Here is a 72,089-nt window from a genome sequence, read left to right as displayed (position 1 = left end):
GGTTTAAGGTTGTTTGCATGAGATTCTTGTTTTTGTTTTCATTTTAGTGCATTCTATTTAGCACTACACCCAACGTGCAAAACGTTCACACAGCGAATGCTCAACGCATACATTAGTACGGCAGGAGAAATGGGTTCCCATGCACCCCTCCCCCCTTAAAAGTGAATTCCAAGATAGTTTTTAGAATAGGACATGGGATTAGAGAATTTTGATGTTGCCAGTGACCAAAAAGTCCCATGATGCCCTAATTTGCATATTTCCAATATGGCTGCCGTGATAATAAATAAAACGCTCAGTGTCATATGTCAGTGACTAATGAGCCCATTTTGATGATATTGGTGTCTAAATTATACATTTATAGGGGGCTGAATCGATTTTTGAGGTTTCTAAAATAACTTCAAAAGCAAGTCACCTTTGTCATAACAACAGTCCAACTTTGATGCAATGCAGTATTGACTAGTTTGTTACTTTTGCATAATCTATAAAAGAAAAGCAAATTTAATAATTTTTCATAAATGAAAATTATTATCCTTAAATGTACATGTGCCATAAAATGGTTAAAGTGTGTTAAACAAAAACAGTCGGTTTTGTGGCTATAAATTCCAATAAATATATTACGAAAATTATGCTGACACGGTACTGTTGTTGTATTGAAATTGCGCCTTGTCTGCTATAAACCGTTTGCAATGCAGTTGTCTCAGAAAGTATTCTATCAAGTTATATTAATTTAAATGTACATCCTAACTATGTTATGAAACCATTGCCCTCTTAAATTTTGTATTGGTTGTTAATTTTAAACTTTCCGTTATTTTGATTCTTGAATACGTTTTTTTTTCTTCAGTTCTTTGTATTCCCTAATATGTTATATAAATGAAGCGTCTTTTCCATGGCTGCGGCAGATTTTGCCCTGTGACGTTATCGGGCGCGTTTTACCCTGTCGGGAACGGGGTTATTTTGAGATCTCAGACGCGGGAACCCACTTTTTTTTCTTCTTTTTTTCATTAAGCCAATTTCCATAAAAATTTATAAGGAATGTGTAGCGGTGTTTTGATTACCTAGCGACGGCTGCAAATAGCACTGAACTATTTGAAAATGACTGAATCCACTTCTCATAGCTCATAGGCGCGAGTGTTGCTGCTGGTTGAGTACGAACGTAATTGGACAATTATTTTGGTATGAAGTGCCTAGCCAACGACCATACAAGTGCCACGTTCCTCATCAGGATTCATACATGCCATTGCTCGAGGTTCGGACACCATATTAGAATCGGTTTTTAAATAGAATTCAAATATTGTATATCTTAAAAACTCTGCACTGGACTGGATGTTGTTTAGAAGTGCGTTTTCAGCCGAAAAATGATAGCATAAAAATCAGTCGTCTATACAATACTGCACATTAGCCTCACAGTGCAGCATAAACACCAGTCGGTTATTCACTATTCAAATGACAGGCTGTCATTTTATACCAGGGAGGTCCCCTTCAATGAAAAGCATTCCAGTCATTTTTTTCTTCAAATAATCTGTCAATTTTGGAAGGTGTATTTTGCACAGGTAGCACAATGCCTTCGACGTGAGGAATCACATTTCACATACGAGAACACAAAAAGACCGTCAATGTAATATCAATGTGCAGTAGGCTCAATTTATTAAATTAACACTAAACGGACATCACAATGATCCATTATGCTGTGAGGTTACTAAAAGTTCATTACTTAATGTATTTAGTTCGTTACAGGTTAAGCAATTCATTACAGAAGAAGCTATCTATGCAACCATCCTTGAAATTAACGGAGCAGTGTGATTCGAATATCACAAGCCACCGGTACATAAACAACTAGCATTTATCGATACGAAATCAGACAACAACAACACAGTGACAAAACAAATCCGATATCTGGAATGACTTTTAAAGAAGCCATTCATAATGCATCTCAATAAAATCCGACATTTTTACGTGTAAAGCAAAGCTAACAAGAAATGTAGCTACTATTATTTTAGAAGAGAAAAATGATAACGTTCTTTAGTAACTTAAAGGAAGTTTTATGTCGTAATGAACAGAATAAGCATAATGTTTACCTCTCTGTTTTAGAGTCAGCTGACTTTATTACATTTCTTAGATATGTTGTTTGGTTAACATTGTCAAAGTTGGAATAGCTGTCCGATTCATAGCAAAATGGTTTTATTGTATGGCTGTGTTATATAGATTGTAGTTATTTCATGAATGTAGTTACCTTTTTTTATTTTGAATATCTCTGAACAGGATGAAAAAGTAGGACAAAGCCCGTTTTTCGTATAAATCATGTTTTTTCACAATACGTGATAAGAGTACACCTGATTTTGTACAAAATAGTATACATACTATTACATGTCATATAATAACGAAACTGGTACAAAAGACAACGATTGTAAAACACTCAATTGAAAACATTTAAACTGTTACTGAAAGAATTGTTCTCAGCTTCAGATGAGTTCTGACGAAATTATATCTATTTCATGCTCATAACATTTTTTTAATTTTTCACCGTTTTCTCGAAAAATGTAATATCCACTGAGCTGAAGCCACAATAGCTTTGGTTGTAAACATTCTCTTTTGCATTTTGAGTGGTGTTTTATTGAAAAGCAAACGATCCTATTATATTCATGTAAATCATAATTTCTGCATGACCCTAGGGTTTTAACACAATGAATCTCAAGACATTTATGGTTTTTAGAGCTATATGTATATTAAATTACTGTAGCGCTTACTCGCAAGGAAAGTGAAGCCTGCTGGGCGCATCCTTGCATGTGCACCAACCAATGGACAATTTGAAATTTAGTATGGCTTTAGTATGACTACTTGCATTACGCATTTGTATTCTATACCCGTTATCGAAGCAGAAACGCCCAACATCTAAACGCACAACCAGCATATGAGCGTTTCATTGTGCTCTTCGCAAACAACGCAAAAAGTGTGCGCAGCAGATTTTTAATCTGGTTTTGGCAGTGATTGGTCAACTCGTAGAAAGGGCGCTTACGATGTTCACGTACGTTGTACTTGTGCATTTGAAAAATAGTCCAAAATGTTCTACAAACATGCATATGAAATCAAACGCCTGCGTCTTGGCAGCTTCAACGTATCTGTGCAGGTGCATGAGGAGTTAGCACTCTAGTAACCTAATATAGCTGAATGATTTTAAAAAATCTATACAAGTCAACCATAGTTGGTCGTCTTAAAGCTATAGTCCATCATTTGCAGCCATCCGAAAAAGTAACTGGCGTATTATTGTTGAAGAACATACTAGGTTGAAAGATAGTAAGTGGACTTAACTCCATGAGAAATTATTCTTTCTGGCAAGATGTCATTTTGAAGTAATCAACGAAAGAAGGCGTTTCCAACGGTGCATCTTAAGACGCACCGTAGGAAATTTTAAATTAGTAGTTCGTTTTGTTATTCGGCGCAGCGCGCGCAAGCATTGGCACGGCGCACAGGCGCGCGCGGTTGTTATAATTCGTTGGATCAGTCCGCGACATCGCGTATAGCTGCAATTCAAAACAATTCAAAACATGATTCAGCAACTTTTGATTTAAAATTGAGATCCTAGAATGCTGTTTTTCTTGGAATGTACAGTTGAAGCTCAACTGAAAGTTCATAAGGTTAATTGTTCATTATCCTTCTTTAGATTTTGAACACTTTTGTTGCTTCAAACGAACAAAATGCACAAATTACAAATGATGGACTATATCTTTAAAATATGACTTACATTATGGGCGTAATACGCAATCGATCCGCTGGCCCTCCCCGAAACCCCGAAATTCATAAAATTAAAATAAATTGAAAAGTCAATACTGCATTTTTTGGTTTGCAAGTTATCATTTACATCGCTGGACATCAACACATGCAATGCTAATTCGTAGGAATTGTTCAGCTTCTTATGCAATCAAACTTAGTATACCGTTAGTATCAATTTCAAGCGGAAACACTTTCACCCTACCCCCCGAGGGGGTGTGCAAAATCGTATTGAAATTGGAGGATAGGGATAGACTATGTATAATAGTTGCATGAATTCATCTGAATGCCAAAAGTAGTGTAAGCAACCCGAAAGTAAGGTAAGCGGAAACAATAAGCGTTGTAACACCAGCGAAGTGAGATTTTGTTTCAATGAAAAATTCATTTCGAAGTCTTGAAACAGTTTTGTGAAGAAAACTTGTGAAAGGTACACTTTTGTTTACATTCCAGGCTGATACTTTGTCTTCATAACAAAATGTAAAGGTTGAAGCACGGCCAATGTTTTATTCATGACACGCCGGTGTTTATTTTTCGTTAAACACATTTTAATGGATAACAAATTTCCTCCACCCTGATAAACTGTAAAACAATTGAAATCGAAGAAAGCAATTTCCATTTTTACTTTGCATGAATCAGTTTTACTCAGTAACTAGCTCCAACTGAAAACTGGAATGCGCGTTTTTGACATGAAGCCGAGTGACGCCGCTAAAATCACTCAACTGATGAGTGTAGATTGAGGAGCAAGAGTCATCAGGCATGGCGTCGACGATTTTATCTATCAACTTCTTTTCCTCAAATGAATTTGTGATAAGTTTTGGTTTTTTCAAACCAGTACAAAGCGATTTACAGGTATGATTCTTAAAGAACTTCAGGATACCAAATTTCCCCAAATCAGTAGGGCCGTACTCACCGAGTTTCGTGCCGCCACTGTGAACAGCTGGGGAAGTGAATTTGTACCCCGTGTCATCGCCTACCCCTTGCAAACCACAAACCAAAATCTCGCCATTTGTTGCGTCATATGTGAAATGAGTAAAGGCAGACGGAGAGGAACCTTCTTTAGGGTGCACGTACCCAGTGTTGTTTGAGAATTTGATAAAATTACCCTTGATGTCCCTCTCGACACAAAGGGTCCCATTTTTGGGGATAACTTTCGAGACCTTCTCCCTTGCGCCTTCCTTTATACCTTTAACTTTTCTTTCCACCACAAAATACCAAAGGAAATTGAAAGCGGCAAGGGTGTCAACTCGGGTCCAATCAGGTTGAATAAACTCGATTGGTTTGCTTGTTTTGGTACTCTCATTAAACGACAGCGCAAACTTATGAGCTTTGTTATAGACACTTTGGTCAGCTAACCAGGCTTTTTCTCGGCCTTCACATTGTTCCTCTTTATAGGCTTTAACTATGCAGCGTTTTCCTTCACTCCTGCGATCACCATGGTATACTCCCTTGTAAGCCAGTCGGGAGGCCCCTTGAGCAAACCAGTCGTCTTCGAACTCCACCGTCGAAGATTTGCATCCGATCAGTCGAGAGGTGTTACTTTGGTAAGAACCCATTTTTGCAACTTTTCGGGTTAGTTCTGAAAACGAGAGCAAAATATACATAATAGTGGACTTTCTTTGAAGCCTTTCTTTATGGATCCAGCGATTTCTGCATCCCGCGATTTCTTGCATCCCGGCAAAGGCAGAGCGCATGAAATCTAGGTCTACGCCTGTATGTTTCCCCCCTGAACATACAGAGAAATGAAATCTTGGGGAGGCGCATACCTTTCTCTAATGATGATGCACCATTTATTAACAAAACAACATTTAAATATAAAAACAACGTTTAATGTAAAAACTAGAAAAGTCGTCACCGACACCACGAAGTAGCAAGCCACGTGTTAAACCAAATTGTTTTTGGTTTCAGTTTTTTATATTTTTAAACATTGTTCATCAATGCCTACCATTGCACGAAGTTTTAAAGCTTGAAGAGCTTTACTTTAATAATTACGCTAATAATCCATGACAACATTTGCGCAAAAGTGACAATTTTTGTTTTCACGATGAAGCACCCAAGTTCCATTTACTTTGTAATGTATGGCGCGCACTATGCTCAGGTGCGAGCGCACGTCGTGTTTTACTATACGCCTATACTAGGCACCGTCGTCCGAGGATCAAAGGCCCCTTTGTGCTCCTTTTGTTGTCTATCCTCGAGCGTAATACATTACAAGAGCAAACAGGTTTTCACGAAGTAACACTTTCCTTGTTTGAGCGCGTGCACTGACCTCCGTTTCGACGAAGTAACTCTTTCCTAGTATTGTAGTACATTGAAGCGTGCTCCTTGGTGAAAACATAAGTTTACAGTTACGCAGCTTTTTAGGTTTCTCAAACAAGCACTCGTCTTTTTTCTTACTTCTTGTTGTTTTAATTTATAAACAGGTCAAAAACAGCACATTCAATAACATCAATTTTCATCTGTAACACATCCATGTCTATTACCAGCCCAAAGGGACTGGTAATAGCGGTTTAATTGAAAATCATCGTTTCGAAAATCATCAGGGGCCATCTTCAGCTGCTGGTCTTTGTGCCAAGCCAACGTCAGTTACATACATGACAGTGCGAAAATCTATGGTTTGAAGAAAAACTAGGGACAAAACCTCAGGAAAAAGTGCACCTTAAATGTGACGTAAGTTGACACCTGACGATGTCATCATGACAAAAACGTTCAAGGAAAAGAGAGCTCTTTCGGTGTGTACAACGAAACAGCGAAAACTAGACTTAAAGACACAGTCCATCATTTGTAATTTGTGCATTTTGTTCGTTTGAAGCAGCAAAAGTGTTCAAAATCGAATGAAGGATACTGAACAACTAACCTGATGAAGTTTCAGCTCAGCTTCAGCTGTATATTCCGAGAAAAACAGCATTCTAGGATCTCAATTTCAAATCAAAAGTTGCTAAATCATGTGTTTTGAATTTTTTTGATCAGTACGCGATGTCGCGCACTGATCCGACGAATTTTAGCAACCGCGCGCGCCTGTGCGTCGTGCCAATGCTTGCGCGCGCTGCGCCGAATAACAAAACGAACTACTAATTTAAATTTTCCTACGGTGCTTCTTAAGACGCACCGTTGGAGATTCCTTCTTTCGTTGATTTCTTCAAAATGAGAGCTTGCCAGAAAGATTAATTTCACAGGGAGTTTAGTCCCCTTACTATCTTTCAACCAGTATGTTTTTCAACAATAATTATGCCAGTTACTTTTTTGGATAGCTACGAATGATGGACTCCGGCTTTAATTATGTCTACATTTACATTCAGACAATTACAGCGCACACTGGTTTGGGAAGTAATGAATACACATTTAGCGAATACGCGGTGACCTGATTTAACCGCGTGCATATGCAGTACACCAAAGACGATCAACCAATCAGCATGCAGTACCGCGCGTGAAGAGCTAGCTGCACGCGCGCGGCGAGTTCCACGCGCGCGCGCGCACCCGGCACACACACAAGCTAAAAGTGGGTAATCGGTCGATTTTACAGTCAATCAACTTCAGATTGATAAATGGTTCATGAATATTAAAAAGTGCATACATACAATTTTTGTGAATTTCATTCAAATTTGGTTTGAATATTCACTAGAGTTGACAGTAACTAGCTGTTCATTACTTTATGAATAAACTTCGTGAGTGACTAGCAAGACCGCCCCCCATGCCATCTGGCCGAGCAACTTGGCCACATGAAACGCATGTGATGTCTGACATACTCAGTGCGCCCAAAGTGCAACTGCTGTCGTTTTAAATTCGATAAGTACGTACATAAAGGTTTCTGCAGCCGGCAGACAAACTAAATTTACATTAGGTGAAGTTAGTTACCAGTGTTGTAGTCGAGGCCACAACCTCCGAGGCCAAGGCCGAGGCCACAACCTCCGAGACCAAGGCCGAGGCCGAGGCCGAGGCCACAAACGCTAGGCCAAGGCCAAGGCCACCACCTCCGAGGCCAAGGCCGAGGCCGAGGCCAGCTATCAAAACACGTAATAAATATAAATCACTAAAACAAGGCTGAGATTATGTTGGAGTTTTAACATCTTTTTAGTTGAATTCACTGAGTTTTGGAGTGCCTGGCTTACAAATTTGCAGCTTGCAATGGGTTTCTTCTTCTAGGGAGTCCGGCAAATTTTATTTTTTAAAGAAAGAAATCTCAAGTTTTGTATCACTGAAAGCAAATTACACAACAAAATCAATGGCGTTTGAATCAGGCTCATAGGAGATACAGCAATTTAAATGGCCAAATTTTGAGTTTCTATTCTGTAAGATTTACATCATTTACTTTTAGTATGTTTTATAAATCTTATTTTCAAAACCTATCAAAATGCTTAATATCATAGGAATCCCCATTAAATAAACAACAACTTGATTTTTGAATCAGGTTTTTACCACTCATAACCTAAAAGTTACGACCCCCCCCCCCCCGACCTTCGAACTGTCCAGGCGCGCGCCGAGCAAACACCGCGATGCAATGCGACCAGACAACGCACAGGCAAAGCATAGTTCCAATCCTGCTCCACACAACGGGATGTGTCCACGCATTATCACCGTTAATACCGCGGTACCAGACAAAGTCTGGCAATGGCCAACCCCGCTCCAAACAACACGGGAACACGGAACATGCGTGCATGATATCACTCAGTTCATCAAAATGACCATGAATCCTCGGATCATCTGATTTGAATCCAATGGCTTCGAAGAATTTTAAGATCATGGCAAGAGGTAGGGAGTCCAGAGGTTTTGGCCGTATATCTGTAACCACGCAAAATTAGTCAATTTAAACCGTGCTTATACATGTAATAAGTATTAACATGACTCTAAAAATACAAAAAAAGTATCCTGGTACCACGAGGAATACTGACTCCTATTATTTAGACATTCATTCAGAACTTTGCATTCATTTGGATGGAAAAACGAATTCTGAAATCGCGCTTCCATATCGACCATTTGCACCAAACATTACCGTGTGAGCCGGAACTTTCATTTAAATCACCTTGTAAAAATTAAATCTACTTGATAAATCGTAACTGTTTTTATAATATCTTTTTGAATAAAAAAATGGTACGGACTAGTACGCTCGATCGTACCCAGAAAGTTCTGACTTTAACTGAAACAGTGGCCTATAAAAAGAAATGATTAAGCTTGCCGCACCTTGCCGCAAATCGTTTTTAAAGGTCGGGGTACAGAGGCGAAACGAGAAAATTTTGTACAACACTGCAACCAGACTAGTCTACTACCACATGTTATTGTACGCAAATGGGATTGGTGCCAGACTAAAGCCCCTGTCACACCTTTGCGTATCCTAATTCCTTATGAGTTCCTTATCAACATTTTTCAATACGCAGCCGTACGCTCAATTAACGTCGAAATGTTTTGATCACTTTGACTTATGTGCCACGCACATCTAGCGTACAAGTAACGAATTCAGCGCCAAACATTCAGCGCATCCATTGCGTATGAGATGCGTTTGAGTTGCGTATGCAGTGCACAACATTATTTTTCGGGCTGCGAATAGGTCAGTATGCAGTGCGCATGCCGAGCGTATTCCGGACGCACCCGACTTATGCCGACCGCATGCTTGACGCACTTTTGAGCGTATTCCCGCCGCATTTCCGAAGCTCGCCGTTCAGCGTGCGTTGCATCTGCGCTGCAAGTACGCTATGAATACGTCCAATACAGGCGGCTGATATGCTGACGGGGTGCGTCACGAACACATAGCGTACTCGTAACGCACTCGACCGATGCGGGACCGATGCGCTGCGTATTTATAACCTATGACCTGCGTAACAGCGTACGCAGCGTAGTTTTGTGCATGCCCAAAACTATCCTGCGTACCGTACCATGCGTATATCTGCGTACATAAAACCTACACAAAACGATAGAGATGCATATGAGGTGCGTATTTTGCGTACGACTGCGAATGAAAAAAATGTCAATGCGCAACTCATAAGGAATTAGGATACGCAGAAGTGTGACAGGGCCCTTATGTAGTCTGGCACGCGGTAACAGTTATGACGCTTGCACGCACGTGGAAAGCTGAAACGCAGGCTAGGCGAAGATGCTACGTACGTTCATTCGGGCGTACATTGTACATGCGTTCGTTTCACGGAACCCACTGCGGCAGAATCTCGAGGGTTTGAAATGGTAAAAAAATAAAATTAATTAGAATAGAAAACACATCAAAATGGGCGGCCTCGAGCCGGCCTCGACCGATTCACCGAGGCCGGAAGGCTCCGAGGCCGAGGCCTTGCACTTACGAGGCCAAGGCCGAGGCCGAGGCCATGAAGAATCGGCCTCGAGGCCGGCCTCGAGGCCTAGGCCGGCCTCGAGACCTCCAACACTTGACGTTACTATGTTCAGTACCCGTTTCTTTTAGGAGTTGTGGTTTCAGTAAAAAAAAAGAGGGTGTATGCATTAGCCTGTTGGGCCTACTCATCTGTGTGAATACAGCGCGTACTTAAACGCTGATCGTTGGTATGGAGGACTGCCATTTACTTGTTGTTTTTGGTGGGGAAAAAAATATTATCTGAGGCTCTGTTGACATTTGGAATGCACCTAACTTTTGCCTTCCGTAAACCACGGAAGCGAAGATCAATCGATTTTTTACGTATACGACAAAAACAATCTGTATCAACGAAAGACCTATTTCATAACAAATTTGGATCAAGAATAATAGGTGATGAAAAGTTGGTTCTCTTTATCAATAAGAATCACCTGTAATTTTGATACCCGATGATGCCTTCATAACGTCAGAATATATGCACACCTATTGGATAGGGATTATGTTGGTTCAAAGTTTACAAGATTATAAAATAAACCGTTGAGAAGAGAAGCCAGCGAAGAATAATTGTTGAACAAAAGGAAATACGAAAAGAAATAAAGAAGATTGATTCGAACATTTCACCGATGTGTGATTTTTCCAAACTCTTTTAAGGAGGCAGTCAATAAAAGTAAGGGCTTAGTGCAGATAAAAAAAACGGTGTTTCGATATTTGCATTTGTCTACTTTAGACAGATGGCCCAAGTGCAACATCATGAGAATAAGACAAATCCATAGTTGTGTTTTTTTTCTTGCGGGTAGGGCCACATTTTTATCAGTTTTTTTTTTTTTTTTTTGGGGGGGGGGAGGGGAAAGATAGTTATATGTATCATGATATCATATTGTGATTTTTCTCCATCTAATACACTGTGTATAATGAACGGGGGTAGGCAGAATGTTCAAATTAAACTGGAACATGTGTTTTGTTCCTGATTAGATTCTGCTAAGTGCTACCCCTCAGTTTATTCATTGAAAATCACATTTAAACGTATTAATTGCATAAATACAAAGCAACCAAAATTTCAGCTGTAAAACTTACCTTTTTCTAGTAACAGTCCGCTGAATTTTGGATACTAATCAGCCGCTTAATTCCTCAGGAAAACTATTACAATGCCATATACGGTGGTGTCGAGTGAAGCATGTCCTTCGGTCTCGTGCATTTCCAAACGTGTACTCTGCATCTGCTTCGCTGTGATCGGCTGCCAGGTTTCGCTCTGGTATCATTCTATTAATAGAACTCTGGTAAAACCCGAGATAAGCAAATTTGCAAACAGACTGCACCACTTTTTTTAAAGGGGTGATTTTCAAACGATCAATGTAACTGAAAGCATTTCAGAGGACAACTTTTTATCTCTTTTTTCGAAAACAAAATGGAAACACTATTTTTAACTCTTGGAAAAGCAAGTTGTAAGAATACTTTACTTCTCGCCGTGAAGGCAAGATGCTTGCTCGTGCTATTCAATATGTAAGGTTGTTCTGTCGATAGCTTTAGAAACGCGTTACTTATAGCGTAACTAGTCTCCACCCCCATAGTCCGAATGGCGTTTTCCGGATTTTACCAGTCGGTATTAATAGAACGCTATAAAAGCAACGCAGCAGCCGATCACCACACAGCAAACGTTACGATAGAAGGTAAAGCATTAAATGACAGCTTGAATGAATTGAACACGGTGGAACCCTTTTCGTAAGTTTTAGGTGTTTTCGTCTCGGGGTGATAAGGGCTTATAATTTAAAAAAAAAGTCAACTCGGACAGGTTTACTGGAAAATACGTAAGTTTTAGACGTGTTTTTTTGTGAATAATTACAAAATTACTGGCCGGGCAAAAACAGGTTTAAAAAGAGTTGTTACGCAAATAAACAAAAAAGAGGAATACAAAAAAGAATGAATCCATGAGGATTTTTCCGATTGTCAAGTAAGTGAATTTAGAGTCAAGTTGTATTGATTGGAGCTCATGAGTAAAAAAGTGTTCTTCTTTAAGCTGAAGGGCAACCCCGTTGTCTCGAAGCTTAAGCCTCACTGCTAACTATCACGTTTCTAATGCCTTTACAAACAGAATGTAACAGGCAAGAAATCCAAATTAGTCAAAAAATTCTTGCTGTTACCAGTCGATCCATTTAAAATTGTCGCATGTAAAAACTAACCCCCATTTCCGACATGATAACCGTTTCAATTACGTTTTTTTAATTTTCAGAGAATACAATTTGTGTCCTGAATAATTATGGTTGGTTAACCGAGTTCGCCACTGAAAAGGCTAGCCTTGTTTATGACATCCATATATCTCCTTACTTAATTTTGTTCATGATGAGAAATGATTCAGTAAGTTTGAGATCCGTTTGTAATTCAAACATCTTGAGAACAAAATAAAATGTTAGGATTATTATAACTGTGGTCTCAGCGTCTGACAAAAATAACGCTTTATATGCAAGAGTTCATATTGTTACGAATTCTGGAATCTAGTATTATATCACGTTATTCACTCAATCAGCCTATGTTGAAACAAAAGACCTTCATTTTTACGGGAATAATTTAAACTTACACAGAAGTCAGCTAGACGATAAACTCTGACGGGACACCTGACGGAATTCAATCGAAAGGCTGAACTTCATACTTTTAAGAATTTAATTTCATTTAAAGAATTATATTTAGTTCAGGGATCATCTATCACCTCTACGCTTAACTTTTACAGAATTGTTTTCTCCCTGGAGCTTTCGTCTTCAACATTTCATCTCTAGAAGTACAAGCATCTTAGGTAAGTTGGACTGTATAACTAGAAATGTACAAAATTTACTTCCGCGTGCAATTTTTTTTCGAACAGCTTCAGTTAGTTACGCGATCGAGTACTGCGCGAAAGCTGATGTATTTCACATTATCATTGTCAATAACACCACCAAAAAAAAACCACGCAATAGAGTAGTTGGCTATTCGTAAAACAAAAAACAGTCACCGACTTCCAACAGTTGGGTGAAACGTTACGTTATCCTATTTTAATGATGGCATTCAAATGGCGTGTGATTTCTATTGCGACATTGAAGTGCCGATCCTTCTAGTACGCACATCTTGTAACATCCTCTTCAGCACAGACTGACTTAAATAGGCCTGTTCGTAATTTGCATGTGACAGTTACAAACGTACAATCACCCCTTGACTGTTAAGTAAGAATTTGTACAACTGTTCGACCGGACTGTTGCATATATACAGCAATCAAATTTCCCTTAAGAACAGTGAGTAAGTGTAAGTTGCCAAGGAAAGGTCTCTAAATCCACTGAGGCAGACTTGTATGACTCGTGACTCGGACTCGGACTCTAGTCCGACTCGAGTCACATTTTTAATGACTCGGACTTGTACTCGAACCACTTTGTCTTACGACTCGGACTCGGACTCGGGGATACGGAATCGGACTTGGACTCGAACTGACGTGTGACTCGATGGAAATTACCGCACTGCACACGCGTACATACGTAAGTGATCGTTTTCTTTACTGTGCAATACATGTACTGCGTGGCCGTGGCCGGTTACCAATATATTGATTAAAGAACTCAATGTACCGAAACTTGTACCCCGCCGTCCGCACGTAATACTGCATTGGTGCAAGATTGATAAGGTAAGGTACCAGACTTTTCTTGTCAGACGTCCTGTCGTTCACACGTGTACTGCTGTCCCATTGCAATAACGCGATATAAATAGTCTGCTGATCTGCCCGTTTCGGTAACGTTACATGCAAGTTGCATGTAACTAAAATGTACGTTTTTCCAATACAATGTTAGAGGTGACTCATGACTCGGACTTGGACTCGACCTCTGTGACTCGGACTCAGACTCGACCTGGAGGACTCGGGACTCGGACTTGGACTCGAGAAATGTGACTCGGACTCGGACTTGGACTCAATGTTTCGTGACTCGAATACAAGTCTGCACTGAGGTGATCCAGCAATTATCCCCATTGCATTGCTTTCCGGGAGTAGTGGTCTCGTCATTGCCCATTCCTGGACATTCGGCCATCTCACATGCCTTCGATGAATCAAGGGGGCTAAGAAGGGCAGCAATCTCGAAATGATATTAGATAGATAATTTCCATTCACACCATATACGAAAGAATTTACGCAAGAATAGCATATGAAGGGTATTACCATATTTTTTTTCGGTTTTCATTTTTTTTTTTTTTTACATTTTTATACATTATTCATCAAGGCCTATCATTGCACCAAGTTCCAAAGCTTCAAGAGCTTTACTTTAATAATGACGCTAATTATACATGGTAACGTTTGCGCGGAAGTGACATTTTTTGTTTTCACGAAGTAGCACTCAGGCTACATTGAAATGTGCTCAAATGCGAGCAAAAACGTTTTCACGAAGTAACACTTTCCTTGTTTGAGCGCCCTTACCTCCGTTTCCACGAAGTAACACTCACTTAGTGTTGTAATATATAGCAGCGTTCTAATTCGTGAAAACAACAAAATATAAATAGTTTTGCATTTTTGGTTTCACAAACTATCACTCAGTTTTCTCTTATTTTTGTTAATTTAATATACAATCGAGTGAAAACAAGCAAATTTAATAAATCCAATACATCAAGTGTCCACAACGAGAAACCCAAACTGAAAAAAAACTATTCAATTTTGACGCAAAGTGTTGTTCTAGAAGACGTTCAACTTTAGATGCCGTTTACTCCGATTGCTTCTTTTTACTGGTATGTTCATATGTTTGTTTTGATGTTTAGCTTGAATGCCACTTTTTAGGTCACGTGTCAATGTATATTGGTCAATGTATATTTCAGCGCTTATGTGCTCAACAAATCTCCTTCCTCACTTTGTTTTTTCCCTTGTAAATTTCATGTGATTAATGTAAACGTAGAATGCATGCACAGCGAAGTTCGATGCAAACATTACAAAAGTTGTAACAAAATCAGTGCCCGTAGATCCATGGCTAAGATCGTGTCTTTATGGAGTTCCATATCTGCCTTCGGCTGTCGTGCGTCGCCCGTCTTCCGTCGCCCGTCCCGTCGTCCGTCGCCTCTTGCTCTTTATGGTATCCCATTTCTGCCATTTGCCAGTTCCATATTTGTAACTTTCCGTCGTGCCTTGTGAGTCGCCCGTCGCCTGTCGCCGGTCGCCTGTTGTCCGTCTCCCGTCTTGCGTCGTGTGTCATCCGTCGTGCGTCGTCTATCGTGCGTTGTGCCCCCTCAAGGCAGTCCCCCTCAACATTGGCGTCGCCAAGGGGGGGGGGGGGGGGGGGGGGGGGGGGGGGGGGGCACGTGCCCCCCCTGGAAAACCTAGTGCCCCCCCCCCGAGTGCCCCCCCCCATCAAATTCTGGTGCCCCCCTATCCTCTGCAAAATTCTGCGCGTTGTTAAAATCATTACCTCAAAAATAGCAATTTCTTGAGATATCTTCAGATCGAATTTAGCATCAAATGTGGCACCATTTTGCATCTAACCCATCCTCCGTATGCGAAAATTTTCAAAGGGGAGGGGGACACCCCCTCCCCTTACACCCCTCCCCCAGGACGGCGATCCGTATCCACCTAAGTGCCCCCCCATCAAATGCTGGTGCCCCCCCTGTGCCCCCCCCCCCCCCCCAGACTGAAAAGTCTGGTGACGCCACTGCCCCTCAAGCCCGATTGTGTATACAACACAAGCTCAAAAACCGGGGGCTAGGTCGAGTTTAAATAACAATTCGAGCACAAAAGGTTTGATGGTACCAATTTGCCCGTCGGGGGGTAGTTCCAAAATGGCCATTCTTAAGTTGCCCTAGGTCAGATGGGGGTCATGGGACCATGGTTAAGTACCCAAAACTTAGAGTTTAACATAATAACATGTCGCGCACAAGCGCCGTTTTTGGACTTAGGTACTGAGATTGACCCCCTGATACCAAAAATGCTACTTAAGAACGGAAAAAAAATCAGATAAAGTTACTTAAGAATGAGTTAAAGATTGTATTTATATATGTTTCTATATTATACTGTATACAAATGTACACGTATATATCCTAAGTCAATAGTGGAGCTCCTTAGGCCCATTATTTTTGCCCAAACCGTGCCAAAATTTGTGATAAGAGCATGAAATACGGCGTGCAGATCCAAAAACGGTTTGAGAATCATTTTAGGCGGATTTTTTTTAAGGTATGAAGGAATAAAAACTCAGAAGTGCTTTAAACATTCATTTTCCTTCTTTTACTATGCTTTGAAATAAATTTGGACATGACATAAAACATTTTAGCATTGTTTTCCGCCCAAAGTCATATTTTCCCCCAATTTGTGGGCGTGGCCTAAATGTGTAAAGAGGTGGTGTATACGAGTGGTTTGATCCAATTGTGACAAATATTGTGCATTTTCGTGGCAAAACCATCAAAATTGGCAGGCCTGTTTGAATTTAAAATGGGCTTAACATATTTTTACGACAGAGATCCACTTTGGAATTTGCCCTATCTACCCCAGCCAATTTATCCAATCCGAACTCAATCAGTATTCACTTCCCGTTTTTGAATAATGACGTCATTATGCAAGACACAACTTGCATGTGTACATACAATGTTTGCTGAAATTTATCACAACGTCAAAGATGATTTTTTTAAACAATATGATTGATTGATTGAACTGGAAAGGATTTAATTTCGAAATCCTTTGTTCTTAATTAAAACATACAGTGTTTCATAAAATAGTTGTCTACCCGACCACTCTGCGTTTGTAACAACAAACGCGAACCTCTTGTACTCAGTTTTTTTGTTACTCAAGGCATAGTCTTCCACCTCAAGAAAAAAACTGTATTCTTTAGAGTTCAAAATATATAGCTCAAACTATTTTGCCAAAATTTGCCCTTCCTTCACTTTGTTCTTACATAACGTCATGATGACGTAGCAAAATTTATAATATCTTCGTAACATGGTACAAATTCACGCTAGGTTTTATGATCATCACGTAAACCGTTCGCAAGAAATTTTGCTTTGTTTTAATTTCAGGCTAATGTCTTCATTTTGTCTTCCTTTGAAATTCACCTAACTTTGACCTTCCGGTAGACCCGGAAGTAAAAGCAAGCGAGTTCACGTACACAAAAAAAAAATTATATCAATTAATGGTATGTCTGATTACAGAATGCGAACATCACTGATTATTTAGTTTAAGAGTTATAGCGTCACCGACACCACGAACTGACACCCGGTGGTCAGCGTTGCAGAAATACAAATCGGAGAAAAACGCTTTTAAAGGTTTGACACGAATTTAGTCTTAAAAAAATCAATCTATCTTAGAGGTTTTAGTCTCACTTAACGAGAAAATTCTTTAACTACTCAATTATAAACGTTATATTGTGAACATATGCTTAGTTAATTAGCAATTAAATGATTAAGGAGGGTTTCAGTTCGTGAAAACGAAAATGTATGTGTTTTTGAAGAGTGTGCGCATGCAAAAGTGTTAGGGCGTGTCACTTCGTGAAAACAAAAATTGACGTAGTTTGGGAGAGTGCGCGCACACACTGCGCATGCTTGCGCGCACTCTCCAAAAACACGTCAATTTTCGTTTTCACGAACTGACACTCCCTAACGCTATTGCATGCGCGCACTCTCCGAAAACACGTACTTTTTGTTTTCTCGAACTGACGCCCTGTGCAGTGTCAATTCGTGGTAACAAAAACACAAGAATTGACAAATTTCTTGAAAATTCATTAGTAAAATGTGCTTATTGTAGATGATTTCAGCATTTTTAACCTCGTCATGTTAAACTTCATCATACAAACTGTTAATATCGGCAAAAAAAAGACAATTTGAATTTTTAAAACAATTGTACACATGTGATGCAGAGGGTGTCAGTTTATGGTGTCGGTGACGATAGGTGTAAGAAGACGGTAGTTTTTTTCAAAAAAAATCGCTTGTAATTTGACACCCGATGACGTCATCACGACGTCAGAGTAATATGCAACACTTCGGATGAGGGTCGATAACTATTACAAGTTGAAAGCTTATACCATACAACGTTTAGGAGAAAACCCGCGGAGAACCAAACAAAGAAGATTTATGAGAAAAATTCTAGAAAGTGGTCGGGTTGTGCCCGACCACTCAAAGATTTATGAGAACAAATCCAGAAAGTGGTCGGTTGTGCCCGGCCACTTAAAAAAAACAGGCGACGGGTGACGGGCGACGAGGAAAGCACGCCGTGCGACGGACGACGGCGACGGGCGACGGGCGACGGATGACGGACGACGGACGACGGGCGACGGGCGACGGGCGACGGGCGACAGGCGACGGACGACGTGCGACGGACGACGGCAAAAAAGGAATTCCATATGCCTTGGTTTTTGCACTAGGTCAGGAAGATCAGGAGGGGTCGTGCCTCACGATGAAACGCTCTATTGCACCTTTTAGGGTCATGGTTCGGATGCAGTTGACCCCAGCCCCAAAGCAATCCCCAGCCGGTGTCATGGTCTCACTTCTCAGGCGTGCTAGCTTAATATCCAAGGGGAGAAATTTCGCTTCAACACGCATGCGCAAAATTACGCTGTAGTGTACATTTTTACCAACTTTATGTGTGTGTTGTTTTCTTTTGGGTTGTACTAGTGCACGTACGATCTTTGGATATTTTTATGTAAACGTTGCATGGTACCAGTCGAATCTCCCAATAACCGAAAACTCTTGAAGGCTGCACATTTATTATAAACTGTAGTTGCAAAAATAAAGACAATTTGACATGTGATGGACCACACACCAAGGGCGGATCCAGGGCAATAAATATAGGGCAATAAAGGCAGGCAATGAGTACACCACCATCTTTTCTCCAAACAACATTGGCTAAAGTGGTCAGAAATTGCCTCAGATCGCACCACAGAGCATCGAGAATCCAAAACAAATTTGGGGCCCTTAAGCGGGCCCGAACCCCACACCGTAATTTTTTGACCCACTTTTTGGGAGACACAACTTTTTTTTTGGCCCCCCCCCAAAAAAAAAAAAATGTGTGTTCTGGATCCGCCCTTGCCACACACGAGCAAGGGACACAGACCAAGGAGTTCGTTCTTAATAATAACTCCATGAACACACACACATGATGCTAGGAACACAAATCAGAATGCTTGCAAGACCATGAAATTGTTACATAACACACTCTTGGTGTCCCGGATCCTCACTGCGTTATGGATTTGGTAGACTTCAGAACACAGCCCGAGGAAAATTAAGCACAGCGGACTCATGTAAAGTGAGGTGCTCATGTAAAGTGAAGTGAGACCGTGACACCGGAACCAGAGAATACCCGTTTTGATGACTTTCTTGTTTGTATCCGAATCGGCGGGATTTCTCTCTGCTTCGGCTGTCTTGTATTCCTTCGGGGTGTTTTTGTGTGTGGGACTGAATATATTTATGTGCAGTTTTGTGCAAGATTTCGATGGCGGTCTGGTCGATGTATTTCCCGTTATAAAAGTACAGCGCTGAATTCGAGTTGTGATCGTTTTTCGTGTTTGTTTGGTATGTATGTGATATACATTCAGATGACAGATAAAATGAAGATACTGTAAGGTATGCAAGTTTAAAAACTAGATATATGGCGTTTGTACTAAAACAAACGCTATGTGTTTTGGCATGGATTTTTTGTCCAGTTATCTTCAAATTCGCACTTGGAACGTAACTTCTTCCTCGTCTTAACCATTAGGCCAAACCATGCTGTTATACATTATATTTACACATTACTTTCCTGCAGTTTGATGACGTCATTGAGTTGAGTGGTCGGGCACAACCCGACCCCACTCTGTTTTTGTTCTGATAAATCTTTATTTTTTTCCAGACAATACTTCTCCGCGGCTTTTCTCCTAAATGGTTCATGATATGAACTTGGAACTTTCAATATATATCGACCCTCATTTCTAGTGGTGCATATTACTCTGACGTCATGATGACGTCACCGGGTGTCAAATTACAAGCGATTTCAGCTGAAAAAATGATCAATTACTTTCATCTAGAACTCTTGAACAAATATACCAATGATGTTTGTATTCCGTAATCAGATAAAATATGATTTTATAGCATTTTTTGTCGTGTACGTGAACTCGTTTGACCTTTCCTTCCGGGTCTACCGGAAGGTCAAAGTTAGGTGAATTTAAAATGAAGACTTTATTTTTTTTTTCAGAAAATAGTTCGCGACTTTTCTCCTAAACGGTTTATGATATGAACTTGGAACTTTCAATATATATCGACCCTCATCCCTAGTGGTGCATATTACTCTGACGTCATGATGACGTCATCGGGTGTCAAATTACAAGCGATTTTAGCTGAAAAAATGATCAATTACTTTCACCTAGAACTCTTGAACAAAATAACCAATGATGTTTGTATTCCGTAATCAGATAGACCATGAATTGATAAACATTTTTGTCGAGTACGTGAACTCGCTTGACCTTTACTTCCGGGTCTACCGGAAGGTCAAAGTTAGGTGAATTTAAAATGAAGACTTTAGCCTGAAATCAAAACAAAACAGAATTTCTTCCAAACCGTTCACGGTATGACCCAGAAACCTATTGTGAACTTGTACCATGCTATGAAGATGCTATAGATTTTGTTACGTTATCATGACGTCATCAGGACTCAAATTACAAGTGATTTCAGGGACAATTTTGACAAAATAGTTTGCGTTATATCTTTTGAACTAAGAGGAGTATCATGTTTGTTTTTTCTTGAGGTTGTAGACTATGTTGTCAGAAACAATTCTTGTCCCCGGACGCAAAACCGTTTGACCTTTACTTCCGGTGTAACCGGAAGTGCAATAAAAACCGAGTGTAACTCAAAAGGGGAAGCATTTTACTACACGCATATATATTATGAAAGTGTTTATTGAGGAATGCCAGACACAAAACAGTGTGATGACGTCCTCTTTCGAAAGGGCACCCCCTAGCGGCATCAAATAGGGTTTGTTTTTTTTTAATTTGAAAACCATCCGTTAAAATTTCACAAAATCACCCCTTCATATTCTTTGATTAACCACAGATAATTTGGCAAGGTTTCACATTTATGACGTCATGAGACCGGAAGTTACTTGTATGAGAATTTGAAAACGATATTTTAAATTTAATGCTATCATTTGATTCATGTCGTATATCTTTGTAGCCCAAATAACGATACCCCTTACAATGTTTACCTTTTGCTTCCGAATACTGTGACGTCATCAAACCGGAGTTAGGTGTTATGAATACATACAGTTATATTTTCCATATTTTCATACGTTATTTAACTTCATCACAACGAACATTTATCCATTCCAAACTAAATCAGTATTCACTTCCCGTTTTTGAGTAATGACGTCGTTAAGCCAGAAATAACTTGTATGTGAACATAGAATGTTTACTAAAATTTATCACACCGTTAAAGATGCATTTTTTTTACAAAATAATTGATTGTAGTGGAAAGGATTTAATTTGTGATCCTTGTTCTTACAAAAACATATTCATAACTCAATTCGGCAGTGTTTAATAAACAAATTACGTGCCCGACCACTCTGCGTTTGTAACAACAAGCGCGAACCTCTAGTTTAATTTGTTAATAAATTTCAGTATGAAATTGATTTACACATACACGCTATTTCCTGTATGATGGCGTAATCAATTAAAGTGCACGAATTCACGATTGATTCAGTTCAGAGAGGAGACATCTCTAGGGAACCCAAGACATGTTAAGGATGAATTAAAAATATTCTTATGCATAAACATGTGTACTTGGAATAGCGATACAACTTCCCAGATGAACACATGACCTCAGGACCTCACATTGATTTAAATAACGCCTAACTTCATGTTTGATAACGTCAAACGTTCCGATTCCGAAGATCAACATTGAACCGGATATTATATGTGTTATTTAACACTTATCAAAATGATGGATTTGAATTAATAAGGAGAAAAGTGATCAGGCATATTCATTTCTCCCCACAATAGCGTCTAGTCTGATGACCAGACGATCTGAACACTGGAAGTGAAGGTCAAGCTCTTTCTCAGAAATAAGAATATTGCCCCTTGCACCGTCTTCTACCTCACGAAAAAACAAAGAATCTACACTAAGTTCAAAATATATAGTTCAAAATGTATAGTCAAAATGTTAGCATTGTAATTTGATATCTGAGGACATCGTGATGACGACAAAAAAATTATAACATTTATGTACGGGGTTCATGTTCACCTTGGGTTTTATGATCACCACGTCAACCGTTTGGATGAAATGTGTGTTTGTTTGTTTGTTTGTTTGTTTGTTTGTTTTGATTCGACGTTCATTTCCATATTTTAAATTCACCTTACATGGACATTCTGGTTGCCCTGGAAGGAAAGGTAAAAACCATATCAAGGTATGATCCATCGGATCGCAGAGTATGAACGCAAGCGTTCATTTTAGTCGTACATTCAAAATGATAGGAAATGGTCATTTTTTGAAGAAAAAAAACTCTTGTTGTTTGATACCTGATGACGAATAAAAAGGAAAAAACAAAGAATAATATGAACCATTTCAACTTTTGATCGGGTTGTTCCCGATCATGGGCGTCGCGAGGGGGGGGGGGGGGGGCAAGGGGGGCACTTGCCCCCCCCCCCTGGAAAAGCAAAAAAAAAAGGGAAAAAAAGGAAGAAGAAAAAAAAAAAAAAAAAAAAAGAGGCGCGAAGACAAAGTGGTGTAAATTTAATGAGTTGGGGGGGGGCAGAATGTCCCTACCCCCCTCTAAAACCGATAAATCGAGAATGTGTTGAGAAATACAAGCATTTTTTGGCAAAAAAAATTTTGCCCCCCTCTAGAAAAAATCCTGGCGACGCCCATGTTCCCGATCACTCAATTATTATGTCTGGCACCAATAACTTCCGGTTTGATTGATCATGATTGTGAAACTTTGCAAAGCCACGATCAAAAAAAAAATCGTTCGCTCTTTTAAATAAGTTAAGGCAACTTTGTTGCCTTAATTTGATTAGGTCATTTTAACTTGCAATAACTTTAAGATATCGCCACTTCAGTTTTTAAGTAAGTATTAATTAAATTAAATCATTTAGAATCTACTGGGTACATTTAAGGCAACCCAATTGCCTTACTTCAAATAAGTAAATTCAGCTTATTAAAATTTAAGTAATTGCAACATACAAAGGGGATTTAGAGTAATGAATAAAAGGATTGAATTATCTGCTACATCGTTACATATACAAAATTGTGATGTTGCTACTTACTTCAGGATATGCTCACTTATCATAACATAATCTCGGTACCCATTATACGAAGTTCCAAGTTGAATTGTCATCGGTATCGACATCACTAGTGAAAGAGCGTGTGCACTGTTTGCATTTACTCACTGTTCTAAAGACAAGACTCCGCGCGCATTCACTGAAGTGCTTGATTTATAACAGGGATACGATGGCCGGGCAATGCTATTTAATATAATTTCCATAACACTCACAAATCATCGTACTACTCCTGCTAGTTAGTTGGACGTCAATACAACCCCCCACCCCTCTCCGAAAAACTATATATTATGTTCACACGTAGAGCAATTTAATGTCAAATACATACAACCCCATATTAAAATAATTACTGAATATAGCATTTATCGCTGAAGACTTAAAGACTTTAAGGTTAACCCACTCTGTGTGCTTTACGTGTTTATTACTCAAACTTGCTAATCAAATCTTAGGCAAAATTATGGACTCTTTTAACGATATCAGCTTTACTTAGCTGTGTTGTGTTTTTATGACGTAAATACTTCACGTTCCATTCTCAAGTTATGGATTTAAGTATTTAGTACTGAAATTAATTAAGTGCACATGATGAATCTGTTTTTGAGTAATAATATCCAAATAGTTTATGTATTTTCACATTTACAGGACACTGCAAATTAAGATTAACAGCAAATGGGGTTATGTGACCATATTCTTTAAAATAATTAAAGTGACTATTTGATATATACATTAGTTTTGGGGTACAGAAAACCTGTACTTGACGAAATCATTAATACTGATAATAGGCGCAACCTGCATACAAAACGTAAGATATTGCCACAAAATGATATCGCGACATGATGTCGAATTTTTTATTAACTTACTAAATATTGATATTAAGATTTAACTTGTACACGTTTTTAGGTGTGTGTGTATTTTGGTCATAATTAGGCCCACTTTACCTTCTCTCTTTTTGCTTTTTTTTTGTTCTTTTTTTTTTTCTTTCGCTATCAGTGGAAAAGTCATTGCTTTTTGTCCTGGCAGTTTCGGAAAAACCCTTGTTTGTGCCCGTGATTTTGGCTTTTCCGCCATCCGCGGAACTTCTTGCTACTTCTTCTTCTGGTTCTCACAAATTCCATATACTTGAGCCCGGTTCATACTCGGCGTGAAAGCGAAAGCGAACGCGAATTTGTGACGTAATGGCAAGTATTCGTGCTGCAAATTCGTAAAAGTTGAATATAGTTAACTCGGGCGAACTTCGCAGCCAATGTTTCATGACGTCGAGTTCGCTTCGCATTCGCATTCGCTTGGAGTATGAACCAGGCTTTAGCGCATGTTTCATTCAAGGTGTCGCTTCTGACCTTCAACGTACTTAAAACTTAATAAAACTTTACACAGACTCAGAACGCACAGTGAACTCGTGAATGTGATCTGACATCATGATGACGTCTTCCAAGTCATGTGACGTCATCTTGAATGGGCATTTCTAAACGCCCTACATCCAAAGAACTACAAGCTTGCCGATTGGGTTGAAACTTGGTATGTACACATACCGGGATGTGTTACATTCAAAACTTGAGGTGACTTCTTAGTGACGTCCTCATGTGATTTCTTTATTGATTTTATTTTTTGTTTCATTTCATCTGCGTAAAATGGGAACAAAGCATGCTACTTTCACAATTCTTGTTTATGAGGTTCATTAGGTTATGATAATATATACCAGCTTGACCTTACTACCTGTAACCCCCCCCCCCCCACAACCTGACTAAAGCGGAATGCCAGGCTTAGGCTTCTCTCCATTATAAGCACAACCACTACATTAAACGTGCTGACAAGGGCGGAGCAACTATCGCTTGATGAAGGTATTTGTACATTGCGGAAGCCGAACGTACGCGTCGGTTATCCGATACTTCCTCCTACCACCTTGTGGATACTTGTGCCTATCAAAGTCTCGTTGCTGATACTATCTGTCCATTCATCAAAGACGTGGAGTTGTCTGATAAAGCTGTTAAATTAGTTTGATCCAGGCCCAGACCAGAACCGTTAGATTCTATCTTCTTTCCAAATTTCACAAAGTCAATATGCTGGGTCGCCCTATCGTGTCATCGTCCAGTTACCCTACAGAATTGATTTCTAATTACCTGGATGCCATCGTATCTCCCATGGTTCGACAACTTCCGTCATATACCAAAGATTCCTATGCTGTTCAATCTCCAACTTTTGGAAACGTTTCCTTACCCTGAGGCAGATGAACGTAGATGTTTTGGTTTTTTACACCTCAATTCGATACTCTGACGGCCTTCAAGCCTTCCATCACTTCTTAGCTTCGCGTCCACACATATATCCTTCCACACGTATACGCTTCTCCGTCAAGTAGAATAGTTGTTGACGCTCAACAACTTCGTCTTCAACGACAAACACAATCTCCAGACTGAGGGGTCGCTATGGGAACCGCATGGGACCGTCATACGCCGGCATTTTTGTTGGCTATGAAGAAGACGGAATCATGATGGCTGACTATATACCGAGGTTCTAAGCCCATACTCTATGAATCACACTCAAGGAGGAGATCACTGGTTTAATCAGTGTCGCCAACGAGTACCAACCGGCACTTCAATTCACAGCCGAGGTCGGCAACGTGTCTTTGCCTTTCCTTGATATGCAATTTAGCATCATTCAGAACCGCTCGAAGACTAGCATGTACTACAGGCCAACTGACTCTCATGCGTACTTACAGTACGACTCTTCTCATCCCAATTCATGCAAAAATGCCATCCCCTTCTCGCAACTTCTTCGTCTCCGCCTGATTTGTAGCGACAAGTCGGACTTCAAATCACAAGTCAGAATCATGGAGGGTTACTTCAGTCCTCAACCGAGCTACATCCATGGGCGCGCCGCCAACGAGCCTTAGCCCCTACACAACGACGGCAGAATTATCGTTTCCCCTCGTCCTCACATTCGACCCCCTGAACCTGAAGGTGCGTGACATCCTGTACGATAATTTAAGTCCCTACAGATTGACCCGCTTACTAGCAGGATTTGTACGTCCACCCGATATGGTCTTCTTAACATCGGCGAGATTGAGCTGCGACTAGCCGACAGGTTTACAGATCACCTCCGTAGCGCCAGAGTATGTACCCGTGGATTAGCTGCGGCGCAACACTTCTCCACATCAATCCACGGAACACAAGAACCGTTTATGTTTTATGATGATCCAAAGACTTATGCTGCATGGTAACCAATAGACAACTTCTGCTGGACGTTTCCTCCAGAGATCACTAGTTAAAAGATCTACGTGTACGAAACGTAGCTGAATTCAGATCCAATTCAAAACATGATTCGGCAACTTTTGATTTGAAATCGAGATCCTAGAATGCTGTTTACCTCAAAATATACAACTGAAGCTGAGCTGAAACTTCATCAGGTTTTAGTTGTTCAGCACCCTTCTTAAAGATTTTTACACTTTTGTTGCTTCAAACGAACAAAATGCACAAATTACAAATGATGGACTAGACCTTTAATTATAGTCAAGATCATTGCATTACATTCAAGGCAGGAGACAGCTGTGTCATATATTCATCGGACGGAATGACCAGAATTAACATTGTGTTACTATTTTATGAGTTAAGAGCTAAATATGCGAATTTATTAAAGTATCTGTTGTCCGCTGTCTAGATTGACGTTGATGTTTTTTTTTTCTTTCTTTTTTTCAACTGCACGTATTGTTTTATTTTGGCAAGTAAACCCAATGATAGAGTAATCAATTTCGGTTACTTTTTCTACAAAACCAGATCCACTTTAGCCTGGTTTATTCTCCCCACGTTATCGATTCTGAATTGAATTTTTGTCAGCAAATACAATTTGAAATGTTTATTGTTATCCACAGCATAACTATACGGCCTTTGTTTATTCAGTGTACCGTCTTAAAGTAAATGCCCTTTGCGTTTGTATGTAAGTGGTAAAATCTATTCTGTGAGCATGTATATGGTTCTGAAAAGGCAAAGAATCAACAAGTAATTCTATCAGGAGATATATTGGCCTGCAAAGACTGCAAATTTACAGATGTATCACGTAACGATGGCGTTATCGTGACGTCATGATTTGGCGTTCTACGTCGTCAGATGGTGGTCTATAGATAATGGCAAGTGGGAAGTGGATCGGATTGAAAAAAAAAAACAAGTGCCAAGTGGGATGCAAGAAAACCCATACATGATTTTAAAAATATGGAGGTGTCAGATATATTTATTGTGATCATAATTGTCCTAGTATTTGGTTATTCCAAAATGCCCTTTTTGGACCCTAAACTCGTCTGCTCGGAATCTTACAGAAACCTGCTTTGGTAATTTGGAAAAGTTGTTAAGGTGGAAAATGCGATTTATTTGCGCGCGTTACATTTTGGCTAGGTGAAAACCGATCCAACCCCTATCCCAACACTAGATGCATTGACGTGTGGGCGGTGTATTGCGCAATCTCGTATTTTCTTTTGTCCTTTTAACCCCATTATTTCCCTTTTTAAAAATAGGTAGTCTTTTTACGACTTGGTTGTTTGTTCTAAAGGTGGCACAACAACCAAAGTACAATTAGAATGAGATCGTATTCAAGCATGGGGAAAATTGTCCTCACCTTCACAATCGCTCCAAAAGACCCCCCCCCAAAAAAAAATTCCGCAACTTCGCAGAAAAGCCAATAAATCAGAGTAATGCATGACTCTCTCGCATATCTTTGCAGCATTTTAATTCTACTGCCACGTGACCTTCTCTTGAAACGACGGATGAAACTAAGTGCTCATACCGTCTTTAATTAAATCTCTCAGTCTCAACTCATTTGATAAGTTGTCCTTTCCCATTTTAAAGCTATTGCCTGTTGCAAAAGAACAGAAAAGAAAGAAAAGAGTTAATAATATGTTATCATGCAATAATACAATAATTCCGAAAACGTGTCAATAAAATGTAAGCAATATTCAAAGAGCCATGGCTATGTTTTGGGTTTTTTGGGGTTCTCTTTCTAGAATTATATTTCGTTCGCAGGAAAGAAAATGGGTGGCAACCAAAGCAACAGACCAAAAGCAATTGATTGGATACAAGGATACGTATGTTGCGTTTGATGATCTATGGTTCGCTGAAGGTACATTTCGGCGGGTTTACCGGGGCAGGTTTCATGGAGATGTCGTGGTTAAGGTCTACAAAGAGCCTTATTCCTTAGACCTAGAAAAGTATGCCTGGAAAGCTGACAAATGCGCCTATGAAAAAGCGCATGAGATGGCGCAGTTGTTTAACGCAAAATATCTACACTCTAAAAAACACAGTGTAAATTGGTGTTGAGTAAAGTTGTTGGGTAAAATAATTGAGTAAATTTTTAAACAATTATTGATATAAACCCCAACACATTATTACGCATCACTTGTGTAATAGGAGTGGAGCAGAGATCACGTAATATGGAGCAGAGATCACGCCAGCTGCTTCAGTCATTGCACTTTCGATATGTAACAAAAGGCGAGATTCTGTTTTGCGATCTGCAAGGGGTGAATTAAACGGTACAAGGTACACGTTCACAAACCCAGCTGTTCATAGTGGTGGAAGAGTCTCGCAATTGTACGGACAAAGCGATTTCGGAAAATGTGGTATCGTGAATTTTATTGAAAATCACGAGTGTAATACATTGTGTGAAGGGCTCAAGAAACCCCAAAATAGTGTCTTGCACAACAGGTGAAAGGGTGAAATTCAATGAAATCGTAAGTAATATTCATTTGGAGAGTTCTTCAATGAAATGACGTTTGAGTTAACGTGGGGCGGCATTTCCAAATCTGAATTCGAGCAAATACAAATTAACATCCAGCTTGAAGCAGTCAAAAAGTAAATTCATCATTTTTGAAAAAATTAAACACAAAACTAACACAGAATCCAACTGTTTTTTTTTTTCATTTTTCGGGTCCAAACATTATATTTTATTCACACAGTACATGTGTTTTTTTTGCGTTGTGCACGAAGTAAACATTACGCTGTAAGCATAATCGCAGTACCAGATCTAATCAACGCTGCTTGCTCACATAATTGTCACAGTATTTAGCCACTTTCCAAGGTACCTTTGCGACACGTGGAACCGTTTTAGGATTGTATGATTGAGATGAATTTGATGTAGCGTTCAACAGTTTTCGATTAACCTGTGTTTTCGTGGCCCATTTGGCAAGCCAAAAAAAGGGAAAAAAGCCGTAAAATTACGAAATAGCAGCATACTTAAATTTCCATTGGAAAGTTTTATACTTTGCATGAATAGGTAATTGAGTGTTTTCATATTTTTATTTCAAACAAACTCTCATATTTGCAAAGGCTTTGAATGTTCTGATTGTGTACTCCACGCCATATATATTTTGGAAATTACATTTCAGCCTCCTAACGTTTACAATGTCATACATCCGGAAATATGCCTTGACTAGCTATCATTTGGATCATTAACATAGGACATGAGAATGCTCATATTTTGCGAAATATACTGATAGCTTAGATTTTACTATAAATTCTTAATTAGGATGGAGCGTGTATTTATAAGAAAAGACGAAATTGTATATCAACTCTATAGACGTTCATAAGTCAAGACAGTCCTTTGTCAAAAAGACCATTGCATTACATTGTGAAATTCTTATTGTTTGAACAAAAAAAATCGTTATTTCTAAGTATTGTTTATTTGTAAGAATTGTAGATCATAATTATAGCAGTTAGGTCAAAAGATTGTAAAAACCATTGCATTACATTAAAAACAGCATATGTCATATATAATATTCATAGGACGGAAGTAACTAGACCACAGAATTATAAGTTAATGAAAAAAAAATACTATTTCATGCATCGAGAGCTGATTATGCCCCATAACATGTGTTGGGCGTAATCTTCAACAAGCATAATATTTAAGGGTAAAATTTTCAAATTGTATGACCTGTATTAATATAGGTTTTCCCGACCAATATCCTAAAATGTTCATTCACTTTTGAAAATTGGTCATTCATTTTCGTCTGAATTTGAGAGTCGCTATGAACGCGCGTCTTATTTTCGCTACTTGAGCATTCGATGTCATTTCAATTCGATCAATTAAGTGATTGTAGTAGAAACAATTATTTCAATGTTGCCATTTCCACACAATAAAATGTTACAATGCCTTGTAAACATATTATACAGAGCAAAATGCAAGGAGATATGTAATTGTGTATAAAAATGTACATGGATCAATACTAGAACAAATTTACGAAAACATTTAGGTATGTGAAGCGTCACGCTTTTGTACCCTAACCTATCGTCGGACAAGTGGACATGACCAAGAAAAACAGAGACAGTGACAAAGGACAAAATGGACAACAGTGAGACACACAAAGACACAACCTAGAAAAACACAAACTGGTATAAGCGAGGGCATACATCTAGATTCATAAATTATAACTAGTTATTCGAATAAACGTAGAAAAATACAAACTGGTATGAGACGAGAGCTTGCATCTAGATTCATAAATTATAACTAGTTGTTCGAATAAGAATTGAGTAGATGTGATCTAAGATTTTTAACAAAGACAGAGTAGGAAGGTGCTGATTTTAAGAAGTCATCTAGACTATTCTAGAATGATGTACCACGTTGAATAACGCTATTTTTAGACAATGTTGTTCTGTTGAATTGGACATATACATTTCTCCTACTAGTGCTTCGGGTATTATACAAATGAATATCAGATGTGAGCATAAAGAAGGGGTTGAAACAAGTAGGTAATGCATTGTGTGTAAACCTATACATAAATTTGCCCAGGTTAAAATAGTAGTAGCTTTACCTTTCGTTGATGTCCATTTAGATTCGTTTACAAGACTTCTTTTTCGCTTTTAGAGGGCGATTTCAAACATTCACCGTTCTATTTCACTTTTAGTTGAAAGCCATCGGCACCAGATACAAGTAGGGGTTTCTTTTTCATTTAACGTCTATCAAATTAGCTGCTAAACCTGCACAAAATAGATTTAGAAAAGGTATGCATGCGTAAATGAATTCACAGGTAACGTAATTGGCCGTCTGTTTCTCAAGGCAGAATGCACGGACAATGAAAACGATTGAACTTTTGTTGAATCGAAATGGGAATAAAGACGTGCATTCAAATTCAGACGAAAAGGAGAGACCGATTTTCAAAAGTGAATGAACATTTTAGGAAATTGGCCGGGAAAACCTATATATTGAAATATGTATTGGGTTTTTTTGGGGGCATGTAAAACCTATGAGAAAGCAATTATTTTCGGTTGCTTTTGCAGAAAACTAGATCCACTCTGCGAGTAGCCTGGTTAATTTTCCAACGTTATCCACTCTAATGGGGGCTGTAATTGTTGTAAGGTTTTGTAAATTTGTAAAGTTTTATCCAGAGCTACAGTTGGATCGATATCCTATTTCAAAGTCAATACCTTTTGTGTTACCAGGAAAACAGCAACTAAATACAGTTTTGTAGCATGGACAAAATACATGAAAATGTAAAACTCCAAACTGCAAAGCACGAAACAACTCCAAAAATTCCTTGAGTAGGTCTGTGAAAATGGTCCTCCGTCTACAGTTACATGAATACCTGATAATGGTACATTTGGGAGACATTGTGTCGTCATTTTTTTTACCTCAGGGAGACACTGGATATTAGGAAGACATTTCATTTCAATGTCTCCCTAATGTCACAACTCCTATTTAGAGGCAAAATTGTTTTGTCGCAAACAGGCAAGATCGATTGCTCGTGGTCCAAAATATACCAAACTTCGTGGGGGTATGATATAGGTGAAGATGGAAAAAAATGTGCACAAGTCTATGGGAATGTCTCCCAAATGACACATTACCCCTAATAATAAGTACTATTTGTAGTTTCTGCTGAGTTTTAAAAAAATCCCTTCTTATTGTTAATGTCAGGTAAGTGTTTCGACAAATTATTTTATTAATCGTTTCTGTTACATGTTTCATAGAACAGCACTTACAACAATGTAATGCATCATGTCTTTTGCCGTATGATTTTACCGCGTAAGTGTATGATAACTTCATTATTCCTCAAATGTCCATTTCCTATTCGGCGTTAAACAAATGACTAAGCGCTGCAGTATTATTGTTTTGCACATTCCCAAATAACGTCTTTTGTACAAGTTGCAATAATTTTCGTATAAAGCTGCGCACTTTTTTTCGTCTTAGTTCTGACTGCTAAGCTTAAAATAGAACCATTCTTTAAATTGTAATGTTAGTACCACTCTTCGTGATAGTAGTTAATATGGTAGGCCTAGTCTCTGGATTAAGCAACTTAAAGAATAGTACCAAGTTGTTTACGTTAGTGAACAACTACATGGATGAGGATAGCGAATCGTGTATGCAAATTTTTACATTTCGTGTTTACTTGTTGGTGTTAAGTTGATGCCCGCATGCGCAGAAGCAAACATGAAAGGCAAGATGCATAAGCAGTGCATTTGTGATACATGCAGTGCAAACATTTTAGTCGGATTTCCCAACAGAATCAACAGTAATGACCATAAACAGCCAAAGCGCTTGAACAGATGACAACTACAGATAGCATAAACGTTAAAGGGCCCATAAAATGTAATTTGTTTAATGTAATTCGTAAAAATGCCCCTTTATGTCCCATTTAATATTTTGTCTTTTTATTTTGCCGTTTCAAGGGTATTTTATTGCCTTTTTATTTACGCTAATGCGAATTTTCATATTTGTGAGCAAAAGTGTGATGTCATATCAGGCAGAAAACTCAATGTTATAATTCGTTTGTGCACAAAAAGCTGCCAGAATTTTGGATATTTCGCTGTCGTAAACTTTCTTTTCTTTAGTTATTCGTTATTGTTGCAGTTCATAGAAGTAAGCCAATGAGCAATTTTCTTTTTCATAAATGTTTTCAATGAACAAATTTTGGGGTTAACAATTTCAATAGAAAAAACATCAAATATGAGCAGTGTCTTACTCAAATTACATCACGGCAACAGCACCCCCAATTGGCTGGAAAGGCATAGACAATTGTAAATGTTTAAAGAAGTGCACGTTTCAGTGAAATTAACCAAAAAAGGGATGTCAATTAGTTTTCATACACTTAAGAGGATTATAAAGTGGCAAAATATAAATTCCTAAGAGAAATTAACTTCATGGACCCTTTCGCTTCATGGGTTAAAAAAAAGGACACCCACTTTTGACAGCAATTTTAACCAACTTAATCAGTGTTTCACGGAATGTAATGTTCTCGTCGGGAATGCCTAACGTTGACGTGGATAAAAAATCTACGCCACTTTTATGATTCCATTTCCATGCTTTATTACTCCTCTCCAGTGTTAGCTACACCACTACCCCGCGTGTAATTTAATAACTATGCGTAGAGCTATTAGAGCTCTTTGCTTAAAACTAATATAGCAGTCTCTATTCAAGGCGCTTCACTCCCTGAAACTCCCTGCATTTTATGTACACATTTCATGTTTGAAACTAAGACCCTGGAATCCCTGAACACCAAGTCAATTAGAAGAATACAGATGTTAATTCTTTTAAGGCTAGAAATTGATGAGCGGTGGTATAACTTAGGGTCTATAACCGTCCTCGCACATTACGTACAATTAAGGCATGGTGTTTTAACGATTGAGTACAGTATGTCCCTATAAGAAACGATATTCCAAAATTGCGTAGCAGGTGATCACGTGACCATTTTATTGAATGTAATTAATGTGACTACTTGATAGCTAGGTTTTTGGGGACAGAAAACATGTAGTTGACAAAATCACTCAACTGGTAATAAACATACATTATATACTGCATGAAAAAAATGTAAGATAGCCTTAAAACGTCAGCACGCGAAAGTCTTGCATTTGAAACAAATACAAGTTTGTCTTTTTGGGGGGTCATAATTACTTTTCCTTGTTTTATTTATTTGGGAGGAATGCAAAATTGCACAGGAGCAAAAAAAACCTTCAAACTATAGTAACAAAAGTTATTTAACATAACATGAAATTTAATAACAACCAAGAACAATCAACAGAAGGTACATTAATGCCAATGGGAAATTCAGTTAGAGTAGTTCAACATAAAAACAAATATTCAGGCAACACATTCAAATAAAATTACATTAATGTTCTCATTCCAGAACTAGTTTATTCTCCGCAAGATGGGTAGTTACCAAAGCAACACATCCAAAGGGTTTAGACTCACATCTACGTGGGTGGAGTTCGAGGACGACTGGTTCGCTCAAGGGGCCTCCCGACGGGTTTACCGGGGAACATATCATGGAAACCCAGAAAAGGAAGGGAAACGATGCGTAGTTAAAGTTTACAAAGAAGAATGGTTTGACAACATTGAAGAATATGCGTGGAAAGTAGATGATCGTGCCTACCTAAAAGCTACTGAGATGGCACAGTTGTTTAAAGTTCACGCAGCCATGTACCGAACAAGCATTCATCATGAGATAGAGTTCGTTAAGCCCGAATTCACCAGCGTTGACACCTGTGCTTCATTCCGATTGTTTGGCTTTCTGCCAATGAATAAAAAAGTCAAAGGCAAACTACCATACACAAGAGACAGCGTCAAAAACGTCATTCCTTCAAATGCGTCGGTACTTGTCGAACGATACCTTGAGGGAGATTACATCAAATTCACGAGCAACACTGGATTCGTAGACCCACAAAAAGGCGCTTTGCCAAAGGCCTTCAGTCATTTTACTTATCATGCATCAGGAGGCCAGATTTTGGTCAGCGATCTGCAAGGAGTGAGCAACGGCACAAGTTACACGTTCACCGACCCAGCTGTGCTGAGTGGAGGTACACAGCTTGGTTTTTATGGCCCGACTGATTTGGGGAAATACGGCATCGTAAAGTTCTTTCAGAAACATATTTGCAATGAACTGTGTGAAAGGTTGAATAAACCTACAATCACGAATGTTACACCGGCTGAAAAGGCGGTCTTCGATACAATTGTCAATAACATGCCAGACAAGAAGTCGTCAACGTACACATATCAGTTGAGTCAGTCGTCTGACGTTCCCAAGTCTGAAGTTGAAAACATACAACATAACCTCAAGCTGGAATCAATCCTAGAAGAATGAACTGACTCTGATTCGAATGTAGAAACTCAATACCACATTGTCTTACAACGAATGAGTGTACGTATTCTACCACGTACGAGGGTGAACATGCGATCACAGACACAGTAAAGCAATTCGACGCTACGATTAGCAAATTCATGCTAGACATTCACCTGCTGAGTACTTCGTTTGATTCAGATTTAGATTCCGATTCTGATTCAGATTCACTTCCAGAGTTGCATTGCACTCCGGATTAGTCATTAAAAATCACACACGAAATCATTCTTTGATAGAAACCAATAAAGCAATCTACAGCATAAACGATCTAACTACGAAGTCAGCTCCGGTTTAAAAGAAAACAAATATATAACGTATACGAGAGCACATGTCCCCACACCCCCAGGATCACCACCCATGTTATTGAAGACTTGAACATGATTTGGTTTTACGAAAGTCGTAAATAATCTCCAGGGGATTAAGAACATTGATTACCAAGTGACTGTCTCTACACCAGTCAACAAAGAGGTGTACCTCAACCCCTGTGCTGTCTCGCATGTGCAAATATCTTCATTTGAACCATTGCTATGACGTCACACTATTGTTAACAGTGTGGATTCGGATTTACGAATCTCTAACACTAAGCGCAAATTTGTATCCTTGCGGAGACATTTCCACAAGGTGGAACAAAATATTGTATAGGTCTCCACAGGGCAACTTCTATAGATGAATATGTCTCTACAAGGTTTTCACGAAATTATGGTGGCTTTAAAGGGACATCGCACATATATATTGACGCCAATATTCACGCCAATATTCACGACATGGCCCCCATGTCGCAAATATTGACGCCAATATTGACGCCAACATTCACGACATGGAGCAAAGTCGCAAATATTGACGCCAATATTCACGACATGGACCCTAGTCGCAAATATTGACGCCAATATTTACGACATGGTCTCCAAGTCGCAAATATTGACGCCAATATTGACGCCAATATTCACGACATGAACCCAAGCCGCAAATATTGACGCCAATATTGACGCCAATATTCACGAAATGGTCTCCAAGTCGCAAATATTGACGCCAATATTCACGACATGGTCTTCGTGTCGCAAATATTGACGCCAATATTGACGCCAATATTCACGACATGGCCTAAGTCGCAAACCCACTCAGGCGTGAATATTCTCTCTTTTTTTAGCAACCTAGGTAGCGATTCAAGCAACTTGTCTGGCGCACCCTACTCTACAGCACACGTTTTAATATTGTGTTTGTGTTAGCGCGAACTTCCTTCGCTGCAAGGACACAGACGTCCAATCAGTGTGACCGTAAGGTCAGAGCCAAATTGTGCTAAATGCACATAAAAAATCTGTCAGATTTATCAGAAATCTGCCAAATTCCCCAGAATTACTCGAAATACACTATAAACACTTAAAATCACATGTAGATTGGTAGTATTACCTTAATTAAGGTTCAACTCACATTATAAACAATCTATAGTCACATAAAGATGTTATGAAATTATCCCGATAATTTCGGGCAAAACGTGGATCCGGCCACGACGACGTTTCCAGTGAACTTCATTCAGCACCTAGACCCAGAGTTGTAACGAGTCACTGATTTTTGTGACTCGAGTTGAGTCGAGTCATTTTAAAGAAGTGACTCGAATCGAGTCGAGTCATTAGGTCAAAAGGTCGAGACGAGTCGAGTTGAGTCAAATATTTAGCTCGAGTCAGTCCGAGTCACGATTATTTGAACACTATGTATACCAACATTTGTAAAAGGAGGTCATTAACTTAAGCGAGCGTTCCAATCCAAAAGCTTTATAAGAAAACGCCCAAAACCAACGATGAAACAGCGAATTAGAAAATGTGTTTAAAAATCCTGTTCCCGGATAGTATTTTGTGCATTCTAGAACCAAATTAGGTTGGAGTCTGTGACACGCGTATATTTGTACAGGACTGCTGTTCGCAAAGTAAAGTGAGCATAATTTTTGCACCGTCGTTGCAAATACTTGTCGCAAAGTTTTGCTTTTTATTTTTGGGACTCGATCGAGTCTTATTAGCCTTCGCTTGAGTCGAGTCGAGTCTTCTGATGAGGGACTCGAGTCGTCTCGAGTCATTTGCTCGAGTCAAGTCGAGTCATTTACCCTTAGGGAATCGAGTCGAGTCGAATCACCAAAAATTGTGACTCGAGTCAGACTCGAGTCGAGTCGTTGACTCGAGTCATTACAACGTTGTAATGACTCGAGTCAATGACTCGACTCGAGTCCGACTCGAGTCACAATTTTTGGTTACTCGACACAAGTCCCTAAAGGTAAATGACTCGACTCGACTCGAGTCACTGCGAGCAAATGACTCGACTCGACTCGAGTCACTGCAAGCAAATGACTCGACTCGACTCGAGTCCCTCATCAGAAGACTTGACTTGACTCGAGCGAATGCTAGTAAGACTCGATCGAGTCCCAAAAATAAAAAGCGCAACTTTGCGAAAAGTATTTGCCTAGACCAGCCAACCTGTCCCATTATGCCAGGGTTTGTTTGAAAGGATTGAAGCTTTTTTAAACATATGTACCATTTTTTGTTCAAATTTGCTATTCAAATTTGCTGTTAAGGTTTTGTTCAAATTTGCTGTTCTCATCAAATCAAATTGACAACCATTTTTGCAGAATTGCCAGTGCCAGAAATCTGCCCCCTAAAAAAAATCCATTCTGTCAAATTTTCTGTCAAACTCTCGTTTTTTACAAAAATTCCGTCAAAGTTAGCCGAAAATTGGCTAAAACGGTCACCTTGCGTCCAATGTACATGTACATCCATGGCTCGCGCTGCGCCTCACGACGAACGTTAGATAGGTGTGTCTGGATGCCAGACTGTGTGGGTAACGGACACCCCAATTTGCTGTGAAAAAAATCACGCCTGAGTGGGTTTGCGACTTGGGCCAAGTCGTGAATATTGGCGTCAATATTGGCGTCAATATTTGCGACATGGGGGCCATGTCGTGAATATTGGCGTCAATATTGGCGTCAATATATATGTGCGATGTTCCTTTAAAGCCACCATACGAAATAGATATATGGATTTTACTAAAAAAACTAGATTTTTCCAAGGTGGGTTGAATCGTCGCAAGTGGAAGAGTTTGATAAAAGGGATATTAAGTCCGAATTTCAGCCAAGGAAATTTATTCTAGTTAAAATAAGAGCATTTTGAAACTTCATTTTCAAACTCAAAAACGTTACTACACGAGAACAAAGAAATGTCTCCACAAGGATACAAATTTGAGAGTGTGTGGTCACAAAGCGTTGACTCGAAACGACAAATCCTTCAGTGTGGATTCGGAATACACTGTGAACACGTCGGACAATTGTTCTCCATAATGAACATGAATAGGACCGTCTGCGTGAAATTTGCTTTCCGAAAATTACCAATGCATCTTCAATGTCAGATTCTCCGCCGTCACCGCAAAATCTACTTTTAGTCAGAAAGAAATCGTCGCCTGAACTAACCATTTTGACGTAAGGATCCTGTACACACAAAACGACTTGGTTGTGCGGGCGTGGCATTAGGTTGGTCTAACATTGTTCATGGATCCTGTTATATTTTTTTATGACAGCATCTTGAATTAAGCCCATTTTTTGCACAGACAAAATTGAAAACATCAATGAAAAGTTGTGCTTGGTAAACCAAGAGATCCTTAACCATATACGTGAACACTGTAATGGCAGTAAACGCCACTGGCCGATAAAAATTTCGGTCTAGAACTATTTAGATACTTCTTGTTTCCACAAATTTTATGGACAGTACACACATTCTTGTTCCGTAGTTGTGTGGACTACACACGAGTTGTCCCATGGTATGGGACCGAAGACGCTGCGGTCCTAAATTTGACTAGAAAAACAAATGTGGCGATGGGCCCATCCACCAATATAGTGACCATTTAAATCAAATTTGGAAAACAACGGACATTCAAAATATTAACATTCTGTTGAATATCTTTACCTTCAAACTCATAGATGTAAGCATTTACATAATATATAGATATACCATTTGGTAGAAGGTTTATCCAACTGAATAGTTGCATCATGAAAATGTTTGGCAGTCATCTTTATTTGTTTTTCTTTAAATTCAGACCAAACTCAAAAGCCTTTCTGGAGACAATGCAAAAAAAAATTAGTCGAATTCTCGAACAACACTTGGTATGTGCATCCTGGAGCAGAGATCACGCCAGCTGCTTTTAGTCATTTCACTTACGATATGTAACAAAAGGCGAGATTCTCGTTTGCGGTCTGCAAGGGTGAATAACGGTGCAAGGTACACGTTCACAGACCAAGGTTTTCACAGCGCCGGCACAGAGACATATTTGTACGGTCCCATTAATTTCCGGAAATGTGGTATCGTGACATTTTTTGAGAGTCACGAGTGTAATGCATTGTGTGAAGGGCTCAAGAAACCCCCAATTAAGATTTACTGTTCGACAGGTGGTTGGTTGCACCTGCAGTGAAATTTAAATAAAATCTAAACTCGAACATATACAAAACGATTCAAGCTTGGAGCAGCCTAAAAGTAAATCCATCATTCTTAAAGAAATGCAAAACAAAACTTACACATAATTCAACTGTTCGTTACATTCTTCGGTTTGAAACATTTTGTTTCCACATTTCTAACTTGTTCTGTGCGTCGTGCACAAAAAACAACGCTGAAAGCAGAATCGCACCGACAAATCTCTGATTTCTTCACTGAAATAGGCTACCTGTAACGTATAGTATAACCAAAAATATTTTTATCTAGACGTTTGACAAGGTACCGCTAGCTAACTCTACGACTTGTGGGCCGTTTAGGGGGATTGACATGAATTCATGAAGTTTAACTGTTTCTGATTTCCCTGTGTACTAGTGGCTCATTGGCAGCCCTCAAAAAGATCAAAAGCCAAGCAAATACAATACAACAGTATACATGTACTTCGCAAAGTTCGATGCTTTGCGCGAATGGGTAATAGGCCATCAGCCTGGAAGTTTGGTTGGTATAAATGAGGGAAATAATGGTCTTTTTTTTTTGACAGGGAATGTAACCCTGTAGTTCGAAAATATATAATAGCATCGCAGCGATGGAACCTTTTTGGGTGCTATTACTTATCAAAAAAAATGGCAACCAAAACATGCTTGTACGTGTTTACCTTGCCAAAAATTGCTATGAACATTGCTCTTTTCAATCATTTGCTACCGCTGGCTCAATTTTGGACCAATAGCCTATAATGGAGTGATATTTGTATTATTATTATTTTTTTATAGACAAACCTTATAAAAATAATTTGCAGGGGCTTTGAATGGTCTGATTGTGTAGACTCGAAGTTATACATAGTTAGAGGTTATACTTCAGCCTCCTAGGTTTTACATGACATATATGAGAATGGTTGCACTTTGAGAGTTACTGTTGGATTAAATTTGAAATATAAATTCTGCCTTTCGACTTAGAGGTTATCTTAGCACACTATATTATAGTAAAGAGCATTGTATCACATCGGGAAATAATTGTTTGTAATTTTATTTATTTCATTGTATTGTTAAGCGTCGCCAGGATTTTTTCTAGAGGGGGGCAAAACATTTTTTTGCCAAAATATGCTTGTATTTCTGAACACATTCTCGATTTGTCAGTTTTAGAGGGGGGAAGGGATTTTGCCCCCCCCCCCCAACTCATTAGATTTACACAACTTTGTCTTCGTTCCTCTTTTTTCCTTTTCTTTTTTTCTTCCTTTTTTTTTTTTTTTGCTTTTCCGGGGGGGGGGGGGGGGCAAGTGCCCCCCTTGCCTCCCCCCCCCCTCGCAACGCCCATGATGGAAGGTCATTAACTTTCAGTTCAAATCGATTATAGTAAAGATTATTGCATTCCATTCAAGGCAGGGAACAGCGGTGTCATTCATCGGACAAATGGACAAGATCATAACATTGTTTTACAATATCATGCGTTGAGAGCTAATTATGCCCATTTATTAAAGTATCTGCTGTTCTTTGTCTAGATAAACGTTGATGTTTGGGGTTTTGGGTTTTTTTAATTTTCAACTGCACGTATTGTTAGATAAAGTAGTTTATTGCAGTTACTTTTTTGTCGGCCCATGAAGTGTGTAATGTTTATTGATATCCAAAGGTTATCTATCCAAAGGTTATCTACCTTTGTTTATTCAGTGTCTCGTTCAAAAGTAAATACCCTTTGCGTTGTCAGAAAAAAACAGCACTTCAAGTAGTAGCATGGACAGTACATTTTTCATATTTTGTTTTTGAAAGTTCGAAGCCGGTAAGGAATCTAGCCTTCCTGACACGAACTACCTTGAAATTATCATTTTGTTTAATATTTAATGCTACATGTATATAGTTCTTTCAAACAAAACAAAATCATGTTTGTATTGTTATCGATAACAAATTGGGACATTGCAGTAACAAAGGTCACACAGCAAAGTCCAAATTTTACTGTATCCAGACTGATGTTCTTTTCAAAAATTTAAAATTCATGTTGTGTGAGCATTAAACAACAGTGCCGTCTCGTGAGCTTTTGGTAGGCGTCGTAGTCTACTTTACACGCATATTATTCAATGTCTTCATACCATTCCTCGTTATCAACGTAAAAATCGCTTTTGAAAGAAAACGCACTAGGAATTGTTGTTTGTAAAGTAAAACAAGAAGACTCACACGAAAGAACGAAGACAATTTAGACAAACCTCACGGGGTTCCCAATCACTCAAGTTAAGATTCATTTTTTATAAGTCATGTTCCCTAAGATCAAACACGAATTTCATTTTACGGTGAAAGCCTACACTATAATAAATCAATAAAAACTACAAATTGTGGCTGTAACTGATTAATCAAAAAGCAGTTCCCAAATTTTTGCAATGTTTTTTGCACAACACAAAGGATTAAAGATTTTGGTTCTGAAAAAAATTCAGTTACTATTAAAATTTATAATATTTTATATACGACCTTGATATTCCAGGAGGTGCATTTTCAGTCCAATATAAGGAAGGTGCAAAGAAAGAAATTAATCATATCTTATCGTTTTGTCGGGATATGGTGGTCACAACATTACCTCATTAAAAGAGAAATCGTATAAGAAGGGAACGTTTAAAAGAGGAAAACTTACAATTAATTTGGGGATGACATGTCCACTATCTCTGGGACTGTCACGCGTGTCATTGGTGATTTCAGCAGTCAAAAAAATATATCCTTTGTCTTACGAAAATTGATAACCAGTCAAGAAAGTTTAAAAATGATAAAAATGTTTGAAACATGAACAATCCGTATAAAATCCCGACGACTGTATAATGTTATCTACAAAACGTTTCTTCCAATGCATATTCTATGTTTCAACCTGATCATAGGCCTACTAATGTTCTCTATACAGGACTTGACATGTAAGATGACAAATCGCGACGTGTGATGACGTCATCGTGACGTCACTTATCTAAGAACAACTTTACTGTCAGTGCGTCTCCTGGAAAGAAAGAAAGAGAGAAAAAAGAAGAGAAAAGAGGCAAGCAGTCATATTGGTGTAAATTTAATGGGTAGGGGCAAAATGTCCCTACCCTCATCTAAAACTGATAAATCGAAAATATGTTGAGAAAAAAAAGGATTTTTTTCTGAAAATATGTTTTGCCCCCCTCATCCTAGCGACGCCCATGTTTCCAGCTCTTGCACGAAACTTAACCCCAAAACGTTCATTTATTTAGCTTCACTGCGCATGTCTGCCATAACGCGAGGAGCCAGGCGCGAGTAAGCTAAGGGAAGTAATCGAGCGCACTCTATATTTTTTTTGGCCGGTTCGTGATTTGAAATCAGAGTGTATTCCGTTGACTTCAATGCAAACGTCACACCCTTCAATAAACACGAGAAATTGACCATAAAAATAGTTGGTTGAATGCACACAACGTGATCACGGCAATGGCAATGTCAACTTAAAATAACATCAGCCGTCATCAGTAAAATAAGAATGCAGGCCAGTAAATAGACTGAAAACTACCTATGCGGGCAAAATCACAATTTGTATGCCCTCAATTTTTCATTCCTGCATTTTGTGGGCTGTTAACTTAAGGGTTTGTTAATAAAAAGGATGGAAGCCGTGAACAGAAATGCAAGCTCTTACTTCTGTTAATGAAATTCGGATAAAAAGGCCTTAAAATCGCACAATTTGGCAATAGATCTTTTGCATCATTCTTCAGATTGATCACAGAATTTTGAACTTGTTTAGGATTGCTCAATTTGGATGGATTTTTTTTACCAAAAGTGGTCTAAAAAGTGAACGGATTATGAAAGGTTAAAAACAAGAGCTTTACTTGGATGTTTGCGCGGTACATGGGATACCTACATGGAGAGTCGCATAACTGTCACAGGGATATCAGACAGTAAATTTATTTGGCAAGAATTTGGGGTAAAGAAAGTCACACGTGACGCAAATATCACTTTTTGTTCAAGCACAAATACAAATTTAGTACAAAAAATACAAACCTATTGTAACAAAAAATGAATTTAACATGTTGCGTCCGTGAGATACATCAATACACTTTTAAGTTAAAACAAAATCCAAGCAAAGATTATAATGATGACGTCATCATACCGTAGGCACATACCATGCAAAGAATCAACCCATTCAAACAAATAATTCTATCAGGAGATATTTTGGCCTACAAAGATAAACTTTTCGGGTGTGTCATGTGACCCAAGATGACGTTATCGTGACGTCATGATTCGGCTATCTACGTCATCAGATGGTGTCTACGATTATGGCAAGTGGATTGGATAAAAAAAATAGTGAAAAGTGGGATGCACAAATACCGATACACTATTAAAAACACGGAAGTGTCAGATGTTGTGTAGTTTAGAATTTCTGTACACTCTAAAAAAAAATATGGTTTAAAACACTGTTGGGCAATATAATTTTACCCAACATTTGTTTGAAATTACCCAATTTGAGTGAAAATTTGCCCAAAAGTTTAACCTGTTGATATGTTGACCAACGTTGGTCTATACATATCAACCCATTTTGCCCAACGTGTTTTCAGTGTATGATTGCGGTCATAACTGTCCAAGGTTTTTAATATTCCAAAATGCCTTTTTTGGACCCTAAACTAGTCTGCTCGAAATATTAAAGACAACTGCTTTTGTAATTTGCAACAGTTTTTTAAGTTGGAAAATGCGATTTATTTGTGTGCGTTACATTTTGGCTTAGTAAAAACCGATCCAACCCCTATCCCATCACAAGGTGCATTGACGTGTGCGGCGGTGAATTGCGAAATCTCGTAATTTCTTTTTCCCTTTTAACCCCATATTTCCTTTTTAAACAGTCGGCAGTCTTTCTACGACATGGATATTTGTTCTGAATGTGGTCAAAAACAACGAACGATTAAATAGTGTTCAAGCGTGGGGAAAAGTGTCCAACCTTCACAATCGCTCCAAAAAAAACCAACATTTTTGCAACTTCGCGGAAAAGCCTATAAATTAGAGTACTGCATGGCACTCTCTCAAATCTTTGTAGCATTATACTTCTACTGCCACGTAACCTTCTCTTTAAACGACATATGAAACGAGGTGCCCATTCCATCCTTAATTAAATCCCTCAGTCTCAACTCATTTGATAGGTTTTCCTTTCCTAATTCGAAGCTATTGCCTGCGACAAAAGAACAGAAAAGAAAGAAAAGAGTTATCGTGTTGTCCTGCAATTATAAAGAAATTCCGAAAACGTGTCAATGTTTGCAATGTATTCAAAAGAGCCATGGTTTCGTTTTGTTTTTTTGTTTCTCTTTTCTAGAATTATATTTGGCTCGAAGGGAAAAATGGGTGGTAACCAAAGCAACCGCGCTGAAGTGATTGGATACAAGGATGGGTATGTTGAGTTTGAGGACCAATTGTACGCTGAAGGTACATTTCGGCGGGTTTACCGGGGCAGATTTCATGGAGATGTCGTGGTTAAAGTCTACAAAGAGCCTTATTCTCTATACCTAGAAGAGTATGCCTGGAAAGCAGACGACCGTGTCTTTAAGCAAACTGAGGAGATGGTGCAGAAGTTTAACGACAAGTATATAAATACGAGCAAGCCAATAGAGTTTGTTAGACCAGAGTTCGCTCAAATTCGTTCCAGCTCAAATATCCCTAAAAATGCGATCGTTGTGGTCGAGAGGTACCTTGAAGGAGATTTTGTCAAATTCTCGAACAACACTGGGTATGTGCGTCCTGGAGCAGAGATCACGCCAGCTGCTTTTAGTCATTTCACTTACGACGTCACAAATGGCGAGATTCTGGTTTGCGATCTGCAAGGGGTGAACAACGGTACAAGGTACACGTTCACAGACCCTGCTATTCACAGCGCCGGCAAAGAGATGCATTTGTACGGTCCCAGTGACTTGGGGAAAATTGGTATTTTGAAGTTTTTTGAAAATCACGAGTGTAATACATTGTGTGAAGGGCTCAAGAAACCCCAAATTGTCTCTTGCACATCAGGTAAAAGGATTAATTTCAATGAAATCGTACGTAAAATTCACTTGGAGAGTTCTTCAACGAAACATACGTTTGAGTTAACGTGGGGCGGCATTTCCAAATCTGAATTCGAACAAACACAAATTAAAATCCAGTTTGAAGCAGTCAACAAGTAATTTCATCATTTTTGATAAAAATTACACACAAAACTAACACTGAATTCAACTGGTTTTTTTTTTCTTCATTTGTTCGGTTCCCATCAGGTTGCGTGTGCCACGCACGAACCGAGCACGCTTCTGTCAGTCATTTGTACCAAACTCCATCCATAATGTTCAACCAACTTGTCAAGCGATAACTCAACCCTTGGTTATAAACATTTTTCCATACCCCTTGTAACTGTTATCTTAAGCCCCTCGCAGTCAGTCGTAGAATTCGAAATTATTTCGTGTTTATTGTTATGGTTATAGTATAGTATAGTATAATATATAGATTAAATGATAATGGTATTAATTCACTTCGTTGGTTACTCATATTGTTAATTAAGTTTTTGTTAGTCATTAGTTCAAATAAGTATTTGATTTATTTGCAAATGGACAACATTGCAAATTTGTAAGTATCTGTATGTACTCTCTCTATGTTTTAAATGTGTACTGCTGGTGGAAAGCAAATTTCCGCATGCTTATTGTGGACAATAAATGATCATATCATATAAATTATCATATCATATCATATCAAAACATTATATTTTATTCACACAGTACATGTGTTTTGTGCGTCGTGCATAAAGTAAACATTACGCTGAAAGCATAATCGCAGCACCAGATCTAATCAACGGTGCTCGCTCACATAATTATTACTGTATTTAGCCAGTTTCCAAGGTACCTCTGCGACACGTGGAACCGTGTTAGGGATTGTATGATTGAGATGAATCCCAAAAATTACGAAATGGTAGCATACATAAATTCCATTGGAAAGTTTTATACTTTGCATGAATAAGTAATTGAGTGTTTTCATATTTTTATTTCAATCAAACCCGCATGTTTGCAGAGGCTTTGAATGTTCTGATTGTGTACTCAACGCCATAAATATTTTGGGAATTAAATTTCAGCCTCCCAACGTTTAACACTGTCATGCATCGGAAAAATCTGCCTTGACTAGCTATCATTGGGATCATAAACAAAGAACATGAAAATGCTCGTATTTTGCGAAATATACTGATAACTTAAATTTTAGTATAAATTCTCAATTTGGATGGAGCGTGTATTTATAAGAAAAAATTTAATTGTATATCAACACCAGAAGTTCATAAGTCAAGACAATCCTTTGTCAAAAAGACCATTGCATTACATCGTGAAATTCTTATTGTTTGAATAACAAAATCGTTATTCCTAGGTATCGTTTATTTTTTAAGAATTGTAGATCAGAATTATAGCAGTTAGGTCAAAAAAATATTGTAAAAACCATTGCATTACATTAAAAACATGGAACAGCCATATGTCATATATAATATTCATAGGACGGAAGTAACTAGACCACAGAATTATAAGTTAATAAAAAAAAGTATTATTTCATGCATCGAGAACTGATTATGCCCCATAACATGTGTTGGGCGTACTCTTCAACCAGCATAATATTTTAAGGGTAAAATTTTCAAATTGTATGACCTGTATTAATATAGGTTTTCCCGACCAATATCCTAAAATGTTCATTCACTTTTGAAAATTGGTCATTCATTTTCGTCTGAAGTTGAGAATCGCTATGAACGCGCGTCTTATTTTCGCTACTAGAGCATTCGATGCCATTTCAATTCGATCAATTAAGTGATTGAGCAGCACCTTTCGTTGATGTCCATTTAGATTCGTTTACAAGACTTCTTTTTCGCTTTTAGAGGGCGATTTCAAACATTCACTATTTTATTTCACTTTTAGTTGAAAGCCATCGGCACCAGATACAAGTAGGGGTTTCTTTTTCATTAAACGTCAATCAAATTAGCTGCTAAACCTGCACAAAATAGATTTAGAAAAGGTGTGCATGCGTAATGAATGCACAGGTAACGTAATTGGCCGTCTGTTTCTCAAGGCAGAATGCACGGACAATGAAAACGATAAAATCTCAGTTCAAAAGCTAATTATATTTCACAAAGTCCTTTTGAAGGCCCGTTTTAAATGAAAAATGATTTTATACATCAATGTTTGTCTAAGCAGGGTTGTGAATAAATATATTGTGTACTTCAGTTGTTGGCAGTTGTTGAAACAAACATTCTGTGTCATTTTCTTCGTTGTTCCAAACAATCAGAACACGCAATTAATTAATCTTTTTTGTTATTTTTATTATCATCGTTATTATTTTTGGTGCTACATATTTTTTAAATATAAACATTTTTTTTCGGTCGGATTCCGCTTATTTTTTTTACTCATTCTGTATACCAATAACTTGAAAGTTCTGCTGACCGTACAAACGCTTACCTATTAGTGGGGCTTATAAATTGTTTTGATGGAATTAAAGAAAACAAGTCAGTCGTTTCCTGCTTTGGCAATATTTCAATCGTAAGCTTTCATCAGGCAACGGTGGAATTGTATTTTCCTTTTATCTCTAGTTCCCCGGTTTGGCAAAGGAGTTTGAACCTTTACAAAGTAAACAAAAACATTAAGTATCGACCTCCCGATTGACCCTCGCCTCCTTCAACCTAATTTCTTTAGCCTCACCGTATCTAGGAAAACTCTGCCCTATTTTTATCACTTGATATCATAATTATCTCCTATTCATAGTCATATACAAAAAAAGTAACTATCGGCCTCCCTATTGACTCTCGACTCATTTAAGCTTAATTGTTTATCTAGGAAAACGTTGCCCCATATTTATCAGTTGCTATCATAATTACCACTTGTCCATAGTTAGGTACAAGTCCATACTGGGAGTGAACTGGATTTTCCAGGTTTTATTCTTTCAAAACGCTTCGACCAAGCCTTTGCCAAACACCACGGCAAACATTCGGCCCTATAACGTTTGTAGAAAACATTGCTGCATTGGTTTCAGTTTGCCAAACACTCAGCATACCACTAGGCCTAAACAAATTTAAAGTCAAAGTTGGATATTAATATTATTATTACGATTTTTATTTTTATTATGATGATGATGATTATGTATATTACTACTATTACTGTGATGGGGCGACAGGTTTTGCGAACTCCGTCCACAATAGGGCGATACACCTTCTTGAGGCGACAAAATTACTGTCGCCCTTTTATGAAAACGACCCTTAGGACAAGGAATGTTGCTGTCGCTAACCATCTAAATCGATTCCTCATGGTCCAATTAGTATAAAAACTAAATTTCGTGGAAAAAAAACATAAGGTAAACTTAGGTGACAGTTTAGGTTTGTGCACAAGTCTATGGGAAAGTCACCCTATTGGGGCGAAAAGAGTAAATCCTACAAATGTACCATTAGGGAGACACGTTATCGTAATTTCTTCAATAATAGGGAGACACCGGCTTTTAGGGAGACACATACCTGCCTCCCTAATGGCGCAGCCCCCCTTTAGAGACAAAATTTTGTTGTCGCAATTAGGTTATATTTGTTGCTCGTGGTCTAATTATTACAAATACCGAAATTCGTGGGAAAAGGACAAGGGCATATTGGGTTAGGGCACATTTAAGTTGGAAAAATTTTGTGCACAAGTCTATGGGAATGTCTCCCAAATAACCCATTCCCCGTAATCATTATTGAGTGGTCGGGCACAACCCGACCACTGTCTAGAATGGTTCCGATTAATCTTTTTTTTTTTTTTTTCCCGGACAATACTTCTCAGTGGGTTTACTCCTAAACTGTTCAAGATATAAACTTGTAACTTCGAACACATATTGACCCTGATCCCGAGTAGTGCATATTGTCCTGACGTCATGATAACGTCATCAGGTATCAAATTACAAGCAATTTAGTGTTTCAATTTTTTAATCATAACAAATCAATATAAAATCAACCGTGAGAGACCGGAACTTGTTTTTAACGGCAGTCAATAGAATAAAACTGGGTCTTCAATTTACTTCGTGGGTGTCAAATCATACGACCCTTACTTCCGGTCGAAACCGGTCAAACCCGGAAGTGCCTTGTAATTTAAAATGGTAAAATATATGAACGTGCTTTCAACGATGTTAGTCTTCGGCAAGAAAGTACTTTTTGAAACTGTAACCGATGACGTCATGAAATATTAGAGCGCCCTCTAGCGGCATGTTGAAAAATGTCCAAAATGCATTTTGAATAGATGTCTGTGGCGAAGTTTGCTGTAATCTTTTGACAATTGGTATATATGCTGACCTTCATGCAAACAACACATGTGTGAAGTTTGAAGCCGATGACGTCATCAGACCGGAAGTTACAACGAAAAGACTTTCTATTCTTCAAAAATCGCTAAAAAATCAATCGTGAGAGATATAATCTTAAATTGTCCATTAAATGATAGATAAAACATTGGCGTCAATTGTGCCAGGCGCGTGGCTTGTCAAATTGTTCACACACGTGACCCGCCGCCGACAAAAATACCCTAACGGTAGTCCGTCACTCAAAAATTCAATGAAAGCGTAGAGCTGGGTGTGCGTGAGTTCACTGCATGTACAGGACATTGTACATGTACATGCATTCAGTGCAGACCCATTATTTCTTCATCGTCATGCTTGTTGGAACGGGGCCAAACACGTGGCGCGTAGTCTTGTGCTCAAGACGCTTGGTCTTCTATAACAAATCCCATAGACTTTGTGCACGATTTTTTCGTCAGCATTTTAGTCATAAAGCACACTCATTGTGACATTGAAACTTAACATAGTCAAAGAACATATAGCAAAGGTCATTGGTGAAGATGGAAGCAATGATGACGTCATCGTGTGATTTATTATGAAATTTTGAATATTTATTTAAGCCCATTGACTTTTTACACAGTTTTTCCACTTTGTGCCCTTCTTTTTCAAGGGACCTTTTTGGCCACTTTTCAATGGGGCATCTTCATCAAAGTAACACCAAGCAAAGACGGAATGCTAAGATTGTGCCAGAACAATGATGGCATGATAACGTCATCAGGTGTCACGTGACAAGCAATTAAACTTTGATATTTTATTAATAATGAGATCTGTCGTCTTGCTGTTTGCGGCAAGTGATAGAGTAAATTAAGGTCTTTATTTTTTTAACGTGTACATAAAATCACATGACCCTTGCTTCCGGTCGAAACCGGAAGTGGCTTATTATTGGCTTATTATTTAAAATTGGAAATAGATATGAACTTGCTTTCAACGGTGTTAGTCTCTGGCCAGAAAATATTCTTCAAAACTTGGACCGGTGACGTCATGAAATTCTCGACCGACCCTTTAGCGGCAGGTTTAAGAATTTCCAAAATGCATTTTGAATAGTTGTCTGTGGCGAAGTGTTTTGTAATCACCTGAAAACTGGTATATATAATGACCTTCATGCAAACAACACATGTGTGAAGTTTGAAGTTGATGACGTCATAAGACCAAAAGACCTTCTATTCTTCAAAAATAAATCAATTCTGAGAGATATAATCGTGAATTGTCCATTGAATGATAGCTTAAACATTGGCGTCCATTGTGCCAGGTTCGTGGCTTGACTAATTGTTCACACACGTGACCCGCCGCCGACACAAATACCCTTATAGTAGTCCGTCGCTCAAAAATTCAATGAAAGCATAGCGCCTCGCCGTTCAGCCACGGCATAGGGCGCGGCGGCGCGCACGCCCGCCGAACGTAGCCTAGCTTTTCGTTTGCTTTTTGCGGGCGTACATGTACATGTACATGATCAGTTATAAGTACGTAGACCTTGAGAACGTCTGAGGAGAAGTACTGTTGTCACGCGTGTACGACTAAAATAGATCGCTGCGCGCGTCTTCGCATGCGCAGTTAATGTGTCATAACCGGGGTTAAGCTTGTACACTGCATGCACACTGTGATTCGGAAAGTAGAATGTGTGCACTTACGCTGTTCGTGGCGCGTCCCGGAAAGGCATCCTCGTACGAACTCTGAACGGCGATTCGGCGAATATAAATGTTTGTTTCTGTTTATAAATTTACCTTCGGATAGTAAGTATTATTTCGGGTTTTTTTCTTCAGGCAAATGGTATTGGGAGTTCATGCTGAAAACAGCTTACCATTTAAAATGGCGGAGTTCCAGTTATGATCGGACACATGATTAAATGCAAATCAATGAACATGCATCCTCTCCGAATAACATCAGTATTCACTACCCATATTCACTTTTTCTACGTTAAAAAAATAAATACATACTGACATTGATCACTACCTAAAAGAAACATTTTTAAACAAAATGATTAATTTTATCAGACAGTTTAAATTTCGTTATTCTTTGTACATGTTCTTACATTAAAAAAAATTCATAACTTAACTGGACAGTGTTTCATAAAATAGTTGTCTACCCGACCACTCTGCGTTTGTAACAACAAACGCGAAGCTCTAGTTATTATTATTATTATTATTTCTCTCCATATAAATAGATACACTTACGTTATAACATTTTAAACCCACAACAAGCAAAGACACAAAAAAGCAATGGAGAAAAATATATACGTGGAGAAGACAAGACCGTGGAGAAAAAAAATCCTATTACCCGAAGGTACAGTCTGCCCATTCCAAATGTGAAGTGAGGGAAAATTAACAATAAAACATAATTATAAATAATTACCAAAGATAACACACACGCACACACTTATATTCCATTATTATTACACTTATTATTAAATTTAAGTAATTTGTAACCCCAACGGCTGTCCAACACTGCAACTTTACTCAAGGAGAAAACTGTTGACATCTTTTTTGAAGGAGGAAGGTGATGTAGAACAACGAATTTCAATGGGTAGGTAATGAGTTCCACAAAGCAGGTACGCGATGAAAAAAAGAGAATTCTTAAAAGTGTTACATCTGGAGAACGGAATGAGAAAGGTTGGGAAATCTCTTCGATGGTTTACACGAAAGATTGAGTATGATTCTAAAAATGTGATAACAGAAAAAGAGACTCAACTGTTTTTTCCTTGATCCAAGTGATAAAAGTTTGAGTAGTGACAGCCGCTGGGAGTAGTCCAAATAATCATCTGTGTCGTTAATTGCAGTTAGTGGAAATAGAATCGAGTACAATCCCTTTGAATCCTTTCTATACGATTTGTATTACACTTATTATTAGATTGAAACCATGGCTAGTGTAACAATGATCGGTATGCACAATGCTAAATAGAGCTGGTATGAAATCTTGGTGTGCCAACTAGTTCTCTTGATAAGACACTGTAGCAGGAATTTAATTTACTTTTCAGATATTTTCTTGCAAAGACTATGAACTTATTTTATTTTATTTGTATTTTTTTGCAATCAAGCAACAGTTTACTATAACATTTTCGTTCATCTCATATTGTCTTTGTATGCGTTATTAATGTTCGCTAAGCTGAACAACTTGAGACAGTTTCGTGCCATGAGAACACGGTTCACGAAATGTTGCGTAAGAAAAAAAATAATAAGTATCGACCCCCACATTGACCCTCACCTCCTATTGGCTGATAAATTTACCCTCAATGTATCTAGGAAACCTTTGCCTTGTGTTTATCATTTGCCATCATTATCATATCTAGTTCTGAGTGAAAAACAAGTCTACTCTGGGAGTGAACGGGATTTTCCATGTTTTATTTTTTTTTCAACGCGCTGCCACCACTCAGAATGCCACTAGCCTGAGAAAAAAACACTTAATTTAAAGCCAAAGTTAAAACGAATCGAATTTTACTTTTTAGCGACTTTTTGGAAAGGTTAAGAATTTATTTTCAAATATATATCACAAAATAGTTAATGATGCATCCGCTTTGTTTAGAGTTGAAGCTGACATAAATATTATTAGGATTCTGGGATATGTTTTCCATTGAGCAACATTTTATTCTTTATTTTTTTTTATTGAGGTAACAGTTGAATAATATTTTCCTTTCACCTTATCTTGTCTTTTTATGCATAATCGATTTACGATATGCCTAACACACTGTGCCAAGAGAAAACGTTTATACGCGGGCTTTACACGCCTTAGCTATATATACGGCGTACAAGCTTGCACTCTTAATGAACTATGTCGAGTTTGTCGAAACACCGGTCCAACCTGGAAGTAATGCACGATTGACTAGTTTCTTTCTTTTATAGATTGCAGTTTCACACATTGAAGTTCGCCTGCTGTAGCCCTTAAAGAATAAAGACAACATATGCACAAACCATTTGTGCCCGTATATCATATAGCTATTATACAAAACCGCTGTCCTCTTACATATGTATTTGTTAATTTTATACTTGCAATATTGTAAACTTGCCGTAACTTTGATCCTCAGATCCCGTGTTGTCTCCTCTATTTTGAAATGCCGTATCTGTTCTGGGATTAAAGGGGACTTTCAATCTTTTTTCGGACACGTGTATCGGGAACGGGAAATTTAGGGTGTTAGCGGAGAAAGGAATACGTTGAGCCTCTCACCATAGCTCAGGCAATTTCCTTGATTGGGAGGAATGTCGCCTAAGCTAATAGAAATTGCCGAATTCAGATGTTGTACCCAGCACGATATGGGACCCTATGCAAACCCTAGATTATTGTTACCTAACACTAACCATGTTTATCTCCGAAAAAAAATCTCGTCAGTAGCAGCACTGAATATTTTAATTTCATTTTGAATTTGCCAGCGTAGGCAATTTCTAGCCCATTTACTGAAAATGTCAAGGATATATCTCTTATTAAGCAATTTGCAATGCATCACACATTTAACAACACCATATTCAACATTTATGTGCCTATAGAGCCCAACATGTACCAATTAAAAAAAAACCGCTTATATATTTTTGAAATCTGAGGAAAACCAATAATAACATTGCTTAGCAATTAAAAATCACAAGGTGGATAATTCAAGGTAAACTTTTGTACAGTACCGTACAGTGCAGGTTCTCTGGCTATTTTAGAACATTTTTCATTCAAATTTACCATCTCTAATATACAATTTTTTCCGACAAGAATTTCAAACGCTTTCACCAAAACCAACTTAGTCATTAATAATTTAATTGCAAAGTTTGGCCAACCTGTTATAGTACTTGCTCAAAAATATTCGTCAAAACCAATTGAATTCGTCTCAGGCAAAAGCTGAGACGAATTCAATTGGTTTTGACGAATATTTTGAGCCAGTACGTAAGCAGCATTCAAATTCATCCTATATCAATCATTTTTAAAGCCTTGTTAAGCAAATGTGTCTGTTGTGAGATAATTTGTTCTGGTATGTTCAAAATGGAATATGTGGAAATTGAACAAAATCATATTTAAACTGTGTGGCATGGGACAAATTTGATTTCGAATAATACGGCTCGGCGTAGATGAGAGGAAACCGAAAATCCCGGAATGAATATGCGTTTTCATGGTGTGAATTTGTCTGAACTAGATGTATTAAACGTTGGAATTACACTAAATCGACGTTGCTGGACGAAACTATCAAAATAGTTGGATTCGAATAATAACAATTTCGAAATAGCCAGGAATACCAATATTAGGATAATCTGCAGTATTGGTTCTGGAACATGAATCTAGACGGTCATCCAGCTAGTTTAGAGTAAATTGACTTATAAACATAATACATTTGGGTTGATCTTTTCTTGTTAACCTTGACAAATTTAGAATAGTTCTCCAATCCATAGCCAGATAGCTCTATTGTATTGGCATAAAACGTTGAGGTTAGTTCATGTTTACCTAAAAAAATCCTTGACCAGGATTACAAAATATAAAACTGTTTTCATATAAAGATTTGTTTCATTTTGTGTCAAAAAGTTCAGTTGAAAAAGAGGACTTCATGCTAAAGGAAATCATAAACATGTCATACAATGGGGCTTGCTACTAAATACAACTTTTGGATAAAATTTAATAAATTGTAATCTTTAGTTTTCCAAAAAAAAAACATTATAAAGCTTTAGATGATGAACTAATAGTGAACTCATTAATCATTTAACTATTCTTAAAAAACGAAAAGCGAACTACCTCATCTTGACGCTCATAGCACTCTTTAATTACACGATTAAGATGAAGTCATCACTGATTAACACGAGCAGGTTTAGTGTAAAAAAAATGTACATGTACTAGTTGACGAGAAATATTTATTAAGTTCAATTAACTAAAAACCGGCAAATAATGAGAAGTTTGCGGAAACACAATGTGCGAAAAATTTCTCAACTAAGAGAATGGTTCTGAAAGGAACCAGAGGTATTAACTCAACGTTCCGGTCAGTATGCTCTGACCGTCTTCAGGAGAGAGAAACCGGCACTGTAAAGCATAACTACTCGACTACACTTATCACGATTTTCACGGTACATTACACATACAACGCAATGATACTTGATACAATAACCGAATTCGGTATTTTAATTTCGAACGTAATAAGGATGAAGGGTTTTTCAGAATAACATGTTATAGCTTTATTTAAAATATGGGGTATTCAACCAATTCAAATGCAGAAAATTCCCACAAAGTGCACAAATGACTCCGTTGTCTTGGAGATTGATGTTGATTGTTGTATCCCATTGACATAATATATGATCTACTATACAAAGCATTCGCAGTTAGACTAACGAATTTGCTTACGGTACTTAATACAACTTGCACATCAGCGGTCAATGCACCATTGTTTAACATCAATGTGAACACATTTTCTTCAATATTATCTACCAATGATGTCTCCGATAAGCACTGAAAAAAATGTTGATTTCTTTAAAGAATATACAATCATTTCCATTTATCACAATAATAACCTACCAAATTATCACGCAGGCTACTTGGTTTATATATTGTACTGTTACTACGTCGTGAAATAATTATGTCTTGGTCAGAAGGTTGTCCATGCTCTTTGGCTTTCAAAGTTTGCTCTACTATACTGGAACCCAAACAGCTTAGTGTTAAAATCTTCCCCTTGGAATCTTAATGGAGTTATCATTGAGAACGAACAAAATGTTTGAAAAGCAAATGGTCCTATATGAGTTTACATCATTATTTCAACATTACCTAAATATATACTTTTTCAATTTCAAAGTAATTATAGGATAAAATAGTTCCATATCAACCTAAAATGACCATCGTGCAATATTACTTATATTACAGGCACAATACAGAATCAACCCCTCTTGCGAAATACCAAAGTTTATAACAATTTCCATTGCTCGGTTTGCAAATTGTCATACGCCCCGATGGACATAACAAGTGCCACTTCGTATCAAGTGAAGTATGCAACTTTACATTACAATGAAAATGTACTGTTATCTAATTTAATCGGTGATATAAATTAAACCTCACACCGAAAGTGTTGTGCGCATTCCAAAATTGATGTTAGAATATTGACGAAGAGAGATTAGCGATACTGAAAAAAATTAACCTGCGTGTATCGATCAACTTCAGGGAGACTTCAAAGTTCAAAGGTTCATCCACAGTATCAAATCAATTAATGACATAAAATAATTACATAACAGAAAAGAATTACAAATAATACAACAAAAGCGATATTTTAGAGACACTGCAGAGGAGCCCATTAAGAAGCAGAGCTTTTAAGCATGGGCCCCACACAGGCATGCTTATTGAGCATTGTAAAAGATGCACTTTCATTGGTATTTCTGCCGGAATGTTGTCTAAATTACCAAATTTAATAAAATTACTAAATGTCTTATTCATGGCATTGATAAACTGAAACAAGTGAAAGAGGGCGAAGTCGTTTTTCATTTTGATATTGCATTGGTCAAGAATATCGCTTTACTCAGTAACTGCTATCAACTTCAATTTGCTTTGTGCTAGTTTGATCTCACGCAGAGGGACGTCAGTGAGCTTACTCAACTGAGGAATGTACGTTGAAGAGTAACAGTCATCAGGCAAGGCATTGACAATTTTATTTACAAAACTCTCATCTTTAAGTGAATCGGTGATAAGCTTTGGTTTATTGAGCCCAGTACACAACGCATTACAGGTATGAGTCTTAAAGAACTTCACGATACCAAATTTCCCCAAATCAGTAGGGCCGTACACACCGAGTTCCGTGCCGCCGCTGTGAATAGCAGGGGAAGTGAATCTGTACCCTGTGTCACTGCGCAACCCTTGCAAATCGCAAACCAAAATCTCGCCATCTGATGCGTGATAAGTGTAATGACTAAAGGAAGATGACAAGGAACCTTGTCCAGGGTGTACGTACCCAGTGTTGCTCGAGAATTTGATAAAATTACCCTCAAGGTACCTCTCGACAGCGAGGGTCGCGTTTCGGGGGATTACGTTTGAGACCCAATCTCTTGTGCCTTCGCGTATCCCTTTCACTATCATCTCAACCGAAAAACACAGTAAGATTTGAAGACAGGCAAGGATTTTTACTCTAGTGAATTCAGGTTTAACAAACTTTATTAGTTTGTTTGTGTACATATTGGCGTTAAACAACTGCGCCATCTCTTCAGCTTTGTCACAGGTACGTTTGTCAACGCTCCTGGCTTCTCGGTCTTCATACCATTCCTGTTTATAGACTTTAACCACGCAACGTTTTCCTTCTCGGGAGGAATCACCATAAAACATTCCTACAAAAAGCAGTCGGAAGAGCCCCTGAGCGAACCAGTTGTTCTCGAACTCCACCCTGACAGATGTGTCATCGATATCTTCAGAGGCGTTACTTATTCTTTGACAACGACAACCCATTTTGCAACGGTCGAGTTAATTCTGAAAAGAGAGAAAAATATCCAAGCTCTCTGAAAAGGTACAATCCGGCAAAATGGTTGGGACACCTCTTTAGCCTCCAACGACCACTCACTCCCCGCTCCCCCGGTCAATGTTGTTCTATCCAGCTGATGGAGCACACACCGCGTAATCAGAGACAACATTGAGCGGGTGCCGGGGGATTGGGGGCCTAGCGAGATTTTGCTAAGATTGTAGATACATGTACGTTTGTTTATTGAACCAGCGATATCAGTCGTGAAATTCAGCTCACTTCCATTTTTCTCTGAGCACTGAGAACTGGTAACATTATCTGTCATAATTTAGTGCGTTATAAGTAAAGCAACGTGTCGCTGTTTTTTTAAACAATAAATCATTCAATCCAGGAAATCGAAAATAATTATAATGCCCATTCTAGACTACTTTTAAAGGCTATTGCCAGTAATACAGATTCTAGTCAAGACTCGGTCTCCAGTCTGAACTCGTTTCGAGGTTTTGGGCTTGTGACTTGGCTCTTACTCGTGGCATTTATACTCGGCATGGCTGGGACTCGGCTAGTGACTGACTCAAAACTGTCCGTCGGACTCGAATCGAGACTCTAGACTTGAGAAAAACTTTAAGATGGTTCCAAACATTGTCCCACCTCTGTTGTCTGATAATTTTAACTCTTCCCTGATAATAATAACTCTTTTAACACTAGACTCGGACTTGGCAATTTGGACTTGGACTTGGACTCGTATAAAAATGGACTCGTACTAGGCTCAGACTCGAGCCTTCGTGGACTCGGTTTTGCTCGGACTCAAACGATGTGGACTCTGCTACATGTACATCTCTGGCAATTACTGTTATGTTGCACAAACAAAAGATAAATAGCATTAACACAGGGCAATCCAAATTTCACATGTAAAACTCACCCTTTTCCAGGAACTTTCTTGAATTATGGATAGTATTCAGATTCGGAATTCCTCAGGAAAACAACTTGAATGTAGCTTACAGTGGTCTCGAGCTGAGCAAGTTCTTGGCCTCAACTGATTCCAAATGTGCTGTCTGCTTCGTGGAGATCAGGTGCCGGGTTTGCTTTAATACCTTCTATAAATAGAACACTGGAAAAACCCGAGATGTGCAAAGTTGCAAAAAGAGTGCACCACTTTTTAAAGGGGTGACTTCCAAACGGATAAACTAGACTCAAAGCAGTTCGAAACATTTCAATAGACTGCCTTGGATTGGTCAATTTGGTATTTGTAAAAGCAATTGCTGTACTGAAATATTTGTTTTAATAAGAACAAACAAAATGAAGTTGCTTTGGTCTATGGCAGTCTACTAGTGTTGAGAACGTGATGTCCATGAATCAACACACAAATATTACAAAGGCAAGTCGGTAGGATGCCTTATTTCTTGTCATGGAGGCAAAATGCTTCCTCGTGGTGTTCATCGAGGAAGGTTGTTCTGTAGGTAGGTTTAGAGAAACACGTTACCAATGGTGTTAATATAGTTTACACCCCCACCATCCAAATGGAATTTCCCGTGTTTTACCAGTCATTTGTATTTGCTGGTCCACTATAAAGCAACTACCGGCAACCGATCACCGCACAAAGACTTGAAATCAACTGGCGCTTAACATCACTGTGGTGTTTTCTCAGTCTGATGTTTTTCGTCTTTCAAACATCAGGGGTGATGGTATAAGGGCCTACACTCCGGGCAAAAGTTGTCTGGACAATGCGTAAGTTTACACGTGTTGGTTTTGCAATTTGGGCGTTCATGGATAATTACAAAATTATAGGCTGATACAAAAAAGGTATAGCAAAAACAGAATGCTGTTAATCTTGGCGAATAACAAAACAGACTGAAGACAAATGATCCGCTTGTGACTTTATTGATTGTTTGCAATAAGGGATTATATATTAAAGTCACAAAAGGATGTCCAGTGTTAGTGGTACAGTCCATCATTTGTAATTTGTGCATTTTGTTCGTTTGAAGCAACAAATGTACTCAAAATCCAAAGAAGGGTGCTGAACAACTGACTTGAAGCTGGGCTTCAGCCCTATATTCCTTTGTGAAAATTCAGTTCTCATGAAAATGTTTGCGCTGCGCGGTAACTCATGTTCAGCATTTAATGTTGTTGGTTTGAAACGATGGGCAACACTCGAAGCTAAAAAAAAAGTCAGGGAAGGGTTTTTCTTGTTGGTTTGTTGTGAGTTCTTTTTTGTTTTTTGGGTGGTTTTTTTTGGCAAACGTTTCGCGGAAAAAATCGAAGGTTTTAGGGTTGAAGCATATTACTTCAGGTTTGATAATGGAATTACTGTACCAAATTGCCTAGTCAATTACGGAAAGTCTCTGAAATTACACCGATCTCAACCGGGAAACATTTTTACCAGACTTCTGAAAATTGAAAAGAACTTCTGCTGAGAAATCATGTTATGTTCTGTTATCACAAACGACCTGAACGCTCTGCTCTTACAGATTTGCATTGTCCCCTTGAGCTGTCGTCTTCAACATTTTCACCTCTGGAAGTGCAAGCATCTTAGGTAAGTTGATCTGACCGACTATAGAAAAAGATTGTCCGTTGGCTGGTTCATAGGTTGAGGTGGTTGTCTTTCTGGTAGAGAAATTCGATTTTACGGTACAGAAACTCGCCATCTGATTGCTTTTATGTCAAATTTTGCTATTAAAAGAAAGTGTAAAGTTTAAAAGAAAATGAAAATAATATAGATGACGTCATCATTAGGCCATTTCGGATTTTTGGTTCGATCAACAGAACATATGGATTTTCTGTTTTGATTTTAATGCATGTTAAGAAATATTCTGTATTGATTATGTCATGATGTCAGACACGTCACAATTTTAACATTTTATGCTAATCTTAGTTTAGGAAAATTATTGAATTTAATATGTTCTGTTTGTTACTGTAACCAAAAAAGAGAGAATATTTTATCATGCTGTGTAAGTATGGTGTCCCCCAAGGGACATAAGCAGTCATGATATTTATTTGGTGACGCTGTGTAGTTGTTCATGACTGGTTATGAATTTTGCTTTCGCGCCACCTACATTTAGTCAAATAGTCATGATGTGTATGCCTCGCGGCGAAGCCGAAGGGGCATGCTATTTTTCCGCCTTGTCCTTCCGTGGGGGTGTACTCTAGTCTAATATACTCTTTTTTGGACCTGTGAACAAAAGAGGTCCACATTATGCAGAAAGTGTGAACGTGGACTTGCGGCGTCCAGACTACGTTCCCCTCTCTCTGGAAACATGTTTGATATGCATTTGGGAGTTTCTGTCCGGCGCGAACTAAAGAGGATCACACAAGGAAATCATGATAAAAAGTGAATTAAAATAGTGTTTACAGTGCACTTAAAGTGATTTTTGTTTCTGTCGGTTTTTCTTAATTACACGAACACACAGGACTGTCCACAGTATATATGTAAGGCAAAGCTTTGTATACACATTCAAATCGTGAACGTTGAACAATAGAGGATCATAATGGTGTATGATTGACCATATGGTCCACGATTGACTGAAGGTTCACAATTGAGATTCGTGTACAAAATCAATCAGAGCTGTTAAAAAAGTTAAGGTACATGCAAGAGAAGGACAATATGAAGTCTACCGTTGCAGGTGTATAGGTGTTGTGCGTCCGTAAAAAAAATCCTCTTAGCGCGATTACTTGAGAAATACTTTACAAATGACTTTCACATTTGGTTTGTGGATTGCTGTTTGTAATCCTAACAAGCCTATCACGCTTGGGGCCGAAAGAACAAGGGTTAAGGGCACAGTGGCAAAAACACTAAAACAAAAATCTTGTCGGCGCGATAACTTATGAAATACTTGTGCATGATTTATGCCCCAGGTGAAGGTAGTGTTGTAGTTGAGTACTTTTTTCTGAGTACCGAATACTGCCGAGTACTTGGGTTGCCGAGTACGAGTACGAGTACTTGTACATCCGAGTACAAGAACATGTCTTCCAATACGAGTATTTGTACTTCCGAGTACGAGTACTTGTATTTCCGAATACGGCCATACGGCAAATGGTTCCTGGTGCGCCAGCCAGAATTACAGACCCACTCTCGGCTAGCTGTTAAATGTGTTTTTACGGACGCGCACAGGGGAGAGTCACGAAACAAGCCAATCAACCATTTCAAACTGAAAGTATTGATAAGATAAGGCCGTGGAAAGCGCAAGCTATACCATGTTTTCCCGACTACTGCTATTAGAGAACGAGTACCTTGATGATCGAGTACAATTTCGACATATCGAGTACGAGTACTGTGCTGCCTGAGTACCAGTACCGCCATTTTGAGTATGAGTACTTTGACATTAGAGTACGAGTACGAGTACTCCAAAAAGTAATCGAGTAGAACTCGAGTACGACGAATACCGAGTACGAGTACTACAACACTGAGTGTAGGTTTCTGTTCTCAGGCCCACCCGGGTTAGATATGCGAAGGATGGTCTTTAGATGATTGGAACGGAGTCTCAGAGTGGCTGCGCAGTCTTTCCCCCGGTGGTGATTCGGTACGGAGTGACTCTTCAAAGCCCTTTGGCGCTGGCCGTCAAAAGTCTTCCCTTTTTGGGTCTGCTGACATGCCTGACAGGCCGCTGTCCAGCTCTGCCGCCAAGATTAGAGGTAGAGCTGTGCCTGGTAAGCTTCCAGCGACTACTAAGACTAAACGGGTAGCAAATTCACCAAATCGGCCCCTGGTAGGCCTCTGTCCTTGGGGCTTATTGCGGAGAAAATTCAGCCGGCAATACGGGGCCCGGAGACATGCCGACTTGGTCGATGTCCTCCGCTCCGGGGGCCGAGGGAGCCTCGGCCGATAACACGGTGCTCGGCGAAATTCCTGTTCGGCCTCTCACCACCGATACCGGGGCCGAAAAAGCCCCGACTGATATTCCGAGTGCACCGAGCCAGCCCATCGGCGGGCCAGGGGCCCGAAAAAAAGCTGGCGAGCCCAATGAGTCACGACACTGGTTCCAAATGTACGAAAGCATGTCAGTACCATCGAATGTATTCATTGCTCCTTGGCAAGTATTAGTTTGGCGAATCTTGTTTTTTGGATGTGTATATTTGGTAAGTCTTTGTTTTTGTATGTATTTGATAGGCAAGTCTTGTTTTTGATGTATATGTTTGGCGAACTTGTTTGTTGCAAGTGTTTGTTTGGCAAATCTTGTTTTTGCAAGTATTAATTTGGCAAGTCTTGTGTTTTTGCAAATATATGTTTTGCAAATTTTTGGTTTTTTTGCAAGTGTATGTTTGGCAAATCTTGTTTTTGCAAGTGTATGTTTGGCAAATCTTGTTTTTGCAAGTGTATGTTTGGCAAATCTTGTATATGTTTCCCGAGTCTTGTTTTTTGCAAGTATATGTTTGGCGGATCTTGGTTTTTGTTTAGTCTGTTAGGCGATGTGCATGAGGGCACTGTTGTTTGTGATGAAAGTACTCATGCCGATAAATAGCAACCAATTAATTCGTTATTACTTTAATTCAGGCCTTAATTTCGACGAAATAATTGCATCACTTCTCGCAAACAACAATATCATTACCAGCAAACGGCATCTAAACCGGAAACTGCGAGCTCTAGGTCTTTTCCAGCGAAAAAAAATCACACCGATATTGTAGACGTCGCCACCTTTATTGAAGGAGAGTTGCAAACGTCCGGGTAACTGCCTGGCTATAGATGAGTCCATCATCTCCAATGCGCCCGCAAGCGTTGTTCGCCCGACGCCAGCGCGGTGCAGGATACACTCTTTTTTTGCAAAAAGCAAGACTCAGGAAATGAATATACCTGCCAAAAAAACCCAGGATTTGCCAAATAGGCCTATATGCTTGCACAAAATAAGATTCGCCAAAAATATACTTCAAAAAAAAAAACTCGCCAAACATGTACTTGCAAAAAAACAAGACTGCTACTAAAATAGACTTCACAAATGCAAGACTTGCGGTACATACTTGAAAAACTAGGCTCGCCAAACGTAAACTTCCCCCCAAAAAGGTTTGCCAAACATATACTTACAAAACACAAGATTCTCAAAACATATACCTGCTAAAAACAAGTCTTGCCAAATTTATACTTGCAAAAAAAACAAGATTCGCCAAACATATGGGCGATTCCATATTGGTCAATTCAGGTCATTGTTTTAAAATGTAAAACCATTCACTCACACAAAACCCATAGGGATCGATCGTGAAAAAAAGGCGACACGTGCGATCTGCGAATCACCTTGACTGTTTTGAACTACATGTATGTGACTTTTATAGAAAATGCATGTTCTACCCATACGCTGCCATAGTTCGTTCCGCCAACAAATGGAATAAATTAAACAAGGGAGGTAAAGCATTAATACACTCCCACGGTAAAACCCTTTTCTCTAACCTCCATTGATATGGTTTGCTTTTCTTAATTCAAATTTAATGCCTTTGGCAAAAAGGCGGGAAACATGTTGTGTTACCGCTAACTTGTGAAGTTAGTGAGATTTGTGTGCCCATTTCCAAAAAAAAGTTCGTCAAATTGCGCAATTATATTGAAAGAGGCTAAGCTTTTTCTTCTTTTTTTCGTTCTCTTCTCCACAAAAACATCTCGTTCTAAGAATAATGGGTAGTAGCCAAAGCACCAGCTTAAAAGTGATTGGATACGATCATACGAGGATATGTATGTTGATGTTGAGGACGTTGCGTTCGCTGAAGGTACATTCCAACGGGTTTACCGGGGCAGATTTCCTGGAGATCACCGCGTGCATGGAAAACAGGGCGTGGTTAAAGTCTGCAAAGAGGGGTATTCTTCAGACCTACAAGAGTATGTCTGGAAAGCAGTCAACCGTGCCTATCTCAAAGCTCATGAGATTGCGCAGGGGTTTATCGCCTTGTATTAAATGAGCTAACCAATCGAGTTTATTACACGTACCACCATCAACTCCCCGTACCACTATCAATTTCCTAGGTTTCAAAGGATGCCCATATATCCCTGAAAAAGTAACCGTTGCACTCGAAAGGTACCTTGAAGGAGAGTATGTCAAATTCTCAAACAACACTGGGTATGTGTAACAGATGTAACAGATGGTGAAATTCTGGTTTGCGATCTGCAAGGGGTGCGCACTGTTCCGAGCGGTACAAAGCCGCACGAGTACGGTCCCAGTGACTGGGGAAATGTGGTAGCGTCAATTTTTATTACAGAGTCACGAGTGTAATGACTAATGTAAAGGGCTCAAGAAAGGCTCTTTCTGCGCATGTGTACTGAAAATTGATCAGTGATTAGCGAACTGGTCTACTGATGAACGTGAATTGCTGTTAAATGTAAAACTCTGCCAAGAACCGAATCATACTTTCGCAAGCCCTACTCCGTGAAGCGTTTTGGTCTAACTTTGAAAACAAGCCACTTTATGATTTCTTTCCATGCAAAGTTATCACTCCTCTCCAGTGTTTAATAGCTACCATGTACTAACCATGTGACTAGCGCGTTCGCTGCACCAGTTCAAGTCATCTTTAAAACTCAAAGCCAAGGGCCCAGATGTATAAGCGGTGGTGAAACTTAGGTTGTCTATAACCGTCTACAGACATTTCTGCTTCTAGTACAATTAAGGCATGGCATGTCAACAATTGGATACAATATGTTTTCTATATAAGGACCGACAGATTGTAGCGGTTGATCCCATGACCACTTTATTATATAAATGGTATAAATATAACTACTTGATAGATAGGTTTTTTGATACAGAAAATATATCATTGACAAAGTCATCAATACTGATGATTGATTATACTGCAAACAAAATGTTGAATTACTAAAAATTAACATGAACGCGCGAAATTCTTGCATTTTTTAAACAAAATTAATTTAAGTTTGTCTCTTTCGGGGTCCTAAATTACTTTACTTTTCATTTATTGAGGAGCGTTGAAAGTATTTGGGAGCAGTGAAAACGTCAAACTATTGCCAGAACCCAACACAATTTCAAAAGATATTTAACATAACATCAAATTTAATAGCAACCCCAAAACACTAAGAAAGTACAATAATGCAAATGGGGCAAAAATTAAAGTACAAAATAAAAATGTATTCAGGCAATACATTCAAGTAAAATAACATTAATGTTCTCATTCCAGGTAAACTAGTTTATTCTTCACAAGATGGGTGCTAACCAAAGCAACACATCCAAAGAAATTGGAAGCTCATCTACGTGGGTGGAGTTCGAGGACGACTGGTTCGCTCAAGGGGCCTCCCGACGGGTTTACCGGGGAACATTTCATGGAACCCCCGAAAAGGAAGGGAAACGATGCGTTGTTAAAGTTTATAAAGAAGAATGGTATGACGACATTGAAGAATACGCGTGTATAGTAGACTACCATGCTTACGAAAAAGCAAGTGAGATGGCACAGTTGTTTAATGTTCATGCAGCCATGTATCGAACAAACGTTAAGCCTGAGTTTGAGTTCGTTGAGCCCGAACTCACCAACGTTGACAACCGTGCTTCATTCCGATTCCTTGGCTTTCTTCCAATTAATAGAAAAGTCAAAGGCAAACTGGCATTCACAAGAGACAATGTCACAAACGTTATTCCTTCAAATGCGTCCGTACTTGTCGAAAGGTACCTTGAGGGGAATTACGTCAAATTCACGAGCAACTCTGGATTCACAGACCCTGAAAAAGGCGCCTTGCCAGCTGCCTTCAGTCATTTTACGTATCACGCATCTGGAGGCGAGATTTTGGTCAGCGATCTGCAAGGAGTGATGAGCGGTACACGGTACACATTCACCGACCCAGCTGTGCTGAGTGGAGGCACAGAGCTCGGCGTCTATGGCCCTACCGATTTAGGGAAATTCGGCATTGTAAGGTTTTTCAAGAGTCCCAGTTGCAATGAACTGTGTAAAGGGCTGAATAAACCCCAAATATTTAATGTTACGCGGGGTGAACAGGTGGTCATGGATCAAATTGTCCAAAACATGTCAGGCGAGAAGTCCTCCACATACACATATCAGCTGAGTGAGTCGTCTGACGTCCCAAAGTCTGAAGTCGAAAAACTACAGCGGAAAATAGAGCTGGAGACAATCCCAGAAGAATCTGACTCGGATGTAGAAACTGAATCCCACAGTGGCCTACAACAAATCGATTCGGTGTATACCACTATGTACGGTGAACTTGGGTCATCAAATACAATAGATCAAATCAAGGCTTCAATCAGCAAATCTATGCCAGACCCCAGTTCCTCATACATACATTCGCTGCGTATTTTGTCTGATTCAGATTCAGATTCAGATTCAGATTTATTTTCCAACTTGCATTCACTCAGGATTCTATGATTGCATAAAAAAAAAGTCTCCGGTTTCTGCGCGCGCGTCGCTGTACCCTTGCGCGTCGGCAAAATTAAAAAGTTTTCGTTTTTTTTCAACGTTTCAAATTTCCGGAAGAACGTTCGTGTCGATCGAGTTCGTAAGTGGGTGCAGAATCCTCAAGCCTTGGCCTTACTGAGGTCGCCACAGGCTCCACTGTGAATGATGTTTTTGAGAGTTTTAAGGGGATCGAAGCGTCATCGGGGGAAAAACCCACGTCGCCCCTCTTCACCTCGGATTTTCCCTCTGCAGTCTGTCTACGACGCGGTTGATGCTTTTTTGGTTCTGAAGGTGGCACAACAAACATCGTACAATTGGACCTTGTTCATGCATTGGGAAAGTGTCCTTAACTTCACAATCGCCTGCAACAGAACAGAAACAAATAATTATAATACTATAATAATACCGAAGTCTTATATAAAAAAAGAGCGCACGTATCTACCAACAATTAGGTACTCAAGGCGCTGGAAATTATGTTTATTATTAGAGACAGGTAAATTAAGTACATGGGAAATATGAGAACCATTATGTAGCATTTTAATAATGGTTTACAAGGTGCTGCGGCGCATTAAGCAGCCACTGCCAGAAACACCGGGGCAAACCCCTTCTCTTAGCGATAAGTGTTACTGGGTTATTTAACGGGCATTACACAACACACGGGACCTACGGCTTTACGTCCCATCCGAATGACGAAGCAATAATGGTAAAGTGCCTTGCTCAAGAGCGCAAGCACCATGTTCCCACGGTCAGGGTTCGAACCCATGTACCACGGTACACGAGTCGAACACCGTAACCTTTGGACCACAGCACCCCACGAAGGCTTTTCTGCAGGCACCTACGCAGAAAAAGCCAGTAAAATAGAGAAATGCATGGCTCTCTCACATTATCTTTGAAGCATTTCACTTCAATAGCCATGTAAGCCTCCTTTTTTACGACAAAAATGATACGAAGGTAGAATAACTGCAATTTTCAAGATGGCCGCATTGCAAGTTATTTCACCCGTTTTGTTTGGTTTTTTTTGTCAAAGGACAAATCTGTTATTTAGCAAAATATTTTTCCCCTGACATACTCTGACTGTGCCATATATCATGCCTTTATCATCGAATGAACAATCCCATCACCGATCTGCTGCCGTCCAAAACATCAAAGTAGGCCTACACTGTAGTAGCATGGCCTATGTACGTAATTATTTCATTAGTATAAATTCAAAGCGGGGGTAAATCTTTTCTTCCTGATATGAAATGTCTTTAAATTAGTATTTGTTAAAAAAAAGTTCCTACTTAATTAATGTAGAGTTCTATTTTAAAAGCAGAACCAATCATGTTCCTGTTGGGGTTTTTTTCGTTTTTGTTTTGTTGGTCAATAAACAAATAGTGATATCGCAGTAATAATGTCAAAAAGCAAAAGAACGGAAAGTCAAAGCTCTTTTCATGTACGCGGTTTTTATATAAATATATATATATACCAAGAGCAATATTCCATTTTGTCCAGTCATAATAAGTTTTTTTTTTGTACGTTAGTGTTACCCATTATATCGACTATGCATCCATATTGATGTGTTCCAATTTGTATTTGTACTTGTGTTCATTTCGTAATAACTTGTCCTTTTACGAATGTTTAATAATCAATAAAAAAAACACTAAATTAAACACAATTTCCTAGGGCTTACAAACGTAATTTAACACCACGTTTTGTGATGATAGCTATATGTAATAGTCTCAAATTGTTCAGTAAGTGGGTGAGGCGTGCACCAACGCAACCCACCGAAGATATGGTTAACATTTTCGCGTAATGTGTACACCTAGATGGTAATAAATATGTACTTTTTCATGTATGCGTGTTAGCATGTATATTGCTTTACAAAGTTCACGCCAGGAACAGAGTCTTTGAGATTTTTGCTGAATAAAACCATGGGATATGAACAGAAAGAGTCAGAACTCTCGGACGATTTACATTTTGACCATTAACATTCCAATCCCTCGAGAATGTCCAGTAACTAAAGCACTGTGACTGCAAGCCGGGACCATTCATTGCGTGAATGCAAGCGGCCTTTGAACACGATGATCGCCGCCGCCTTTTTAGTTAAGTTTTAGGTAATCTCCGTAATTTGGCTGAAAATCATATTTCTGATAAACCGGTAATTTAGAATGTACATATTTTCATGCCAAAGACACACATAGTTACTTCGTAAATGGTCTTCTAATGATACCTGACCCTCAAAACATGGGTTAAGACACCTTACTTGTTTTTGAATTTTTTAACATAGCAAATCGTGCTTTACGCATTTTTTCTGACCTAAAGACGTTTCTTATAAATTGATTTCCGAGGGTGCACGATACCCCACTTTTCTGACTAAACTACACGGCGATATCCACAAAGCGCTGCAAAACTCCTTCTTCTAGCATTACCACGGATTTCAATTACACAGAGATTAGCGTAGTGAGCAACTGAGTAAGCTGGCCGCCAGGTGCTTTCATTGTTGCTTTTGAGCGCGGCGACGATCATCAATGCGAAGTACTACAGGTTTATAACTCCTGTTCATAACTCCACTATAAAACTTCGTCGATGCCTGTATTTAGTGTTACAGTTTACCTTAACATTGTGCTGTGTTAATTGTCTTGTGTAGTAATTGTTTATGTATTTAGTAGAAATTAAGGTAATAAATAACCAAGCACCGAGATTCTTGTTTAACGGACTGTAATTTGTCTCGTCGGTAGCATTTGATCATCAAAGGCAGATCCAGGACTTCTTTGCGGGGGGGGGGGGGGTGTCAGGTCCGTCAGATTTGTGTTATGTCCGATTGGTGCAGACAGGCAGACATTAAAGATAATTGATATTTATACAATTTTGACATCTTTTTCGGGGAGGGGGTTTCAAATCGGGGTTCTAACCCCCAGAATCCCCCTGGATCCGCGACTAAAATAAAGTCTGAATTTGTTTGAATTTACCTTTCGAAGAACGTTCAAACATCACAGAAATCATATTAAAGAGGTGCTTATGGTGCCAATGTTTAGTCGCACCGTTAAAATATGCAAGGTTGCATGCATAGGGAACTGACCTTGTTTGCCATTATAGAATAAGGGCAAATTTATGTACAGATAAAATGCGACAATAAGTGATAAAAGTATCAAAGTTCTCATACCGGCAAGTCCAAGTTAAAAATTAACTGCCAAGTAGTGGGGCTGTATAAGATCAAATATCTGGTACAACTGTGCACTTTGTGACTATTAAAAACATTAAACTGAATATATGTCGGTTCCTCATGCCATGCGATGAAGACCATTTGAATTGTGGACACCGGGTGACCTTGAAGATGTCCATGCGGCCTGCATGCCAGTATGTTTCATGTTTGGATTGTTTACTTATGATCTGGTTAAAGGGAAACCAACCTAATATCTTACCGTTCGAAAAGTCGAAAAACCGGTTGATCAGATCGGACACGACGGAGTACGCATACGCTGTCCTTTTCATTCAATGTATGATACACGTTGTGTGTGCCACATAAATTTCACACAACACCAATGCACCAATTTTGTTTCTTACACGTCCGCAGAAGCAAATGTGTACACAATCTTGAATAGCCTTTCTGAACATGTAGAGGTCAACTATGAATGAAAAGACACGCTGAACTCTGTGATCTGCTCAATTAAATCTCATATATATGGACCCAAACGACTGGTGATCGCTGAACGGTTTCGATTTTATTAGCACACTCAAAATCCCAGTGAAACTGTAGCACTGTATTCTGTTGAATTGCAAACCTTGGCCGGGCCGTGTAAATTCCATATATTTCTTGATTATGCCCTCTGCGACCGGGTTTTGGCACACACATGTGTTTATTAAGAAACACTTTAATTTGCCAAAACGCTTGAAACAACCACAAAGGATCAGCAAAACGATCCCAAAACACTCTTTCGGTCGGTGTAATCATTGATGTACATAAATCTAAATACATGTATATACAGTATACGATGGGTATAATAGGCTTCATTCAAAGTCACATTTTCTCCCAAAATAATTTTCAAAATTAAAATCCATTTGGGTCACTATAAGAAATGATTGTCTGAGGCTACAAAATGCCAATTTGGAGCGACAAAAATCTTGTTCAGCCAAGAGGGAGCCCCAGGTGTCCGAAACTTCACAAACCCCTATAATATATAATCGTCAGACCCCTGGCCCTAAAGCTACGCACTCACCTTCAATTTGTGTGCTACAACGCGTGCGTGTTGCAAGCGTTTTACCTGCGCAGATATATTATCATGGGTCGAGGATACGGGAAAGTCGTCGCTCTCGCA

General features: G+C 38.8%; 3 protein-coding genes across 3 annotated transcripts; all 3 read left to right on the top strand.

Moving 5' to 3' along the window:
- The first annotated feature begins 34,381 nt into the window (after positions 1-34,381).
- LOC119733057 (eukaryotic elongation factor 2 kinase-like) lies at positions 34,382-35,314 on the top strand. The gene has a single exon (XM_038206638.1). The coding sequence runs from the start codon at positions 34,382-34,384 to the stop codon at positions 35,312-35,314; it is 933 nt and encodes a 310-aa protein (XP_038062566.1).
- Positions 35,315-45,106: 9,792 nt separating this feature from the next.
- On the top strand, positions 45,107-63,153 carry LOC119733056 (myosin heavy chain kinase B-like). Its single transcript, XM_038206637.1, has 2 exons — positions 45,107-45,686; positions 63,071-63,153. The coding sequence occupies exons 1-2, from the start codon at positions 45,107-45,109 to the stop codon at positions 63,151-63,153; spliced, it is 663 nt and encodes a 220-aa protein (XP_038062565.1).
- Positions 63,154-66,594: 3,441 nt separating this feature from the next.
- Positions 66,595-67,764, top strand: LOC119733055. The gene has a single exon (XM_038206636.1). The coding sequence runs from the start codon at positions 66,595-66,597 to the stop codon at positions 67,762-67,764; it is 1,170 nt and encodes a 389-aa protein (XP_038062564.1).
- Positions 67,765-72,089: the final 4,325 nt, after the last annotated feature.

This window comes from Patiria miniata, unplaced genomic scaffold (genome assembly GCF_015706575.1).
Source record: "Patiria miniata isolate m_02_andy unplaced genomic scaffold, ASM1570657v1 HiC_scaffold_25, whole genome shotgun sequence".
In the NCBI taxonomy this organism is placed as follows: Eukaryota; Metazoa; Echinodermata; class Asteroidea; order Valvatida; family Asterinidae; genus Patiria; species Patiria miniata.
The sequence above is the reverse complement of the archived record's forward strand: the minus strand, read 5'-3'. Positions and strand labels throughout refer to the sequence as shown.

What these genes read in the sequence shown, in the direction of transcription:
- LOC119733057 (XM_038206638.1), top strand. Translation starts at nt 34,382, where the DNA reads ATGGGTAGTTACCAAAGCAACACATCCAAAGGGTTTAGACTCACATCT.
- LOC119733056 (XM_038206637.1), top strand. Translation starts at nt 45,107, where the DNA reads ATGGGTGGTAACCAAAGCAACCGCGCTGAAGTGATTGGATACAAGGAT. An exon ending in CAGTGACTTGGGGAAAATTG is followed by an intron (nt 45,687 to 63,070) that starts GTATTTTGAAGT and finishes CATGCCTGACAG; the next exon opens with GCCGCTGTCCAGCTCTGCCG.
- LOC119733055 (XM_038206636.1), top strand. Translation starts at nt 66,595, where the DNA reads ATGGGTGCTAACCAAAGCAACACATCCAAAGAAATTGGAAGCTCATCT.